Source organism: Nicotiana tomentosiformis, chromosome 5, assembly GCF_000390325.3.
Source record: "Nicotiana tomentosiformis chromosome 5, ASM39032v3, whole genome shotgun sequence".
NCBI classification, from domain to species: Eukaryota; Viridiplantae; Streptophyta; class Magnoliopsida; order Solanales; family Solanaceae; genus Nicotiana; species Nicotiana tomentosiformis.
The window spans coordinates 4,758,191-4,830,279 of NC_090816.1; the positions used below are offsets into that span (position 1 = coordinate 4,758,191).

The 72,089-nt window shown below is 38.7% G+C and overlaps 1 protein-coding gene, 1 long non-coding RNA gene and 1 pseudogene across 2 annotated transcripts; 1 reads left to right on the forward strand and 2 right to left on the reverse strand.

The window, feature by feature from the left end:
• Positions 1-17,847: 17,847 nt before the first annotated feature.
• LOC138891862 (uncharacterized) lies at positions 17,848-18,315 on the reverse strand. Its single transcript, XM_070175544.1, has one exon. It carries the CDS (start codon positions 18,313-18,315, stop codon positions 17,848-17,850), a length of 468 nt encoding a protein of 155 aa, XP_070031645.1.
• A 769-nt stretch (positions 18,316-19,084) lies between these two features.
• LOC104110140 (phospholipase A(1) DAD1, chloroplastic-like) lies at positions 19,085-20,722 on the forward strand (annotated as a pseudogene).
• Positions 20,723-21,809: 1,087 nt separating this feature from the next.
• LOC138891752 (uncharacterized) lies at positions 21,810-22,319 on the reverse strand. Its single transcript, XR_011408074.1, has 2 exons — positions 22,189-22,319; positions 21,810-22,108 (listed from the first exon to the last, which is right to left on the reverse strand). It is a non-coding gene; the product is annotated as an uncharacterized lncRNA (long non-coding RNA).
• Between the last annotated feature and the right edge of the window lie 49,770 nt (positions 22,320-72,089).

The following is a 72,089-nucleotide window of genomic DNA, read 5'->3' on the forward strand; positions in this document are numbered from 1 at the left end:
TAGTAGGCCTTTTAAGTTGTACCTTTCAACTTTCTTAGAAGCAAAATGTATTAGGTACTTAAGTTGTATTGTTCAAGTTAGAGTTAACTTGAAGCTGTCGCAACAGCCTGTGGCTGGTTGCTACAAGGATTAAAGGTTATCCTTAGCTTTACAAGAGTTTGTAAACATTGTTGTTTTGGCTCAGAGTTGTAGTGGAGTTTTGGAAAAAATTCTACTAGTAAGTAGGTCGAGGTTTTTTTCACATTTTGAGTCGAGTATTTTTCACATAAAAATATTAGTATTCTTTAGATTCCGCATTAGTTATTCCACAACAGTAGATTAAGGAACGCATAGAAGAACCAAGTCCTTTTATAAATTAGTGCACGCAAAAATTGGTCACCACACCGATCATCCCCCCTCCCTTCTTGTGTGGTATTGAAGTATAAAACATCATAGTCAGAATGCCAAAACCAGAACTAATTTAATTTGGGCATCATGGGTAGCACTAGGTGCGGACTGTGATGCCCAAGGCGTGAAATTGAAATAAAAGGGACAGGGAGAGAGGCAATAGCTTCATTATTTAAAGATTAAACCCCCTCTCTTATTCTTGAGTTGTCCAAGGGTTCTCATACTACCTAAGGTGAGTTTTCAATCCAATTAGCGTTAGAATACTACTTCCAAACATCAATTCTATCAATATTCCATCTCAAAATTACTAGATTCTCAACAAGAACTTAAGAAAAAGGTCTCTCCGCTAACCTAGGGTTTAGCGATTCAAGGTAAGTTTTGTGAACGCTTTCAACCACGATTATTAGAAAGGCTTATGGTTAATATTTGTTCCTATATACTACTACTTAGAAAAAGATACTTAGATTAACGATGAACCGTAGAAGGAGAGAAGAATCACACCGAGGGTTTCTAAATTTTGGAAATCTTGGAACTTCTAGTATTGATTCTTGATATTTGTGTACAGATTGATTTGAGAAGTTGAATCGTTTGGATAGAAGCAACGAGGGTTCTCAAAGGAAGAACTAAGGTGACTAGAGATAATGCTTTTACCAAAGTTGTTTTCTCACAAAGATCATGCCATAAGTATTTGTTGGAATGTATAGGACGTTAATGTGGGCTCTGAATAGAACGAGTGGACTCACATTATCCATTAGAATTGTAGAAATGATCTTAGATTATTATCATAGTTAATAACTCAAGAATAGTATGTTATTCCGTAAATCATGCCTCATGCATTCATGACTTGCATAAACAATTAAATTTCTTTTACATGATTTTATGGAACTCTAAAGATATATCATTGTTTTAAATTTTGTGATACAAGAATCACGTAGAATTATTTTTTGGGAGTTTTCTTAGATCTCTGAGAAGGGTTTATAGCCTCTAGTGGTTTATGTTACCCCAAAATTACTCGTGAAAGAGTAGGAGATTAGTGTACCATCGGTTCAGGCACCATAGAAATGGGGTCCAGGCGATCGAGCTAGGATCATCCACCATACTGATCATATGGTGACATTTTCAAAATAAGAATCAGAAAGAATGTCAGAATCAATGGAATTCCCCAGCAAAGAAAAGAAAAGAACATAAAAGAAAATTTATATATTTATCTATTTGAATTTTTATATTTTCCCCAGAAAAGAATAGAGAGAAAAGAAAGAGAATTTTCATAAATGACATCAAGAAGAACTTTATCATAGACATGCGTTGTTTGTTTCAACTCTTCATCAGAAGCTTTTAGAATTTTTTTTTATCATGCATACATTCTTCTGTTAGCGTCTCGTTTGAGTTTTAATGGGAGGATTGCTTTACTTACTGTGTACCGATGTGGTTTAATGACGTTCTCTTCCTAGGAACCTACATTGATATATGTCAATGTAGACACATATTTTGCAGGTAAGCAGGCTATGAGCTAGGATATCCTCCTCCCATTATCAGTAGACTTGGTGAGCTCCATTTTGGTTCATGGAGTTGATTCTAGAGTTTTGTCGTCTTATTCAGTATTTCTTAGAGGCTTCATAGACATAGCCATAACAGATTCATGGGTGTCCACTTTGCATTACATTATTTTTCAATGTATTTAAGATAACATAACGAATTTGTTTTCGGAATATCATTTCATTTAAAGATTCGGAAAAGAATTTGATTTAAGTTATATTGAATTGTAATGAGATGCATTGAACAATAAAAATATAACAGAATAAAAAAGCCAAGGTGGTTCGCTCTGTCAAGTTGAGGCACCAAGTGTTGGTTATGACTTGGTTAGAAATCTAGTCGTGACAAACTTAGTATCATATCAACATGTTTAGAGAGTCATAGCAGCCTATGAAGCCGTGTTAGTAGAGTCTAGTTTATCGTTGTGAGGCTCCCACTTCTATAAACAAGAGACTACATACATTTGAGAAAGGTTTCACATTCTTCCTTACTCTAGATCGTGAGTTAAAGCTTATAGTTATAATGAGACTTCTATTCTCGTCAATTAGTCGAATGCTTGATATACCGATGCAATTAGACTCTAAGAAAAATATCTATCAAGACATCACCGTCTACAAGCGAGGTGATTTACGGTGCTAATTTTAAGGGAGAATAAAGGCTAAGCCGGAACTGACTAAGAATTTGTATCCCAAAAGGGGGAATGAGGTAATACCGAGATGATCTGATTCAGGGTTGTAACAAATTAGAGCCATCATAATTATGTCAAAGACTTTGTACTGAAAAGATGAGGTGATGATGTCTTCAATAAGTTTAGAATTGTCATGGAACTCACAAGGATTTGGTGCTAGTAAGATTAGTAGTAACACAGTAAAAGACTATATACCTAAGCTATGTCCAGATTTAATTTAGATACCAAGAAGGCCAACGTAACGACCCGATCGGCCGTTTTGAGTATTACAACCATGTTCCCCCATTTACTACTTAATTTATGCTTTACAGTTATTATATGACTTGCCGGGGTAATTGGTTCCAGTCCGGTGAGGTCTTGGAATGAATGGGAACACTTAGTTCCAAAGTTTAAAACTTAAGTTGAAAAGGTTGGCTGGATGTCGACCTATGTGTAAACGACCCCAGAATAAAGTTTTGATGATTCCAATAGCTCCGTATGGTGATTTCGGACTTAGGAGCATGTCCGAAAACATTAATTAGAAGTCCGTAGTTAAATTAGGCTTGAAATGGCTAAAATAGAAATTTAAGTTTGGAAGTTTGACTGGGGAGTTGAATTTTTGATATCAGAGTCAGAATTCAGTTCTGAAAATTTTTATAGCTCCGTTATGTCATTTATAACTTGTGTGCAAAATTTAAGGTCAATAGGAATTGAATTGATAGGTTTCGGCATTGAATGTAAAAGTTGGAATTCGTTAGTTTTCGTTAAGCTTGAATTGGGGTGTGATTTGTGATTTTAGCATTGTTTTATATGATTTGAGGTTTCGACTAAGATCATATGATATTTTGGGAATTGTTGGTGTATTTGGTTGAGGCCCCGGGGGCCTCGAGTTAGTTTCGAATGGTTAACGGATCGAAATTCAGACTTAAATAGCTGCTGGAATTTTCTGATGCTTGTATCTGGTTTCCTTCATCGCGTTCGCGAGGGGAGTCTCGCGTTCGCGAAGAGGAAATTTGGGCTGGCTCATTTTTTGCTTCGCGTTCACGACCAGGGGCACACGTTCACGAAGGGTCGAGGGGTAAAGTTACACGTCCGCGACCGGGGGCACGTGTTCGCGAAAGGTCGATGAGCAACGCTACGCGTTCGCGGTCGAGGCCTCGCATTTGCTAAAGGAAAATCCAGCCTGAGGGAAATCGGTCTTCGTGTTTGCGAGACCGACCTTGCATTCGCAAAAGAGGAAATTCGGATAGCGCAAAAATGTGCTTCGCGAACGCGAATGAGCTGTCGCGTTCGCGAAGAAGAAACGCCTGGACAAAAACTTTAAGTTCTGAAAATGGGACTTCGTCCCATTTTCCATTTTTGACAAATTGGAGCTCGGGAAGAGGCGATATTCGGGAGATTTTCAAGGAAAACAATGGGGTAAGTGCTCTTAACTCAATATTGGTTAAATTATCTGAATCTATGGTTGTTTTTAACATTTAATTAGTGAATTAAGTTGGAAAATTTAGAAAACTCTCTTGGTTTAATTTGAAGATTTGAGGGTCGAGTTGATGTCAGAATTTGGTAAAATTTATATGGTTGGACTCATGATTGAATGGGCGTTCATATTTTGTAACTTTATCGGGTTCCGAGACGTGGGCCCCACAAGCGATATTTGGGTACAATTTCGGATTTTGTTGGAAAATTAGTATTTTCATATGGAAGTAATTCCTATAATTTGCATTGACTGAATCGAATTAATTATGACTAGATTCGAGGCATTTGGAGACCGATTCGTGAGGCAAAGGCATAGCGGAGTAAAGAATTACACGGCTTGAGGTAAGTAACACTTCTAAACTTGGTTCTAAGGGTATGAATCCCCGAATTTGGTGTTATATAAATTGTTTGGAGGTGACACACAAGATAGGTGACGAGCGTGTGGATGTGAACCATAAAAGTTGGGACTTGAATAGATCCTGTGAGGTTGTAAAAAAATTAAAGAATCTTGTTATTATTCGCATATGCTTCACGCGTTAGGAAATTTAGTTGAGGCTCGTATTAAAGATCATGATTTGGCTACGTGCCGGTATTTTGGGACCCACAGGATCATGTTGCTGTTGAATTTAATTGCTTTAAAAATATATATATATTTCATAATTAGTCATGTTCATAAATGTGAGGATATTTATGGGATCAGGACTTCCCGCATGTAGCAGACCATATAAGCTTTATATATATTACTCTTATATGGAACGGGGTTGCCGGCCTGAAGCAGGCCTTATCGACTTTATCATTATATTGATCGGGGCTGCCCACCTGCAGCAGGCCATATCGGCTTTATATCACGCTTGGGCTGAAGGAGCCCCTCCAGAGTCTGCACCCCCCACAGTGAGCGTAGATGATTTATATTCGAGATGGACTTCCCACGGCATGGACTTGCCTTATTTATATATGTTCGGGATAGACTTCCCAGGGCATGGATTTGCCTTATTGATTTATGATTGTAATGAATTTTCCCTCGACATGGATATTGTCCTAGTCATATATATTTGGGGATAAATTTACCCCTAGGCTGGATTAGCCTTATACGGTGCTAAGTCATTGACAAACAGTTGATGTATATATATATGGGACGGATCTTTCCTGGGTTGGATTGGCCATATAAAGTACCGAGTCTAACTGTTGAATTTGAACGCATGACTACATTTCTGTACTGTTATTTCTATACTAGACTAGACCTGCTAAGCTCGTCACTACTTTAAGCCCAAAGGTTAGTCTTGTTACTTATTGAGTTGGTTGTACTCATACTACACTCTGCACCTCGTGTGCAGATCCGGTGCTTTCGGACACGGCGACTGTTAGATCTCAGAGTGTTATCGGTTGGAGACTTTCAAGGTAGCTGCCTGGCGTCCGCTGACCTTGAATCTCTTCTTTTAAGTTATTGTACTGTTATATATTTTCAGACAGTGTTTTTATCAGTCAGACTTTGTTATCATTTAGATGTTCATGTACTTAGTGACTCCGAATTTTGGGAGTGTATTTATATATATGTATTTGTGAGATTTGTTTCCCCACTAGATTTAAATATTATGTTTTCAAACTTGAAAGAAATTGTGGTTTATTGAGGTTGTCGGCTTGCCTAGTAATGAGATAGGCACCATTACGACAGGTTAGGATTTTGGGTCGTGACAGCCAATCAAGGTATATGCCACGATTAACATGAAAAGATTAGGTAGAAGAAATATATATAAGAATTTTGTCCTTAAGCTGACATCAAATTTTGTTCAATAAAATGAGGCTAATAAGTTATTTACAATGGTTAATAAGTTATGTACAAGGGTCAGCCAAGAATTGTACATACTCGTAGGGTAAAAGTTATGGTGGTTGTAATTTGTCACGACCCAAATACCTAACCAGTCGCGATGGCATCTATTGTGGAACTAGGCAAGCCGACATTCTCAATATGCTTTCAATACATAACATAAGTGAGCCAAAGAAATTAAACTAACTAAAGGTTTACATAATAACCGGGTAAAAACCTAAAACTCAAGTGCGGAATGATAACCCGACATCGAGGTGTCACTAAGTCATGAGCATCTAACAACCAATCTAGAAATAGAGTCTACTAAATTATGTGTCAAATGCCAATACAAGAGAGAAAATAAAATAAGAAAGGAGAAACAAGTACTGCGGACGCTGGCAACTACCTCGTAAGTCTCCGATAATCAGCTCGCGCACGAACTCAGCGACCATCAGAACCGTACACACCTGGATCTGCATATGAAGTGTAGGGTGTAGCATGAGTAAAACCAACTCAGCAAGTAAAAAAATTAAATAAGGAACTGAGAAGCAGTGACGAACTATAATAATACAGATCATTTCAAAAGTTTTCAGTAAAGAGTGAACATGCTTTCAAATCCGGTGGTATAAGTCAAATCAGTTCGATCTCAAGTAAAACAAATATGAATCTTCTAGAAATTTCACAACAACATCAAATAGGAACTAAGTGCAACAATAAATAAAATTAAGTACAGCCTCTCAAGGCAGCAGTCACTCAACTCATCTCAACAGCTCATTCTCTTGACTCTCGGCCCTCAATACACACTCTCAATAGGTACCTGCGCTCACTGGGGGTGTACAGACTCCGAAGGGGTTCCTTTAGTCCAAGTGCTATATCACTGCGGCATGCAGCCCGACCCAATCATATAAGTAGCCATACGGCTTATTGCAGCGTGCAACCCAATCCACAATCCTTAAATAGCCATAGGCTCGTTGCGGCGTGCAACCCGATCCATATATCCTCACATAGCTCACAGCTCGGCACTCAGGCCCAATCTCAGTCACTAACCTCTCCAGCCCCTCGAGCTAACAGAATATCATAATAATCTACTGAAATAGAGAATACAACAAGTATCAACAAGAAATGAGAGGGAACAAAGATATAACCCACAAGTAAGACTATGTCTGAGTACAAGACAATAATTAGCAGGCAATTCAACAAGTATATGACTGCTGCGGGTCCCAACAGTAATATCATATTGCCTAAGCATGGTTTCTAACATAAAAGGCAGTCAATTGCTCAAAGACAAGGAAAAACAGGTAATAACAATGGCTATTCGTCTTTACAGTCTCACGGGATGGACCAAGTCACAATCTCTCACGGTGCACGCTCACACGCCCGTCACCTAGCATGTGCGTTACCTCGAAATATTCACATCATACCAATTCTCGGGGTTTCATACCCTCAAAACCAGATTTAAGATTGTTACTTACCTCAACCGCGTAGAAATCCTACTTCGAAATGACTCTGCCTCTCGAATCGGCCTCCAAATGCCCCGAATCTAGTCACAAACAGTACGAGATAATCAATATTGGCTAAAAGGATCTATTCCACAAGAAAACTACTAAAATATAGTCTAAAATCCGAAATCGGCTCAACCCGCCCCCGGGGCCCATGTCTCGAAACGCGATGAAAGTCACAAAACCTGAAATCCCATTCACTCACGAGTCTAACCATACCAAATTTATCAAAATCCAACCTCAATTGCCCTTCCAAAACCCCAAAATTCACTCTCCAATTCCCAATCCCTAATCTCCCAAATCTCACCTCAAACACTCACCAACTAGGTGTAAAATCAGTGGGGAAACACCATTATTGAAGATAAATAGGCACAAAGAACTTACCTTAGTGATTACTCCGAAATCTCTCTCAAAATCCCCAAAATCTGAGCTCAAAAATGATGAAAATGGTGAAAAGTCTCGAAGTGTTCTATTTATAGGTTCTGCCCAGACTTCTCGCACCTGCGGAGCCGCATCTGTGGGTAAGGCCCCACTTCTATGGAAAAATCCCTAAACACTTCCTCCGCTCCTGCGATCAAGTGCTCGCATCTGCGCTCTTCGCGGGTGCGGGAACTACATCGCACCTGTGGTCCAAACTCGCACCTGCGCCCCTAAATCTGCTTCTGCAACCATCGCAGGTGCGTGAATGCCATCGCACCTGCGTCCTCTGCCCAGGTCCTCCTTAGCCGCATTTGCGGCTCCTCCTTCACTTCTGCGGGCTGGCACCTGCAGTTCCCACTCCGCAGGTGCGGTTACACCAGTAGTCGTAGCTTCAGCTGCAATTCCTCAACTCCCATCAAGCCGTTAACCACCCGAAATCACCCCGAGGTCTCCGGGACCTCAACCGATCATTCCAACAAGTCATGTAACCCCATGCAAACTTAGTCGAACCTTCAAATCACTTAATACATCAAAACTCCAGTTACATCCGGATTCAAGCCTAAAGAACTTCTGAACTTTCAAATTCCACAAATGACGACGAAACCTACCAAACCACGTCCGATTGACCTCAAATTCTACACGCAAGTCAAAAATAATAACGAAAACCTATTCCAACTTCTGGGTTGGGACCCAACCCTAGTATGGGTACTTAATGGGTGATTGATTTAGGGCTTATTTATGATTGGGTATACGATATTTAGCCTAGTTCTTGCTTGAATTGGAGAATTAATGGTTGCAAATATTGATTCATGCCTAATTGACTTAGTCTCTACTTGAGGAGGAGATACTAAGTTTAGGAAAACTTGGCTAACAAGAAATTGGGGTGAACACAAGAAATTGATAGCCCCAATAAAAGGGTCGAATCTAGAGATAGTATGACCCGACTTGAGCATCTATCTTTGTGAAATACCCATTTGGACTTGAGAAAGCCAAATTGGGAAAAATCACTCAAACTACCGAGAGGTATAGAGTGAGTAATCGCGTGTGATTGCTATATTATATCCTAACCAACCAAACATGCCCTAAAGCTCTCAATCTGTTAGTTAACCAACTAGGTGGAAGTTACAACCCTAGATCGTTTATAACCTGAAAAACAACAATACCAAAAATATTGTCTCTTAGGTTTACAATTACAACATTAGCATAAGATTTAGGAGTAGAAAAGAAACAACCGAATATGTGGAAGTGCAATCCTTGGCACGTCATATACTTAGACTAGGTATATACCTAATCCAACATAAAGTTCTCTGTGGAATCGACCCCGACTCGCGTTGGGTATTTATAATTGCATCGACCGCCTCACAATCCCAATTAGTGGTGTGAGTTTGGGTGACATCAATACGCTCCCACTTCCATTCAGGAATCTCTATCTACTGAAGCAAACCACCAGGTCTCTGATGCTCATACTTTACTTGCTGACAATTTAGACACCGAGCTACATAATAAACTATATCCTTCTTTATCCTCCTCCACCAATAATGCTGCCTCAAGTCCTGATACATCTTTGCGGCGCTCAGATGAATAGAATACTGGGAATTATGGGCCTCCTCAAGAATCAACTCATGGAGCCCATCCACATTAGGAACACAAACACGACCCTGCATCCTCAAAACTCTGTCATCTCCAACAGTAACATGCTTGGCACCACTGTGCTGCATCGTGTCCCTAAGGACCAACAAATGAGGGTCGTCATACTGCCAATCTTTGATGCGCTCAAACAAAGAAGACTGAGCGACTGTACAAACTAGAACACGACTGGGCTCTGAAATATCCAACCTCACAAACTGGTTGGCTAAAGTCTGAACATCCGATGCAAGCGGCCTCTCACCGACTGGAATGAACACAAGGCTGCCCATACTCACTGCCTTTCTACTCAATGCGCCGGCCACCACATTGGCCTTCCCGGGATGATACAAGATAGTGATATCATAGTCTTTCAATAGCTTAACCACCTTCTCTGCCTCAAATTGAGATCCTTTTGCTTGAACAAATACTAAAGGCTCCGATGATCCGTGAAAACCTCACATGACACACCGTAAAGATAGTGCCTCCAAATCTTCAGCGCATGAACAATGGCTGCCAACTCTAAGTCATGGACAGAATAATTCTTCTCATGAACCTTCAACTTCCACGACACATATGTAATCACCCTGCCCTCCTGCATCAATACCGCATGAAGCCCAACACGTGACACATCACAATATACCGTATAAGATCCTGAACCTGTGGGCAACAACAACACCGGCGTTATAGTCAAAGCAGTCTTGAGCTTCTGAAAGCTCTCCTCACACTTATCTGACCATCTGAACGGGGCACCCTTCTGGGTCAACCTGGTCAATGGGGCTGCTATAGATGAAAACCCCTCCACAAATCGACGTTAATAGCCCGCCAAACCCAAGAATCTCCTCATCTCCGTAGTTGAAGTGGGTCTAGGCCGGTTCTGAACCGCCTCAATCTTCTTAGGATCTACCTGAATGCCCTCTGCTGATACAACATGCCCCAAGAAAGTGACTGAATCCAACCAAAACTCACACTTTGAAAATTTAGCATACAACTGGCTGGCTCTCAGAGTCTGAAGTACAATCCTGAGATGCTGCTCATTCTCCTCTTGATTGTGGGAGTAGATCAAGATATCATCAATAAACACGATCACAAAGGAGTCCAAATAAGGTTTGAACACTCAGTTCATCAAATTCATGAATGCTACTAGGGCATTTGTCAACCCAAAGCACATCACTAGAAACTCATAATGCTCGTACCGAGTCCGAAAAGCTATCTTAGGAACATCGGATACCATAATCCTCAACTGATGGTAGCCAGATCTCAAATCAATCTTCAAAAACACCTTGAAACCCTAAAGCTGATTAAATAAATCATCAATCATTGGCAATGGATACTTGTTCTTGATGGTGACTTTGTTCAACTGCCGATAATCCATACACATCCTTATCGATCCATCTTTCTTCTTCACGAACAACACGGGTGCACCCCAGGGCGAGACACTAGGGCTAATGAATCCTTTATCAAGCAAATCTGGCAACTATCCCTTCAATTCTTTCAACTCCGGCAAGGCCATACAGTATGGCAAAATAGAGATGGGCTGAGTGCCCGGAGCCAAATCAATACAGAAATCAATATCTCTGTCGGGTGGCATCCCCGGTAGGTCTGCAAGAAATACCTCTGGGAACTCATGGACAATTGGCACTGAATCTATGGAAGGAACATCCGCACTAGAATCGCGGACATAAGCCAAATAAGATAGACACCCCTTCTCGACCATATGCCAAGCCTTCATATAAGAGATAACCCTGCTGGTAGAATGGTCAGGAGTCCCTTTCCACTCTAATTGAGGAAACTCCGACAAGGCTAAGGTCACCGTCTTAGCGTGACAATCCAATATAGCATGATAAGGTGACATCTAATCCATACCTAAAATGACATCAAAATCAACCATATCGAGAAGTAGAAGATCTACACTAGTCTCAAGACTCCCAAAGGTGACCACACATGAACGTCAAACACGATCTACAATAATAGCATCTCCCACAGGTGTGGACACATACACAGGAGCACTCAAAGAATCACGAGGCACAACCAAATATGAAGCAAAATAGGATGACATGTAGGAATAAGTATAACCCAGATCAAATATAACTGAAGCATCTCTACTGCAAACTGATACAATACCTGTGATAACAGCGTCAGATGACTCAGCCTCAGGCCTGGCTGGAAAAGCATAACATCGGGACTCGGCCCCACCACTCTGAACTACATCTCTAGGACGAGCCCTAGCTGGCTGGCCTCCACCTTTAGTGGCCTGACCTCCACCTCTAACAGTCTGGCCTCTACCTTTGGTTGCCTGACCCCTGCCTCTGGCTGGCTGAGCACGCAGTGCAGCAACTGGTGCCGGAACTAGGGTATGAGAACCCTGATGCTGTGGGCTGCCCGATGCCTGAGGGTAAAATCTAGTAATGTGCCTCGAATTGCCACAAGTATAACAGGACCTTGGCTGCTGTGACTACTGACCCTGAAACTGAACCTGCCGACCTGAGTAACCACCCTGAAAACTCTAGAGCGGAGGTGCACTAATAGGAGTTGGTGGTGCACTGTAGCTAGCTGGTCGAAATAAGGAGGGCCACGACCACCTGAGGCACTGTGGGATGCCTAGGCTGCTGAATGATACGGCCTGGGAGGATGGTCTCTACTAAAAGTACCCCTGCCTCCAGATGAGGCACCGTTGAACCCCCCAAAATAACGTGGTCTCTTGTCAGAGCCCTGACCTCCCTGAGCAAGAACCATCTCGACTCGTCTGGTGACATTGGCAGCCACCTGAAAAGAAATCTCACTCCCAGTCTCCTTAGCCATCTGCAATCTAATAGGCTGAGCAAGTCCGTCAATAAACCTCCTCACCCTCTCTCTCTCGGTAGGAAGCAGAAGGAGAGCACGACGGGCCATATCCACAAAATGGGTCTCATACTGAGTAACTGTAACACTGTCCTGCTGGAGACGCTCGAACTAACGGCGATGTTCCTTTCTCAATGTGATAGGGAAAACTTCTCTAGAAAAGGCTAGGAGAACTGGTCCCAAGTAAGAGCAGGCGATCCAGCTGGTCTGGTCAACAAATAATCTCTCCACCATTTCTTGGTGGAACCAGTCATCTGAAATGCAGCAAAATCGGCCCCATTGGTCTCCACTATACCCATGTTGCGTAGCACCTCATGACATCTGTCAAGATACTCCCGGGGATCCTCTGAAGGAGCACCACTGAAGTGAACTGGGAAGACCTTGGTAAACCTGTCCGATCTCCATAAAGCCTTAGAAGACATAGTTGACCTATCGCCGGCGTGTGCCGGAACAACCGGCTGAACTACTCCGACTGGTTGAGCTGCTGGAGTCTGATACTAGGGAGCCATCTGCTCCGGAGTGTGAGTAGTAGGAGTGTGGGCTCCTCCTCCATCCTGAGAGACGGCTAGTGCCATAGGAAATGCGCCAGTATGGGCCACACTCTCCATAAGGACCACCAAACGGACCAAAGCGTTCTGAAGCACTATGGTGGCAATGAACCCCTCCGAAACCTGAGCTGGTCTAGCAGGAATAGTCTGGGCTGGAACCTCCTCGTCAAACTCTACCTGAGGCTCAGCTGCTGGGGTTGCTGCTCGGGCTCTGGACTGAGACCTGCCCCTGCATCGGCCTCTAGCACGGCCTTGACCTCGACCTTTGCCCTTCGTAAGAGCTGCCACTAAAGGCTCTGGCTGCTGCTCAGCTGAAGATACGGTACGTGTCCTCGCCATTTGTGAGAGAATAAGAATAGAAGAGTTAAATTAGCATTCAGAGAACAAAAATCACTCGATAGAGAAGAATAGAAGCGAAATTTGTTCCTAAACTTTGTAGCTTATGGAAGATAAGCACAGACGTCTCTGTACCGATCCTCCAGACTCTACTAAGCCTGCTCGTGAATTGTGACTCTAGATCCAGGTGATAGTAATTAATGAAGTTTTTATATTATTCCGCACTCGCTGTATTTCATTTTAGCTTATTTGTTTTTATTTACTGAATTAAATAAGGATTGGCTTAATAATTCTCTAACGTCGGCTTGCCTAGCAAGTGGAATGTTAGGCGTAATCGTGGTCCTGAAGGTGGGAATTCTGGGTCCGAATCACGTCAAACTAACTCCGTTTCTCATCAAATTTCACAGACAAGTCATAAATATAATAATGGACCTGTACCAGGCTTCGAAACCAAAATACGGACCCGGTATCAACAAGACCAAACATCAGTCAATTCTAAAAATCAATAAACTTTCAAACTTTTAATTTTTCATCAAAATTCCATATCTCGAGCTAGGGACATCGAAATTCGATTCGATTCCGGGCATACGCCAAGGGCCCAAATTACGATACGGACCTACCGGGACCGTCAAAACATGAATCCAGGTCCATTTACTCAAAATGTTGACCGAAGTCAATTCAAATTAATTTTTAAGGTAAAAATTCTTATTTTTGTTAGTTTTTAACATAAAAGCTTTTCGGAAAGACGTCTGAACTACGTACATAAATCGAGGAAGGCTAAAACATAATTTTTAAGGCTTCAGATCACATAATTAGGTTTCAAAATATGAGATGATCTATCGGGTCATCACATCTTGAAATCCAAATACTTGAACTTGTCAAGTACTTTTTCAATGTAGTGAGAATGTTCAAATGCTAGACCTTGTGGAGTCTTGTGAATTCTGATTCCTAAGATCACATCAGCAACTCCTAAGTCTTTCATGTTGAATTTGCTAGTCAGCATGACCTTAGTAGCATTTATATCTGCCATATCTTTGCTCATTATCAACATGCCATCAACATAGAAACAAACAATGACTTCATGACCTGGAGTGTTTTTAATGTAAACAAATTTCTCACATTCGTTGATTTTAAACCCACTTGCCAACATTGTTTGGTCAAATTTTACATGCCATTATTTGGGTGTTTGTTTAAGTCTATAAAGAGACTTAACAAGTTTGCACACTTTCTTTTCTTTACCAGGAACCACAAAACCCTTAGGTTGTTCCATGTAAATCTCTTCCTCCAATTCTCCATTTAAGAAAGTTGTTTTAACATCCATTTGATGGATTTCAAGACCATGCGCGGCCGCTAGTTCCACTAACACCCTAATAAATGTTATCCTTGTTACTGGCGAGTAAGTGTCAAAGTAAGGGTGGCAAGTGGGCCGGGACCGCGGGACGAACAAGCCAAACGAGCCAAACGGGCCAGGACCGGTATTTGTGGGCCTTGTCTGGGCTTTTGGGCCGGTCCTAGAATAGGGACCAGGACCGTTTGGGACCGAGACCGGACCGGTCCCTGGCGTGCCAAACGGTCCCAATAGTCAATTTTTTTAAAAAAAATATAATTTCATAAAATAGCCGTTGGCTATTTTGTAAATAGCCATTTAAGCCCCCCTCCCCCCCCCCCTCCCAACTTTGTTTTAATCCCAAACTTTTTATAATTATACTTTTTCCCTTTTTTCAACTATAAATACCCCTCGTTCTTTCATTTTTCTTACAAAATCATCAATCTATCACAATCTCTCTCTAATTTTCTTCTATAATTGCTACTATTGCTTACTTTATTGTTACAATTTATGAAACAATTGTGAAGTTGGTTAATTGAAGTCTTTAAGTCTTCAACGATAATCAATTTTCAACAAGTTGTTCGTCAATTCGGTAAACGCATTCCAACTCTTAAGTTTTAATATTATAGTTTTGTTTTATTTATTTTCTATTACTTGATTAATTAAGATGGCTTCCTTAAAAAACTATTTTAGTAAAAATAAAGGAAAATCCAAGAATGGCGAATCTAGTGCTCAAGATGTTCCTTCTCCACTGCCCTGGGCTTCCCGAACCAAACCCCATATCTGTCCTACACCCGCTATTCTTGATAGCGATAATAGTTTATTACAATTTACTGAGAGTCAATTTTGTCATAATATTGGAGCTGGTGAACAATTAGACCATGAATTAATGAATGCTCTTTATTATAATCTAACTATTGATGAAAATAATGATAAGGAAATAGATTTTGATGAAACTCAACCGGATGATGATACACCCACTAGTCATGCTCCTAATGTTAACACAACTAGTGATAACCCTGCTAATCCAAATGATGCCCCATCTGATACTCCTATTACTACCCCTACTCTTTCTAGACAATAAAACCAAACGGAAGGAAACAACTCATATTTGGCCGTTTTTTACTCAACTAATTCTAGAAAATAAGGCTAAGTGTAATAATTGAGGCACAGAGTTAGATTTTAAATATTTTGTCTCTAATTTCTATTTAATTTTTAAAACAAACCAACAGGGCCGTGACCGTTTAGCCCGGGACCATGAGTTTGTGGGCCCGATCTCTGACCGGTTCCTACAAAAAGACCATTTGGCCCGGGACCGTTTGGCCCGTTTAATTTGGGACCGGCCCGGGACCGTTTGGACTGGCCCACTTGGTCCGTTTAGGTGCGGGACCGACCCACATGCCATCCTTATGTCAAAGTAATCAAGGCCTTCCTTTTGTCTATAAACATTGATAACAAGTCTTGCCTTATATTTGTCAATAGTGCCATCAGCTTTTATTTTCCGTTTCAAGATCCATTTCGAACCTAAAGGCTTATTTCCTGAAGGAAGATCAACCAATTCCCATGTATGGTTATCCAAAATTAATTGAAACTCACTATTGACTGTTTCTTTCTAAAATGTTGAATCAGAAGATGACATAGCTTCTTTGAAAGTTTGAGGATCATTTTCAAGCAAGAATGTCACAAAATCTAGTCCAAAGGAAGTAGATGTTCTTTGACGTTTGCTACGCCTTGGATCCTCTTCACTTGGATTATTTTCTATTGGTTCTTCCCGTGATCGTTTAGGTCTTTCACTTAACTACTCACATTCAGTTTTATACGGATAGATGCTTTCAAAGAATTCAGCATTATCTGATTCAATTACCGTATTATCATGAATTTCAGGATTATCAGATTTATGAACCAAAAACTGACATGCTTTACTTTTTGTAGCATATCCAATAAAAATACAATCCACAGGTTTTAGTCTTATATTTACCCTTTTGGGTAAAGGTACTCGTACCTTTCCCCCCTACACTTTGAAATATTTCAAGTGGGGTTTTCTTCCTTTCTATATTTCATATGGAATAGATTGCGTTTTACTGTGGGGTACTCTATTGAGTATTCGGTTACCTGTAAGGCTACTTCCCCCACAAATTGTGCGGTAAGCCGAAACTTATTAATAATGCATTTATCATTTCCTTTAATGTTCGATTTTTCTTTCCACAATTCCATTGGATTGAGGTGTGTAGAGGGCAAATGATTGATGGATAATTCCATATTCCGAATATATTTCTGCAAACGGAGATTTGTATTCTCCACCCTATCACTTCTAATCATTGTATTCAATTGATTCTCCATTTCATTCTTGTATTTCTTAAATGCTTCAATTGCTTCATCCTTACCATTAAGCAAATGAACATAACAATATCGAGTACAATCGTCAATAAAAGTTATAAAATACTTTTTCCCACCACGAGATGGTGTTGACTTCATATCCTAAATGTCAGTATGAATTAAGTCTAAAGGATTTGAATTCCTTTCAACAAACTTATAAGGATTTTTTACAAATGTAGATTCAACACATATTTAACATTTTGATTTATTACTCTCGAATTTAGGCAATACTTCTAAATTAATGAACTTCCGTTAGGTTTTGTAATTGACATCTCCTAAACGAATATGCCATAAATATTTTGACTCCAATAAATAAGAAGAAGCTGAAATTTTATTTATACTGTCAACAACCATTACATTGAGTTTGAAAAGGCCCTTTGTGAGGTAGCCCTTTCCAACATACATATCATTCTTGCTTACAACAATTTTGTTAGATACAAATACACATTTGAATCCATTCTTAACAAGTAAAGAATTTGAAACTAAACTTTTCCTAATAGTAGGAACATGAAGAACATTGTTGAGCATTAACACCTTACCGAAAGTCATCTTCAGGAATATCTTTCCATAACCCTCGATCTTGGTTGTTGCAGTATTTTTCATGGAAACCTCTTCTTTGGGATGAGTAGTAGAGTAAGTTGCAAATGCTTCTTTGACAAAATAGACATGCCGAGTAGCTCCAAAGTCAATCCACCACTCCTTCATATTTCAAACTAAATTGCATTCCGAAAGCATTACACACAGATCATCAATGTCATCATTTTTCTCCACTATGTTGGCCTATCCCTTTTCTTGTCCTTTTTTGCGAGACGACAATCAGAGGCTTTGTGACCAGCATTTCTACAATTGTAGCAGTTGCCCTTGAATTGCTTCTTGTTCTACTCCTTAGTCTATCTATAAGACCTCTTTCTCTTCTTACTTTTTGGCGCAGGCTCCTCAACGATATTAGCTCCCATAATATTTTAATTTTCACGAGACTTCTTCTCGGCTGTTTTGTTATCTTCCTCAATTTAGAGATAAATCACAAGACCTTTCAACTTTATTTCTTTGCGCTTGTGCTTTAGATAGTTTTTGAAATCCCTCCACGAAAGAGGCAACTTTTCAATTATTGTAGCCACTTGAAATGCTTCATTCACTACCATACCTTCAGCAATAAGGTCGTAAAAAATAATTTGAAGCTCTTGAACTTGGGTTCCAACAATTTTGTTGTCTATCATTTTATAGTCTAGAAACTTGAAAACCACAAACTTTTTGAAGTATGCATCTTGAGTCTTGTACTTCTTCTTAAGTGAGTCCCATAATTCTTTCAAAGTATTTATAGCACTGTAGACATTGTACAAGCCATCCTCCAAAGCACTTAGGATGTAGCATTTGCAAAGAAAATCTGTCTGTTTCCACGCCTCAACAACCATAAACTTCTCATTGTCTGGCATGTCAGAGTCATGCACTGGAGGGTCTTCACTGGTGAACTTCTGCATACTAAGTATGGTAAGACAAAAGGACACCCTTTGCTGCCATCCTTTGAAGTTAGCTCCGGAGAATTTCCTCGATTTTTCGGTCGATGGTACAACAGTTCGGCTTGACGAGGCTATCGACCACTGGAGGGTCTTCACTGGTGAACTTCTACATTCCAACAGTCGTAAAAGAATTTTCATTATCAATTGTCATTTCTCACCGTCCACTATAGAAGAGTTCAATTAATGGCAGATAATAGAACAGTAAACAGTACTGTAATTAATGATAAACAATACGTTTAATAAACAAAACTTGAAGTTTTGTACATTCTGTTTCACTATAAAACATTAAAGTTTTTATGTTCTTCAAATCGTTTCTGAATTTTAATACTCCGATGAAGTTTTTATATCTTCAAATCAGAAATAGAAAAATTCAGACGGAGTAGAAAACCACAAAAATTTTAATCTCCAAAGCAGAATATAGATTATAGTATATTATTAATTTCCTTAAGATTGTTAGTCTAACTGTAATACTATAAAATATATGAAACAACAAGTTTTCTGAAACAAAAAATAGAAACAGAAAAATAATAGTATAGCAAAAATTTATATAACCAGAAACAGAACCTGAAAATATACTTCGGAAAGAAATTGGGCCCATTGAATGCACAGTGTGTCCTTAAAAAAATTATTCCCCTCAAGCACCCGAGGTTTTAGAATATTATCCTTCCAGGATAGTACGACTTCACCGGCGTATTGATACCAAAAACTCTGATGAACTTCGAACCGTTTAATGATTGTAAAACACCCTGAAAATTTCGTGCAGAAGAAGAAATTTCGTGCAGAAGAAGAAGAAGAAGAAGAAGAAGAAGATCAGACAAATTCGTAAGGAAAGATTCTGGGATCAAGGCATATTTATAGCCATTTTCTGGCACTGTTTATGAAAAGTTTGCAACCTTTCAGAAACAACCATGGATGTTGGAACAGGCGGGAACTATTCATTTTAAAAATATTCCAAGAAATTAATTTAAATTCGGGAAAGAAATGGAACGAATCGCGTCGCGAATCCTAGGTTATTCTGGGTTGACTTTTTGTTAACTAATTAAATCAATTAATTAAATAATTGAAAGAAATTTTATCCAAAAAGATTAATCAATCAATCTCTGACCGAATCCGAGCCGAGCGAGCGACGATGACAGCACAAGGCTTACTTTTTTTCAAACCCATTTAACACCAAGGGAAGTTTTTTATCAATATAAATACATTCACATTTCTTTACACCACCAATAAGGGACACTTGCTCTTTCCAAAGCAAAGGGGAGCTCATTTTCCCTTTACTTTCTTCTCTCTATTTTCCATTCACTAATATTTTAATCCCAACAGATTGCCGACTAGACAAGAGCGGATACAAGGTGATCAAGAACCTTTATGTCACGTATGCATTGGACTAAAAGATTCCCGAATTTCGCATCCCGTGCTCCAGCTGGATTGGTTACGTGGCAGTTTGCGAAGACGAGGAAGAGATCGCTAGGCTTGGGCGTCGTGACGTGGTGATTGCTTATCGAGGTACTTCCACCTAATGTGAGTGGTTCAAAAATTTACGTGCCATGTTAACTTCTTTACCGGATAACATGGCACCCGAAAATTACGATCAACCCAAGGTACAAAGTGAATTCTTAAGCTTGTATACAACAAAACACTAATGAGATAAAAGTTTGCAGGACACAATTAGAGAATAAATTGGCAACATTCTTGAAAGATATAGTGATGAACCTTTAAGTATAACTATCACAGACCATAGTCTTGGAGCTGCCCTTGCAACATCAACAGTGTATGATATAACTACAAATTCTAGTCACGCACTAATAGTAATAGTTGTATCATTTGGAGGTCCCAGGGTAGGAAATAAAATTTTCAGATGTCAATTGGAGAAAAGTGGTACAAATGTTCTCCGCATTGTCAACTCCGACGATCAAGAGTTCCGGGGTTCGTGATCGACGAAGATGGTGACATGGCGGAAAGAGGGAGTGCCCACGTGGTGACGACGGGGATGCCAAGCTGGCTTCAAAAATGCATGGAGGATACACAATGGGTATAAGCTGAGGTGGGCAAAGAACTTAGATTAGGTAGTAAAGACTCTAAATTTCTCTAAGCTGGAGATGTTTCCATGTGGCACGATCTCAAGAAGTATTTGCACTTTGTTGCAATTTTAATATATTTTACACATAAATTTATGATCCGCATCAAAGTTACGGATTCAGTTAAACCCATCACTTACATGCAACATAAGTGTATGGGTCGAAATCGGCCTGATAGTATTCGAAATAATATTACCCAAAAGGAGGGAGTCTCAAGTTGTCATTATCTGAGGTGGGGCGGGAAGCAGAAATACTCGCAACCGAAGAGTCGACGGGTACCGTGGTCGAGATGACGACAATAGTCGAGGTCAAGCATCACTGATAAAGCTGTAACGTCTAGTTTTTGATGTAAGATATTAAAGGGAATATTCTAACAAATATTCTCTGCAGTTTGTACTGTTAAAGTTTGTTAGAAACATGTCTCATATATATATATATAGGAAGACAGGCCAATAATGTGAGGCATATGATATTCATTTGTAAGAATACACTTTGACAAAAGATTCTCTCTCTCTCTTACTAAGATACAAATATCACCTTTTTCACCAAGATTCTTGTCTATATTATTCCATACTTTTCACCATATCCGAGGATAATTCAAAAATTCAAGAATTTGTCTATCATTCATCATTGTCAGGAGGAATCACTACTAGAAAATAGCTATTTTCTGACTGCGAATACGGTCGGAATGCAGTCAGAAAATGCTAATTTCCGACCACATTCAGACCGAAATAACGCGATCGCAAAATAACTGGTCTGAAATAGTTTGCGACCGAATTTGTCCGTAATTTGCGACTACATCGGTTAGAAAGAGAAAATAGAAAAGGACTATCACATGTTGTCAACTTTCCGACTGACGCGGTCGCAAAGTATTTAAATTCAATTTTAATTTTATATTACATTTCCCACTACTTCGGTCGCAAAACTTAAAAATAATTATAATTTTATATAATCTTTTCCACCATATTGGTCGCAAATATCAAAAATTATTTTAATTTTATTTAAGCTTTCCCACTGATGCAATCGCAATTCTAATTAAATATTATTTATTTATTTATATTTTCCACTACTGCGGTCGCAAAACTATTTTAATATTATTTATTTATTTAGTTTTTCCACTGCTGCGGTCGCAGAATGTTATAATTCTGGAAACTTTTAAAGCATTTTACGACGACTTTAGTCAGAATTCAGTCGGAAAATTATAAATATTTTGACAAATTTCGACTGTTTTAAAATAATACCACATGTCAATTCAAAATTACAGCAACTAAAGAATCAATCCACCATTCCTACTAATTAATCCACCATTTCAACTAATCAAACACATAAAATGCAAACAATTAAGGAAAACATAAATATTTGTAACTAAAACATCCTAACACAAGTTAAACATCCAAGCACCATTCAATCAAATCTTAACATTACAATCATAGTCAAGTCTAAACATTTACCAAGTCTAAACAACCAACCACAATAAATAATATTGTCTCAAACATCACAACCACGATAAACTAAAACTCATTATCCCCATCACGTTCGTCATTCAAAGGATCAACTTGATGCATGCTCATAAGTTTCTCAACTAGACTCTGCAATTTGTTAGAATTTACACGATCTTCTTTCCGTTCTTCCTTCAATTCTTCAACTTCTTTTCGTAATGCTTCCACCTCTTCATGATCCTGCGAATAACTCGTCTTACCAGACAACAATGTCGTAGGACAATCTACGGAATATTGTGATCCAAGACCGTAGGTTCTACCTTTCTTTGCACCACCAACCACCTGCGTCCATATTGAAGCTACATCATTGAGTGACACTTGGGTTGAGCTACCATCCTCGGAGTCGGGTTGACTTTGACGCCATTCCTCCAAACGTTTTTAATAGGCTTCCTGAAATTAAAATGTTAATCATAAATTATTCTCCGCTAATGGACTACCCTCACTACCATTTCATTAGATCGAGAGTTTTCAAAATTATTCTCCGCTAATGGACTACCCTCACTACCAAAAAAGTTTTGAAAATCGACATCACCAACACTAGCAACATCCTCTCCATGAATAGTCCATACGTAATAATTTTTCATAAACCCTTTTTTATAAAGATGAATTTTAACAACATCTGGCTGTAATAACTTTGCACCCTTGCATTTGACACAAGGGCACCTAATCATCCCTTCACTGAGAAATTCATGAAGTGTTTTCGATTTAGCCATAAATTCAGCAACCCTTTCTATAAATTCCTCCCTCAACCCACTACGATTAGGATAAGTCCGATTATACATCCATCTACGATATGCAAGATCCATCTACACAAATAAATTCAAGATATTTAATACAATATATTACTCAAAATGGACCAACAGAAACAAATGTTGTTGTTATTGTCAAGCCATGTTACACCTTCACACGTAATCTACAATTATTTCAAGGCATCCGTCTTACATTAAATTTTATATTCAACTAATTACAATATTTGGTTCTATTAATATCTCCATAATAACAAAACGTGAAATTTCAAATTTCTTCTATAGAAGTAAATTACAGGAATCATCCTTTAACTAAGCATACATTTAAAAATATTTCCCCCACTCATATAGTCATATACCTAACTGCTTTCATACTGATTTCTCAAAGACCCAAAAATCATATAAGAAAACCCAAAACAGAAACCAAGAATAGCTACACGCATAGGTGGTTTTCCCTAAAAAGTAGAAATGATAGTTCCAAATGATATTTTCAAAAATAAATTACCAAAAAAAAAAAAAAAACAGAACAGCAAGAAAAGAACAAAAACATATCATTGTAATGAAGTTTGAAGTTAGAATTAACCCATATGAATAAAAAGATATTTTTTTTTACATAAACTCAGTATATTCATATGTTGAAATTGGAATATCATGACTGAAACACATAATAACAACTCTTTTTTATATATGTTTGCGTTGTTCACTTATAAAATTATATTTACTGTAAAAAATAAAGATTCATGAGCGCAAGCTGGCATTTCACTTAGAAATACACAATTAAACCCATTGTTTTGATATTTCACTTGAAGTTCACTATTTGCAAATCTTTATGACCAAACTAGTTTACAAATAGTGAATTAGTTCAGTATTGAAATATTGAAAAATAAAAGTCGTGCCCAAAAATGTCTTTGAAATGGATCCCAATAAGGGCTCAAAATATACAGTGATGATATAACAAAAGTCGACTTTGTATTTCAATTGAGAATTTCTCGAGAGTCATCAAATAGGGACAAAGGGTTTAAGCCTATGAATTTTTATTGCAGTATTTTCCCTTGTTAGGGAAAATGGAAAACATATAAACATAGAGATCAGACATGTACGGTGGAAACTTTGCTTTTACTGGGTTTGCCTCGTCCGCCCGTTTGCCTCTGTCAGCTGCTGAGATGGAGTGAAAGATATCGAAAGAGGGGGGGGGGGGGGGGGAATTGGGAAGATAGGGCGCGCACAAATTGGGGAAATAGGGCTTTGGCTTGAAATATTATATTTAGATTTCTGACTACCATGGTCGCAAACCCACTTAAATATTCTTTTACCATTTTAATTTTAACTGAGCGACCGACGCAGTCGCTTTGTTGGTCAACTAATACTTTTGACTTTTTATTGTCCGACCAAATCGGTCGCAAAAGTGAACGCGGAAAATTGGCGCGCTATTTTCACACTGCTTTCGTCGGAATAATAGTCTAATTTCTTTTTTGAAAAAATATAATAAAAATTCAGATCTGTTTCCGACTATGATAGTCGCAAAAGTAGTCCCATTAGCGACTACTTCATTTTCAGTCGGAAATTTCAACCACAAATTAATGTTTTTCTAGTAGTGAATAACCACCTAGTTCCTCCTTTATTGGGTGAATCACTCTTTCTATTTACTTAAATTCTATTTATTATTGTTCATTGCTATTTAATGCTCTATTATTTTTCACATTACTTGGAACTTGCATCTAGAAATATTATTGTTAACTTGGTTTAACCCATTAGTACATAAATTTAATTATTCGAGAAGGGTTACACTTTTTGGTCAAACAATTTGGCATCGTTTGTGGGGACTTTCTAGTTAAATTTTTAGTTTCTCTTAGATCTATCACTAACACGATCACTAACGTAAAAAAAAAAAAAAAGCTAGAACAAGATCTCTAATCTTTGTGTGCACAAATCCCAATATGGTAGGTAACAAGGAAGAAAGGACGGGAAAAATAAGTGACCTCTCAACCAACCTCATGAACTTCATCTATGAAAGCCGTGAAATAGCAGACGGAGACGCATTGTGCAATTCTTCCCCTAGGCGAGATGGGTCATCTCCTCCTCACTGCAACATCACAAAATCTCTTGGTAAGGGAGTCTCCACATCTGTGGCGGAGGGGACGCCCCCAGCTGTAAGTAAGCTTCTTGACGCATGGCTAACTAACACATTAACCAGCGTCCTCCATAAGTCCGCTCGGGACACGGGTACAGAAAGCTCAAGAACTTGCATTATACAACCAGCAGACGAGCATCACAAACAACTCCCTCCTCCTCCAATGACACGTATTACTCACAATGTTGTTAATAGTGTAGGCGACGACACTCTCGTAGCCATTCTAAAGAGGATGGAGGAAATGGAGAATGAGAACAGAGCACTCCGAGACCAAATGAGAGAACACCAAAAAAGAGTCGATAAGTTACCGGGCGCCCCTAAACCTTTGCCGAAGAGAGATGAAGACCGATTCGTCGAACAGCCTTATAGTGATGACGCCGCCCCGTATGCCATACTAGAAACCTTTAAAATTCCACCCTACCTTAGGATATATGATGGAATTACTGACCCTGAAGATCATGTGACTCACTATTTCCCCGCCGTGAAAGGCAATGACCTCGCCAAAGAACAAGTATCTTCCATTTTGTTGAAAATATTCGGTGAAACCCTCATAGGAGGAGCATTAACATGGTATTCGCAAGTACCTCCACGTTCCATTGAAACATTCAAAGAGATGTCCGACAAGTTGGTAACGGCCCATGTTGGGGCCAAGAAGGATGAGGCGAGAGTAAATGACATATTTTCTATTAAACAGTATCCGAGAGAGGGATTGATGGATTTCCGCACCCGGTTCAACCGAATAAGGATGACCCTGTCGAACGTGTGAGAAGTGATGGTGGTCTCAGCCTTCCAGAATAGGTTGTGCAGGTATGGTTCGAGGGCGACTATAAAGCTATTAAGTCGACTGATGAAGTATCCCTAATCACTTGGGATGAAATACACAATGCATATTTTGCCGAGGTCCGAGCAGATGAGGACGACCTCAACAGACCAACTCATCGATTGACCTAGGTACAGTATGAACCCATAAAAGATCGAAGAAATGATACCAGAAGAGACCTCACAGCTCCTTGACCTAACATGGAACGACATCAACTCTATGCCAGAGCGGTCGTTGCGCCCTCCTGCCGCTACGAAGAAGGCATGCCTAGATCAAGGACAAGGACTCACCGGATTGAAAGAGTTATGCCCCTTTATTATCTGCTCACAACTTTTGTGTTTCACCTACAGAGATAGTCTATGCCCTGGAGAAGATCAGACCAAAGGTGAAATGGCCACAAAAGATGAGGTCAGATCCGAGTACCAGAAAGTCGGACGCCCTCTGCATGTTCCACCAAGAACGAGGGCACAAAATCGAAGATTGCATCGCCCTATGGTAGGCGATCATAAACATGTTATAACAAGGACATCTCAAAGATTTGCTAAGCGACCGGGGAAGGACCAACTTTGCTAGAGGACGTGAATAACATCAAGGACTGCCGAAACTGCCCTCACCAACTCGCACCATTCACATGATCATCGGTAGTGGCGATGATGCTTCTATCAACAACATGAAGTTCACCACTACCCAAAAGCTCAAATGGTCAATCACCTATGAATGGTATGACGAACTCAAAGAGAGTATCATCTTCGATAAGTCGGATACCAATTGTTTCGCTTTCCCTCACTATGATGCCCTTGTTATTACTTTACGAAATTTAGATACCGATGTGAGATGCATTATGGTAGACAGTGGCGGACCCAAGTGGTAGATAGCGGGTTCAACCGAACCCGCTTCACAAAAAAATAATATTGTATATATGTATAAATTAGGATTAAAGCTGTGTAAATTTTGCATAAATATTTTATTTGAACCCACTTGATAACTACTATTTTACTACTAAATTTATGTACTTCTAAGATTGAACCCTCTTGCACAAAATCCTGGGTCCGCCACTGATGGTAGACGATGGGACCGACTCTTGCATTATCCATCCTCGAGTACTTGCACAAATGAAACTCGAAGATAAGATAGTGCCGCATTGCATCACTCTAACTGGTTTTTTGTGACGATCCAGTCAATCGTTTTGAGAGTTATAGCCCCGATCCCCTATTAACTTCTTTCCACGTACCTATTTCTGCAATTATGACTTGCTCGGAGGTTTCGTTTTGGTTTTTGGAGTGTTTTGGGACACTTAGTCCCTAAACGAAGGTTTAAGCCTTAGGTTTTGGACCGTAGTCGGAAATGTGTGAATACGACTCCAGAATGGAGTTTTGTCGATTCTGTTAGCTCCGTTAGGTGATTTTGGACTTAGGGGCGTGTCCGAATTTTGTTTTGCAGGTATGTAACTCATTTAGGCTTGGAATGGCGAAAGTCGAAGTTTTGGAGATTTTGACCGGTAGTAGAAATTTTGATATCGGGGTCAGATTCATATTTCGGAAATTGGAATAGGTCTGTAGGGTTAAATACGACTTGTGTGCAAATTTTGGGGTCAATCGGACGTGGTTTGGTTGGTTTGAGCATCAATTGTCGAATTTGGGAGTTTCAAGTTCTTTAAGTTTGAATCGGAGAATGATTTGTGATTTTAGCATTGTTTGATGTGGTTTGAGGGCTCGACTAAGTTCGTATGGTGTTTTAGTATTGGTTGGTATAGTTGGTTGGGGTCCTGGGGGCCTCGGGTGTGTTTCAAATGCTTAACGGAAGAAATATTGAACTTAGGAAATTGCTGAAGCCTTCAGGCATCTGGTGTTTTTGCACTTGCGGTGGGGAGACCGTAGGTGCGAGGCCGCACGTGTGGGTGATTAAGCGCAGAAGCGATTTTGGGAATAATGGGCAGGGGTCGCAGGTGCGAGGTGAGTTCCGCATCTGCGATGCCCGCAGATGCGCTGGAGAGATCGTAGGAGCGGTGGAGGACCGCAGAAGCGGACATAGGTCCGTAGGTGCGCACACGCTGGTGCGACCTTTTGATCGCAGGAGCGGGAGATGAGTTTTAAGTGAGAACCGCAACTGCAATGGAATTTCCGTAGGTGCGGAACTGCAGATGCGGTTGAAGGCCCGCAGAAGCGGTTTGACTGGCAGAAAAAGGGCTAAGTGCGAGGGTTTGATTTCATTCTTCATTTTTGGACTTGAGAGCTCGGAATTTGGCGATTATTCTAGTGATTTTCAGAGGAAGCTTTTGGGTAATGATTCCTAACTTATTTTTGGTTGTATTCCATTAATCTATAGTTGTTTTCTCCATTTAATTTCGGATTTGGGGTTAAAGATTTGGGGAAACATTAAGAAACGTTCTTAGGCCGAATTTTGGGATTTTGATCGAGATTTTGGTATCGGATTTGAGTATTTTTGGTATGAGTGAACTCGTGAGTGAATGTGTGTTCATATTTTATGACTTTTACCCGATTCTGAGACGTGAACCCGGTGAGGCTTTTTAGGGCGATTTTCCAATTTCTTGCTTTAGCTTTGATTCCATTAGCTAGATTAGTTTCTTGTAGTTATATTTATGTTATGTAATAGATTTTGGCTAGATTTGGGCCATTCGGTGTCGGATATTTATGGAAAAGGCATTGTTACCGATTAACTGAGCTTGGTTCGAGGTAAGTAGCTTGCCTAACCTTGTTTGGGGGAAATCCCCTTAGGATTTGGTACTGCTGTGATATGTGAGCGCCATGTACGTGAGGTGACAAGTACATACACAGGTTATTTGTTGTAAAACCTGATTTATTTTACTGTGTAGCAACCTGTTTCTCCTTAAATTGGAAGGTACATCTTTTAAATAAGTATTAGTCTGTTTTTCAATCTTAATTGAGTTATTCTAATATGTGTAGTTATCCTATTCAGTCTAATATCCCATGTCTACGTGCTTTAACTGCTTATTTGAACTATATGCAGCATGCCTAATTGATTTCCCGTTTTTCCCTTGATATTTATTAGTCTTAACTATAAAATTCTTGCTGTTAATTGTTGTATCTATTAGTTTCAGCTGTGTGTTTACTTTTGAGACTACGAGGCGGTTCCTCGAGAGTTCTCCATGAACATTTACTTTTGAGACTACAAGGCAGATCCTTGGTTCTCCCTGCACATTTACTTTTGAGACTACGAGGCTGTTCCTCGGGCGTTCTCCCTGCACATTTACTTTTGCGACTACGAGGTGGTTCCTCGGGAGTTCTCCCTACACATTTACTTTTGAGACTATGAGGCAGTTCTACGAGAGTTCTCCCTGCATATTTACTTTTGAGACTACGAGGAGGTACCTCGGGAGTTCTCCCTATATATTTACTCTTGGGACTACGAGACGGTATCCCGCGAGTGCCACTGTTGCTATTTCATTGTGTGGTGTTGTTATTTCTTTATGAAATACTTGATGTTGTCTTCTCTGTTTTACTTTATTTTTATTTTAGCATCTATTTTATTATTATATCCTCGTAGGGCCCGGACCTAACCTCGTCACTACTCTACCGAGGTTAGGCTTGGCACTTACTGGGTACCGTTGTGGTGTACTCATGCTACTCTTCTGCACATGTTTTGTGTGCAGATCCAGGTGCTTCTTATCATCCCCGCTACTAGCTGAGAGTGCTTGCTGCTGTACTGAGACTTCAAGGTATATTTGCCTCATCCGCAAACCTCGGAGTCCCCCTCCATTTCCCTCCTATGTCATTTACCTTCCTTAGTACTTTTATTAGACTCTGGTGTATAGAGATACTAGTTTTTCTCCTGTAGCTTGTGACTTATGATGTTCCGGGTTTTGGGAAAACTATGTATTATTAGAGTGTTTGTTGTTGTAATGTCAAGCGGTATTGTGATCAGTTATTTAGTTATCTGTTACAGTTAGTTGTTGAGTTTTGTTTCTATTTTTGTTATTTCTGCATCTTTGTTAGGCTTACCTAGTCGTAGAGACTAGGTGCCGTCATGACATCTTACGGAGAGAGAATTGGGTCGTGACATTTTAACAATGCAGTCAAGCAAACATCTGGTGATATCACAATCCCTATTTTGGCTGGTGGCGTCACTCTAGATACCACGTTCCACATCATAAACCAAGAAAAAATGTACAACACCATAATAGGGCGACCATGGATACATACCATAAGGGCCATACCTTCCAGCTTATATCAGGTCATCAAATTCCTGACTCCATGGGGAATATTCAGCATACAAGGAGAACAACGCACATCCTGGGAATGCTACTGCATCTCCCTGGATAGCACGGTCACTCAACAAATGAAGGACAAAGAAAAATAGGCATAGCAATCAACAGGGTCGAGATCGATATGTGACAATAGTGAGGACGTCATCAGAGACCCTGATATGGTCGAAGCTGTAGGATCGACCATAGAAGACCTCGACCCCATTCAATTAGACCTCAACGACCACACCAATAAAGCTTACATCGACTGTAAACTTTAAGAACAAGGTAAATTCCGTCAATTCTTAACTACTAACGCAGAATTATTTGCTTTCAGGCATGCAGATATGCCGGGTATCCCAAAGGAAATCTCCATACACAAATTGAACCCATTCCACCCCCAGCGAGACATGTTAGATGTAAGTTTAACTCCACAGTCAATGACACGGTATGTGAAGAGGTGGAAAAACTGTTAGAGAATGGCTCCATTAAGGAGTCGAAGTACCCTATGTGGGTTGACAATGTGGTCATGGTTAAGAAGAAGAATGGGAAATGGCAGATGTGCGTGGATTTCACATATTTAAACAAAGCATGCCCAAAGGATTCGTACCCATTACCCCACATCGACCAGCTCATCGATGCAAAAAGCGGGCATGAACTACTGAGCTTCTTGGACGCTTATTCAGGTTATAATGAAATCCTCATGGAAGAAGAGGATCAGGAAAAAACCACTTTCATCACCCATCAAGGGATGTATTGTTACAAGGTCATGCCCTTCAGGTTAAAGAATGTGTAGGCGAATTACCAAGGGTCGGTGATGAGGATGTTCAAGGACCAACTTGGTAAGGCGATGGAAGTCTATATAGATGACATGCTGGTCAAGTCCAAAAGGAAAGAATATCACATCGACCATCTGATAGAAACTTTTGACATACTCAAGCGATACAGAATGAAGCTGAACCCCAAAATGTGTGTGTTTGGCATGGCCTTAGGAAATTTTATAGGTTTCTTGGTATCACAGAGGGGGATCGAAGTCAATTCTGACCAAATCAAAGCCAGCGAGGGGATACCGGAACACCTGACCACTAAAAGCAAGTTCAAAGGTTGACTAGCCAGATCGCCTCCCCATCAAGGTTCATTTCACGATCATCAGATAGATGTCCCAAATTCTTTGCTGTACTGAAGAAGGATAATGGACTCTAATGAACTTCGGAGTGCGTCCTAGACCTGAAGGAATCAAAAGAATACTTGTCATCGCCATTACTTCTTTCAAACCCAGAGCCCGGAAAATGTCTCCTTGTGTATCTCGTCGTGTCCGAAGTAGATTTGGGCAATTCTGGTTCGAGAATACATAATCCCCCATCTATTATATTAGCAAAACATTAGTCGATACCTAGACGAGGTTTCCTACCCCAAGAAGCTAGCCCTAGCCTTAGTCGTACCTTCGCGAAAGCTTAGATTGCATTTCCAGTGCCACCCCATCTCGGTCGTCATGACCTTCCCCCTGAGAAGCATTTTGCCTAAACCCGAGCTATCGGAAATGCTGTCCAAATGGGCCATCGAGCTGATCAAGCATGATATCACGTACCAGCCGCGAACAAGGATAATGTCACAAGTGCTCGCTGATGTCATCGCCGACTTCAACGCAAAAGTATTGCTCGAAGTTGAGAGAGAAACCTCTCAAACTTCACCCCAAACACAAGACCTCTAGGTCTTATATACTGATGGTGCATCCAACGCGTCAGGGGCCGGCCTGGGACTCGTCCTCAAAGTCCCAACAGGCTAAGTGATTCTCCAGTCCATAAGGTTCCCGGATATGACGAACAACGAGGCCGAGTATGAGGCTATAATCGTAGATTTGAGACTAGCAGTCAAGTATGGGTCAAGACGGTTAAAACTACACTGTGATACCCAACTCGTAGTCAACCAGGTCACAAGGACTTACCAAATCAAAGAAAAAATATTGCAAAAATATCAGACTGAAATATGTAAGCTGCTACCTGAGTTCGACGAATGCCAGCTCAACCAAATTCCCTGAGTACAGAACGCTGAGGTAGACAACCTTGCTAAATTGTTCGCAGCCCCTAAAAGCATTTCAACCGGAGACAAGAACGTAGACCACCTCCTCAACTCATCGCTTGATCAAATTGAGGTAAGAACCGTAAGCTTAACTTGGGATTGGCGCAATCGTGTTATTACATACTTGTAGGACGGCACACTCCCAGATGATAAAAAAGAAACCAAAAAACTGAGAATGCAAGCGTCCAGGTACAATATCATCCACAACGACCTGTATAAGAGGACTTATGACGTACATCTAGCAAAATGCTTGGGCCCAATCCAAACGCGATGCGTCCTTGAAGTTGTCCATGAGGACCAATGTGGTGCTCACTCTGATAATCGAGCTCTTGTTAGATGCCTCATACGAGCAGGATACTACTAGCCCACCATGAAAACTGAGGCCACAGACTTCGTGAAAAAATGCAAACAATTCCCAAAGTACACCCCGATGATTCACCAAGTGGGCGAACACCTCCACTCAGTCACCTCACCTTGGCCGTTTATCAAATTGGGAATGGACATTGTGAGCCCTGATCCATGTCTAATCTACACTGTCATTGGAAGAATAGTACCCAACAAGAGTCGGGGTCAAGTTCCACAGGGAGTTACTAGGGGTGTTAGGAGTATACACTTGACGAAAGCGAAAGGAATAGCTAAATTGAACTTCCACAATAGGTTTTGATTTCTAATTCTAATTTTACACTAGCAATTATAAGCTAAGAAAAGAAATTAGAAGCGAATCAGTGCTTTTGGTGTTTTTCCAAATAGTTTAAAGGCCTAGGGTTGTGACCATAACCTAGGTGTTTGCCTAATGGGATAAGAACGTTAATGCTTATTTTGTTGATTGGGTTGTATTATAGCTCTCAATTCTATGTTACCCACTCAATACCTCTCGGCCAGAGAGTGATTTTTTCCAATTTGGCTTTTTCAAGTCTAAATGGGTATCAACCAAAAAAGTTGATAAGATCTAAAGTCGGGTTCTTACTATCTCTAGTTTGAACCCTTTAATTAGGTTAATCAATCTCTCAATTAACCCAATTCCCTGTTAGCTAAGTTATCCTCGACTATGTCTCTCTTTCTCAAGTAAAGACTAAGTCAAATAGGTGTGAATCAATGTTTGCAATCATTAATTCTAAAATTAATGCATGAACTAAGCTAAATAATCAACACCCAATAATAAACAAGAACTAAATTAATTACCCATAAGGTTTGCACACTAGGGTTGGGTCATAACTCTAGTAAAAATTTAGCTACTCATAATGGAATTTTCAGAAAATAAAAAAGAAAAGCTAATTAAAATCATAATGGAAGATTAAAATAATGGAATATAATATTAAAATACTCAAATAAGCTAAAACTTCTTAAAATAGCTAAGAGAAACGGCTACAACAACTTTGTATGTTCAAACTTGACCTAATTTTGTGAAACTCGTCTATTTATACATGGCCAAATATTGCGGACAAAAAAACCCCTCGGGAGGTTCTCTGACCGCACAATTCCATGTGTGGTCCGCAGATTTCTTCTATTGGCAGGAAGGAGGTTTCTGGGGCCGCACATTTTTGGACTGCGGCCGCGAGGCAAACTTCTGCGGCCGCACATAACAAAGGCTTCAAACTTGGTCTTGTTGCATATTCTCTGAACTTTTCATCTTTGTCAGTAAAATCCTGGTTCTGCGACCGGACAATTCTTGTGCGGTCCCCACATCGCTGAAGGTTCTGTTGAATTTTGTTTCTTGGTTTGTGGCTGTAGATTGAATTCTGCGGTCCGCAATGTCTTTTGCGGTGTAGATTCTTTCTGCAGACCGCACATTTGTGCTTCTGCGCCCTTTATTTCCTTTTGTTTTAGAACATTCCTTTTTAGTCAGATTTTATCTTGATAGAGAAAACTTCTAGCGTTACTGTAATTTGCACAATTTTATTAGTTTTGGGAACACAATTCAATACTTTTGGACTAAAACAAAAGGTAAAAGGTGCTATTAAGCAGTCAAAATCACTTATTAGGCCCCCTCCAGGCAGGGAGAGGTAACGTACGATTCCTTTTAGTTTTAACTGACTATTTCTCTCAGTAGGTGGAATCAGGAGCATTCGCCCAAACACGTGAACATGAAGTAATCGCCTTTATATGGAAAAACATCATATGCCGATTCGGCCTCCCCAAAGAGATCAATTGCGATAACGGACCCCTGTTCACGGGAAAGAAGACCGCCGAGTTTTTTGAGAAATGGCGTATCAAAAGGATACTCTCGACACCATATCACTCCGCGGGCAATGGGAAAGCAGAGTCCCCCAACAAGGCAATACTGCACATCATGAAGAAAAATCTTGAAGACGCCAACGGGCTATAGCCAGAAATATTACTAGAAGTACTATGGGGCTATCGAACAACGCCAAAGATGAGCACATGAGAGACGCCCTACTCTTTGGTCTATGGGACCGATGCAGTATTACCAGTCGAGGTCGGAGAGCCCAGCCTAAGGGACTCCCATGAGAGCAGATCGAGGAACGACGAAAGCAGAATGCAAGAGCTCGACGAACATGGGGAACGAAGAGACATGGCCTACATAAGGATGATCTCCCAAAAAAATAAGAAGGACGATATTATAAGAAGAGGGAAAATGTCAGGCCGTTCAAAGATGGGGACTACGTGGTTAAAGCTAAAACACAAAGCAGCAAAGACCCACGGGAAGGCAAACTAGGAACAAATTGGGACGGCCCGTACAAAATAACGGCAAAAGTGAACAAAGGTTCAATCCAACTAGAAACAATGGAAGGAAAGCTACTACCAAACAACTGGAATATTACCCACCTAAAGTACTTCAACTTTTAAGAAGTAAAGCGTCCCCCAAGTCGTACTTTTTTTCCCTCATTTGAGTTTTGTCCCCATTGGGTTTTCTCAAGGAGATTTTTAACGAGGCAACGAAAGGAATACTTCAAGTCGAAGTACACAAAGATGGGGCCAAGAAAGATAGTTCACTGCTCGACCCATCAAGCACTCTCCAGGTCAATCAATGAAGGGACTAGATAGACTAGGACTGGGACTGGAATTTCATCCAACTCCCAAAAATTTGTAAATTTATCCAAATGTATGACGAAAGCAACAATGTTTAACGTTTACGGTTTCAACAAGATTCGAACTTATCTGAACACCTACCGTCCCTCAGCCATAATTAAAATTAGGTTATGTTCGACCTCGTCGAACTGACGCCTACTGGCCCTCAACTATAATTAAACTTAGATTATTTTAGACCTTGTTCGAACTAACACCTACCGACCTCGGCCATAATTAAACTTAGTTTATGTTCGACCTTGTTCGAACAAATATCTACCGGCCCTCAGTCATAATTAAACTTGAGTTAAGTTCGACCTTGTTCGAATTAACACCTACCGGCCCTTGACCATAATTAAAATTACGTTGTGTTCGACCTCGTTGAACTGACGCCTACTGATCCTCGGCCATAATTAAACTTAGGTTATGTTCGATCTCGAACTTACGCCTACTGGCTCTTGGCCATAATTAAATTTAGGTTATGTTCGACCTTGTTCGAACTAACACTTACCGACCCTCGTCCATAATTAAATTTTGGTTATGTTCGACCTTATTCGAACTAACACCTACTTCCCTCAGCCATAATTAAATTTAGGTTATGTTCGACCTTGTTTGAACCGACACCTATTGACCTCGGCCATAATTAAACTTAGGTTATGTTCGATCTTGTTCGAACTAACACCTACCAGCCCTCTTCCATAATTAAAACCTTGTTCGAACAATCGCCCAACAACCTCTGGCCTCCATTCTCCATTAAGTGAACACGTTCAGAAAATCAAGGCAACCAAGCGACATGATTAAAAAGCATACAAATGCAAAAACGAACTGCATGAAGAGAATCAAATGCAAATAATGAAGTTGGCATTTCATACTTGAAATATTTTTTTCAAAGGCTCATGAAGAAGCCACCAACTACACACAAAAATATGCAAAAATCAAAAGAAACAACTACCGTCCACCACCATCATGACCCTCGACGCACCCTTGACCTTCAACACCCTCACCATCGCCGCCTTCTCCCTCAAGATATGCAACGTCATACCTGGCATTCTGCTCAAGCCGATCTACACATTCGTCCCACTCGTCCTCGCCGGCCTCTAGCGTAGCGGGGTCATACCCCCAAGTGACTCGAGCTTCGCGAGCCTTAACACGAGAATCTTCAAGGGCGACCTCAGAAATGGATCTCGTCTCATGCAAATCTCGAAACACGTCTAACTGGGCCTCGATATGAATCCACTCCTCTTATAACTCTCGAGGAACATTAGGAAACTCTGAAGTATGGGAATAGGAATTGATGCTGAAGCATCGGGTGGGATCGAGGAGTGAGCAGAATCAGCCACGGTCGTAGAAAGGGAAGAAGCCAACGAGGCAACAACTTTCCTCTTACGGAATGCAGGTGGGGGAGCCTCCTCGAAGACCCTCGGGCTAGAGTTAAGAGAAATACAAAAGAAAAAGAAAGGGTCAACCAAAACAAAGAAAATCACCGGTTAAGGAGGGAGCATGCCCAAACTTCTTGAAAATGTTCAGCCACTCACGAATTCCCGCGATGTGAGGGAGGAGCTGGCTGACCCAATCAGAAATGACCCCAACCAAAGGAGGGGGCGTAGTCTTGGCTGCATAAGAAAGGAGCAAGAGATTAGAACTCACGACTAAACGAAGTAAATCAAATGCCTCAACGAAGAGAGGTTAGATGCTTACGAGTATCATTCCAAGTTTAAGTGAAGTCGTCTGTGTTGGCTACCACGTCTTCGGTTCTAACAAATAAAATATTGTGCTAGAACTGACGGTTAGCCATGTCATCCATCTTAACCACCAGGCACTTGCTCCCTCGGCGGCTAAGGTTTAACATCATCCCCCTATAGAAACTAGAGGTGAAGAGATGCATCAAATGCCGAAGTGTGATCTCAACCCTGGCGAATTCTGCAAACCTAGTAAGAATCCTTATGAGATTATAGATATACGGTACGATCTGAGCCGGGGCAAACACTATAGAAACGGAAAAACTCTTCCGCCAGTGGAAGAAGGGAAAGAGTGTAGCCGACATAAAAGGGGTAAGTGTAGAATGCACAGTACCCCAGGCGGTGGACTTGTACCACATCCCGCAGGGACCAAATCAATGCGAGCGAGAATACCGAATTTAGCCCTAAAGTTCTAATAAATCGGCCCCCTTCATCGCCGATTAGGAGATTTCGGGCGTAACTTCAATCGCCTTTATAAAATCAGACCTGACTTTCTCACCACTAGAAACTATATCCTTCACCATATAGAAGTTCTCGTCCTCAATGGCAACGAAGACGCCCTCCGTATGAGGAGGGAAACAATCCCTAAAGGAACCGGGTAACTTTCCTCGGTGGGACCAGAAGATACGTTAGACATGGTTCTAATGAAAGAGATGGTATTCAAAGTAACGGGGAGTTAAAAACAATAGGGATCGCTAGGGAAGGGAAAAAAGATGCACAATAATGGAATAAGAAGCAGAAGGCAGTAGGTTTTGATATGGGAAATTTGTAAAACTTGAGTGTGTGTCTTCACATCCCTATTTATAAGAGCTCAGAAATCGAAACCGAGAAATTAGGGCATTATCTCTTAGCACCGTTATCGAAGCAACATATCCAACCAACAGACGCATGCGAAATGACGCAACACATTGGGAAAATGCATCATAATGGCGTATGACATCATGACGTCACTTTGATCCAGGAACAATGTAACCCCAAAAGTTGCAGCCCATGAAAGGGCATGTTGCCATCTCGTCTCAAACATTGCGACTCGACCCACTTGTCCAATCATCTTGACCACGACGAACAGAATCCGCTCATCAAGCCCGCCTGAGGTCGGCATCAATAAGCGGATGGACTAACTGTATGGGTCAAAATCTGCTTGATAGTATTCAAAATAATATTACCTAAAAGGAGGGAGTCTCGAGTCGTCATTAGCTGAGGTGGTCCAGAAAGCAGAAATACTCGCAACCGAAGAGTCGACGGGAGCTGTGGTCAAAATGACGGCGATGGTCGAGGTCGAGCATCACCGATGAATTAAAGGGTTTGTTAGAAACATGGCTAGTTTTCGAAATAAGATATTAAAGGGAATATTCTCTACAGTTTGTACTGTTAGGGTTTGTTAGAAATATGTCTCATATATATAGGAAGAGGGGCCAATAATGTGAGGCATGTGATATTTATTTGTAAGAACACACTTTGACAAAAGATTTTCTCTCTCACTCACTCACTCACTCTCTCTCTCTCTCTCTCTCTCTCTCTCTCTCTCTCTCTCTCTCTCTCTCTCTATATATATATATATATATATATATATATATATATATATATATATATATATATATATATATATATATATATATGATACAAACATAACTTTTTCACCAAGATTATTATCTATATTATTTCATACTTTCCACTAGATCCGAGAAAAATTCGGACATTCAAGGATTTGTCTGTCATTCATCATTGTCAAGAGGAATAACCATCTAGTTCCTCCTTTATTGGGTGAATTACTCCTTCTATTTACATAAATGCTATTTATTATTATTCGTTGCTATTTAATGCTCTATTATAGCTCACATTACTTGGAATGATTGTTATACACCATTATTATATTTCTACCAGATCTGTCCAACGTTAATCACGCCTTCAGAACTCGTATCTAGAAATATTATTGCCATGACCCAAATTTCCCTCCGTAGGATGTCGTGATGGAACCTAGTCTCTAAAACTAGGTAAGCCTAATAATTTACAGAATAACTGAATATAAAACTGAACTCAAATCTCAAAATCCGGTAGAAATAAGTTATAAGCTTCTAAGAGAAAATACTAAGTGTCTCTATATATCAGAGTCTAAAGAGAATAAGGAAAACAATATAATAAGGATAGAGGGGGACTCCGAGATCTGCGGACGCTGGCAGATATACCTTGAAATCTTCACGTACAGCTAGCTCTCGGGTACCTGGTCTGGTAAGCAGTACGTGGATCTGCACAAAAGATGTACAGAAGTATAGTATGAGTACACCACAACGGTACTCAATAAGTGCCAAGCCTAACCTCGGTAGTGTAGTGACGATGTCAAGTTAGGGCCCTACTGGAATAAAAGGAAATGAGGCAGAAAATATAATAATACAATGAAATGACTGAGAAATGAACAACGAGAAATTACAGAGAGGTAACAACACAACAATTAAAGGTAAACAATAGGGTCTCTCTTGAGGTACCGCCTCGTAGTCCTAAATGTAAAAGCATAACAGGGGAATCTCCCGAGGTACTGCCTCGTTGTCCCAAAAGTAAATACACGACAGGGGGATCTCCCGAGGTACCGCCTCATTGTCCCAAACGTAAATATGTAATAGGGGATCTCCCGAGGTACCGCCTCATAGCCCCAAAAATAAATACACGACAGGGGATCTCCTGAGGTACTACCTCGTAGTCCAAAAAGTAAATATGCAACTCATAAATTATGGAATAACGAATTTACGGTAAGGAATCCTAGAGTTAAAGACCGAATACAATAATCAAGGAAACATGTAATTCAACTAAGCATGTTGCACAAATTTCAAGTAAAGATTAAGACACGTAGACATGCGATACTAGGCTAAACATGATAGCTACATACGTTAATTGAACTCAGTTAAGGAATTTAAAAGAAATCTACTCAGCAAGAACCAGAATTTTCACAATTAGCCTGCGTACGCACTTGTCACCTCGCGTACACGACGCTCACATATCACAAATTGTTACAACAGTACCAAATCCTAAGGAGATTTCCCCCACACAAGGTTAGACATGTCACTTACCTCACATCTCACTCAATCAATCGATAATGATGCCTTTCCCTCGATTTTCCAACCCCAAACAACCCAAATCTAGCCAAAAGCAATTACATACCGTGAATACAACTATAAGGAACTAATTTAAATAATGAAACTACAACTTTAGCAAAGAATTAAAAACTTTGCCCAAAAGGTCGACCTGGGCCCATGTCTCGGAATTGGGTAAAAGTCATAAAATACGAACACCCATTTGACCACGAGTCCAACCATACCAATTTTACATAAATCCGACATCAACTCGACCTTCAAATCCCTAGGCTCAAATCTTCGAATTTCGCCTCAGAAACACGTAATCTTGTCGAAATACTCAATGAAAATTTAATATTATTGACTAACAATGATCACAAGTGACTTACCTCAAGTTTTCACGTTAACTCTCTCTGAAAAATTGCCTCAACTCGTGTTTGAAATGTCCAAGAATGAGAAAATCTCGTACCCCTCTGTTTTTGTACACTGCCCAGTGCTTTCGCACCTGCGGCCAAGTTTCTCGCTTGTGTGATATAGCTTCCGCGGTAAACTCTTCCTCACATGTGGAACTTCCGCTTCTGCAGACTCGCTTCTGCGATACGAAGGCCACTTCTGCGGAGCCCCCATGTCAGGTCCCTTCCGCTTCTGTGCTGCCTCCTTTGTATCTACGACCTCGCAGATGCGGAACTTCCCTTGCAGATGCGACCTCTGCCCACGCTGCTCCAGACCTCTTCTGCGATCAACATTTCGCTTCTACGATCGCGCGTCTGCGATCATTCCCATCGCAGGTGCGATTGCACCAGAACTGGAAATTTTCTAGAATTCTTCCAAGTCCAAATTTGTTTCGAATTCAATCCGAATCACACCCGGGGCCTCCAGGGCCTCCGGGACCACGACCAAATATACCAACCTGTCTTAAAACATTATACGAACTTAGTCGAGTCTTTATATCACACCAAACAACGCTAAAAGCACGAATTCCCCATCATTTCGTGCCTAATGAACTTTAAAACTTCAAACTTCTACATCTGGTACTGAAACCTATCAATCAAGTACGATTAACCTCAAATTTTGCACACAAGTCATAATTGACATTACGAACCTACTTCAACTTTCGGAATCGGAATCCGGCCCTGATATAAAAAATTTCACTCCCGGTCAACTTCCCAAAAATCATCCAAATTTCCAACTTTCGCCAATTGACTCCGAAATGACCTACGGACCTCCAAATCAACAACCGGACACGCTTCTAAGACCAAAATCATCATACGAATCTGTTGGAACCTTCAAATCCTATTTCCGAGGTCGTTTACTCAAAAGTCAAATCTTAATCAATTCTCCAAACTTAAAGCTTCCGAAATTAGAATTTTCTTTCCAAATCCACTCCGAACTTCCCGAAATTCAACTCTGACCACACACACAAGTCATATTACCTGAAGTGAAGCTACTCAATGTCTCAAACTGCTAAACGATTCTCTAGAGTTTAAAACGACCGGTCAGGTCGTTACAATATTATTATTTAGGTTTAACCCCTTAGTAGATAAATTTAATTATTCGAGCCAAGGGTTACACTTTTTGGTCAAACAATAAGCCCCAGCATTAGTGCATAGCTTCCTTCTTTCTCACTACATATTAAAGGCACTAAAAAATGTAAACACAAAATGCGAGACATGAGACTTTTTTCCTTTTAGTCCGTCAAAAAAAAACATAAATATTTATGGTTCATTTTTGACCATAAATTTAAATTTAAAAAATCTTAAATTTCGTGTCTAATCAAACATAATCACTTAAAAACTGATAGCCACCACTTCTTTGTTGAGGTTTTTATTCTAAGACACGAAGTCATTACGTTGCACGGGTTGTTACCTCTAACATATAGGGATGTCAGGATTTATTCCCGATTTAATATCTGATCTTTGACGGTAGATCAATAAATAGATTCCAAATGTCAGGTTTGATCTTCTAATCTTTCTGGAATGAAATTCAGTATTTAAGTTTGAAAATATAATTTGTAATACTATTATTTAATAGTTTAAGTTATATACACGATAATTGTAATTTCATTTGGTTTGGAATTTGATTTGATTCTTGAGATTTATTAGTTTCAGAGATTCATTCTTACAAAAATTCGGTGGCAGGATTGCATGCATGCAGGTAATTCAAGAAAGATCCAGACTATTTGACTTTGTGTTACCTGATCACTATTAGAAGTAAATTCAGAATTTAAATCATTGAGTACAATTTAACTTTAAGTTTTTTTGAATTGAACTCATTGTATTTTTAAATTTATAGGTTCAGGCCTACTATTTATAGTAATTTTAATCAACTTTTACACATAAATTTATATTTTGCGTCAAAAGTACGAGGTTCAAATGAATCGGATTCCGCTAAACATCCGCCCCTGATCACTGTATATAGGTTAAATATATTGCTATCCAAATGGCTGTGTTCTTAAGGAGATAAATACATATAAGGCAAAATGCTGTGCCTCTGATCGAGAGAAAAGGATGTACAGAAGAGAGAGAGAGAGCGCAACAAGAAATAACTGCGGCTCTAGTTTGACAAATCTTCTTTACTCGGTATATAGGGAATAGGAATAGGAATAGGAATAGGACCACGTTAGCCTTCTTGAAAATACATAGTGTAGCTAATAAGGCTTGTCTCTCCTTCAAATTTGGAGGGCCTCATTTTTTTTTAAATAATAAGTATACTTTTAGTAAAAAAAGGTCATCTTTTCATATAAGAAGATTTGTTTTTAAATATGTAAATAATGTAACCGTTTGACTTACTTAAAATCGGTTGTATAAATAATTTTTCTAACGTTTGAATTACAATTGATTTGACAAGGAAAAAGTAGAAGATACTATATGGTTTATGTTTCAAATATTTATATTACATATAGAATAAAGTTAATCTATAACAATTGACTGAAAATTTTCAACCAACCTATCAAAAGGGACGAGGGGACGTTATTAAGCTATCCAAATGGCTAAGGATAGACGCTTTTCTTTTCTTGGAAGATAAAGAAAAAGGGTATGTTCTTAAGACCAAGACCACTTGTGTCCCACAAACCTCTATCATAAATTCTTTCAAATTCCATCAACACTTCATTTACTATCCCCACTTTATTCATCTCCACTAAAAGCTTCAACAAGCCCACCGAGTGTTTGTGAAATTTCCCCTTTGACAATATCTCCTTAAGAACATACCCTTTTTCTTTATCTTCCAAGAAAAGAAAAGGGTCTTTTTTTTAGCCATTTGGATAGCTTAATAATGTCCCCTCGTCCCTTTTGATAGGTTGGCTGTATTTCTTTCCGCCGAGGCAATTGTTATAGGAATTGTTAACTTTATTCTCTAAGCAATATAAACATTTAAAAAAATAAAAGCAAACTTTTTTCTTTGATTAATCATATAGTTTCTTCTGAATGATTTTTCTTGTCAAATCAATTCTAATTCACATGTTAGAAAAATTATTTATATAACCGATGTTTAAGTAACTCAAACGGTTATATTATTTACATATTTAAAAAATTTCTTTCTTCTTATATGAAAAGATGTACTATTTTACTAAAAGTATTAAATTTTATTTTATTTAAATACCTATAAACTTATTAGTTTTAAAAATTGAGGCCCTCCAAATTTGGAGGAGACACAAGCCGCATTAGCTACACTGATAGAGCCGGCCCTGACACATTTTTTATATGTATTTTCAAGAAGTCTTACGTGGTCCTATTCCTATTCCTATTCCTATTCCTATTCTCTATATACCGAGTAAAGAAATTCGTCAAACACTCAAACTAGAGCCGCAGTTATTTCTTGTTGCTCTCTCTCTCTCTTCTGTACATCCTTTTCTCTAGGGGTGCACGATTTCAGGAGCGGTTGTGGTAAAAGCCAAATTTTACGAAAGCCCTTAATTATTTTTTTAAAATAATTATTTAATTATTTAAAATTTATTTTTCTATCATTTTTAGACACAAAGTTATTAATAATTTTCTTATAATCAATAACTCATAATAAGTCTTTATTAATTGACAATATAACTAATCCATTTAACCTTTCTTGATACATTGTTGATCTTAGGTAAAATTTTATCAATTTTAATTTTGAAAATTTCTTTCTACTGAAGCGATGGTAACAAGAGTTATTAACATTATTACATAAGAAATATAGGCATTGGAAAAAAAATTAATCTTTTTATTTGACCGGGTGTATCAATTAAACTGTTATCTTCTAATTGTACTATTTTTCTTAATATTTTTAGTTCCGAAAATAAATCTAACCCATCAATATCGAATTGATTATTATGCTTTAAGAAACATTTAAGATTAAGGTAATATTTTTCCAAATTTCTATCATCTAGTGATCTTAGTTTTTACCGCTAAATAGAAAACCAAAAATATTTTCATATGCTTCGAATTATTCAAATCTATTTTGAAGTGAAAAAATAGTCTTGTCTACTATGTATAAAGTAATCAACTCCAAAGGACTCTTCGAAAGATTTTAAAATTTTGTTATCAACATTCTTATCAAATTGTTACTTCCTATATATATCTCATACGTTTCTTACAAAATTCGGGTTCGATATTCATTTCAAGTGCAATTTTCGTAGCAGAAATCATAGCAGTTGCAAATTCCTATTCTCTATACTCGTACTTGTTAAAGAAAGAAAATCAAACATTTTCACTTCACAAAACCTTTTTTAAAGGGATTTTACCTACCTATACTATAATAAAAACCTATTTACCACATTTATTTAGGTTCCTTATTAATTACTTTGTATATCTATATTTATTATTTATATACAAAACCATAAAAAGAAGAAATTCAAGATCCCTTAAATCTAGCCTATCAGTTACATGACACCAACCCTAACGAGCACAAAACACACACTTAAATATGCTCGCTAGTCAAAGATAGTATAAAATAATATCGTATCCATAGGAATTGGAGGTAAATAATATTTTCGTAGGTTGTAGCTAGATTACTAACCAAGATGATCAATAATTGAGAATTATGTGATTAAAAACTAAAATTAACTAAGAATCTAGAGCTAATTGACTAATGACAATCGCAACAAAAGTAAGCAAGGAAGATATCAGTGGGAGAAAATATGGGTTGATTGGATAGGTGCAAGATAATTGCCTGGGATTTAACTCTAGTTAATTCACTTCTAATGTTCAAGTGAGTCTCTCGAATTCACTCAATTATTAGTTCAAACGTTCAGTAGAAACGTCTCTCTCGATTAAGTCTTAACCTCACAATATGAACCAAATTAAGCTCGGTGAAGATATGCACGACTTCGTTGTGGATTGGTCATTAGGAGAACGTCTTTCGATTATTCTCCTAACTAGGTTTAATTAATAACTCATCTAGCCTCTTTCAATTACTAAGAAGAATTAATGAATTCAACCAACGAGATAATGCACAAACATCACAAGTTATGCCTCTCTCGATTACATGAACATGTGAATATAGATGCAACAATTAAAATGACCAAAACGATTCAATGCATAAAAACTAGAGTTAATATCCATAAACAAATACCAATACATCAAATCCATCAATCCCTAAAAAGAACTACTCCATATATATGAAGTAATTCATCACAAATATAAAAAAAGGAATAAAACGATCCAGACTCTTGTCTTGAGTGAGGATTGAATGATGAATTCTTTGTGCTTTCGCTTCTCCGCCTCCTATGTAGCCTCCTTAGGTCTTAGACGTGTCAAAAGTCCAGAAAATAACGTTTTTATATGTATTTATACTAATTAGGGTCGGGCCCAGACAAAAACACCTTTTCCTGTGTGAAATATAAAAATACTCTGTAAACGTTGCATAGGCGCACCTAATGGGGCGACGCTCCATACAGGGCATTAGTGGAAAAGTCCAGAGAGTTGATTTCTCATAGATGGCAGGAATTTGCATAGGTGTGGCGCCCCACGCGCCGTGATTGTACACTTTTCTCAGAGTCCCGCTTTTTGCTTCGATTTTGACATCCAGACGTGGTGTTCGACCCTCGAGCGCGATCCTGGCTTAATTCCTTGGGATTTTACTCAGACTTCAAAGCTCTAATTAGCTCAATTTCATTTTGTAATATCTACATAGCTCGGAATCCTCCTACAAAGCATAAAATACACAATTAGTGCAGAACACTAGCGACTAAAGCTCAAACTCAATTAAAGTGCAGTAAATTAGAGTGCAATAAGCGACTAAAATGTGAGATTATAGCCTACCATCAATACCCCACACTTAAACCATTTCTCGTCCTCGAGCAATCAAACTACACTTCATATAGACACGACCTTATTTAGTAACTCCCCTAACTCATTAAACCAAGAATATTTAAAATAGATTAAGTACAATAACGTAACATCATAGCCTCAAAATTCGATTCAAAAGCACCAAGCATTATTTATAACCTGCTCAACTACTCTAACACATAGGTCAACGACATTACCTTTCCTTCATGAATTAAGTGCCCTTACCACAGAAAAAAATTGTTCCACACACAATAGAAATTAAGAAGAATTAGGAACTCAAGACAGAAACAATTCATTCACTCTCAGAAATAATATTCATATACCAAAAATGATGAACCATAGGCTTGCCCATAGTGTACTACTTAACTAATCGAGCCCATTTAGTCAATGATCAAGTAGGACTTTAATAGGTTGTAATGTAGGCTACGGGGTGGGTAGTATACATTTAGATATAAGAGTGACTCCACCTCCCTAAGCACTTTGTACATACATTTCATTGTTCAAAATCCCATACTTATGTCAAACCATAACTCCACCTTTACATCAATATACATTAACTCCCAACTTTTTTAAGCATAATTACATCAAGATTTACCACTATCATGGAATATTGTTTTCTTACTCTCTTCAAGTGGCTCTTATTTTTTTTCAATACAATGCACCTTTCTCCTTATTTCATTAGTTCCACTCAAAAGCCAAACCAACCACCCCACATTTTAACTTTTACAAAGTTCATAACCAATTCAAGTGCTCAAGAGAGGTACAAGGCTTAAATAGATGGTCAATTCAAACAAATGGGTAGGTCTTGCAATGTGTTTGCCAAAGGAATAGGATTATAGGCTCAACGGGATTAACTAAGATACATGACAATTAGGCGGGTAATAATATATAATTGGCACAACAAAGAAATGTCTATATCACTTCCAAGACTGAATAAAACTACTATATCGCGTTGCAAACACACGGGGCAAGTTATAGACATCAAATGCACTCCACAGAATAACAAAAACCTCACACACATATGGCACATAACTCACTCAGGATCGAACTATCAAGACACTCTAGTCAAAGCAGTTAAGCAAAGTTAAGATCATACAATTTAAGATACTTATACAAGAGTTAAACTGAGCCTAAGCGTCACAACTAAAGCACTCACTATTCTCAAGGCATAACCAAGTCAAGAGATATTGCCTTCAACTCAAAACATAGCACAAGGTTTCCTAAACATAACTAAAATAAAAACTAATTACACCCGGTTCAAACAAAAACCCTTAGAAACCAAGAGGGGATTATGTAACAACTCAACCGGTCATTTATAGTATTATAACCCCGTTCCCCCATTTACTACTCAAGTTATGATTTTACCGAGTTAGTTGGTTCGGGTCCGAAGGATTTCGAACTGAAATGAGACACTTAGTCTCATAATTGAAAACTTAAGTTGAAAAAGTTGACAGGATGTTGACATATGTGTAAACGACCTTGGATTTGAATTTTGATGATTCCCATAGCTCTATATGGTGATTTTGGACTTAGGAGCATGTCCGACAAATTATTTGGAGGTCCGTAATAGAATTAGGCTTGAAATGGCGAAAGTCAAATTTTGAGATATTTGACCGGGGGGTTGACTTTTTGATATCGGGGTCGGAATCTGATTCTTGAAATTTGAATAGGTCAGTTATGTCATTTGTGACTTGTGTGCAAAATTTGAGGTCAATCGGACGTGATTTGATAGGTTCCGACGTTGTTTGTAGGAATTAGAAGCTTCAAAGTTTATTAGGCTTGAATCTATGTGTGATTCATATTTTTAGTGTTGTTTGATGTGATATGAAAACTCAACTGAGTTTGTATGATGTTTTTGGACTTGTTGGTATATTTGGTTGAGGTCCCGGGGGCCTCGGGTGAGTTTCAGGTGGTTAACGGATCAAATTCGGACTTAGAAGAAAAGCTTAAGTTTCTACCTTCTGGTACAATCGCACCTGCGGAATTTGGCTCGCAGGTGATAGCACGCAGAAGCGCAATGGGAATCGCATGTGCGTAAGGTCCGCAAAAGTGGAAAGAAAACTCGCAAAAGTGAGCTCGCAGGTGCGAGCTGGGACGCGCAGATGCGGATGCTTGGCTGGTGGACTGTGGAGCGCAAATGCGAAAGGAATTTCGCAGGTGCGGACTCGCACCTACGCATGGGGGATCGCAGAAGCGAGAGTTGACACAAAATATGGAGAAAATCCGCACTAGCGGTTGCGCATAAGCGGCTAAAAATCCAGCATAAGCGGAATCCCCTGGACAGTACAGAAACAGAGGGTTTCTGAGCTTTTGCCATTTTTAGGCATTTCAAGCTCGGGCTGGGCGATTTTGAGCGAGGTTTTCACGGAAATTATTGAGGTAAGTCCCTTGTGATCATTTTTACTCCATAATATTAAATTATTATCGAATAATCCGACTAGATTACATGTTTTTGAGGTGTAAATTGGGGATTTGAACTTAGGGATTTGAAAATAAGATTTGAAGATTTAAAAGTCGAGTTGAGGTCGGATTTTGGTAAAATTAGCATGGTTAGACTCGTGATTGAATGGGATTTCGGATTTTGTAACTTTTTCAGGTTCCGAGACGTGGGCCCCATGGGCAATATTTGGGTGCAATTTCGGATTTTGTTGGAAAATCAATATTTTCATATGGAATTAATTTCTATAATTTGTATTGACTGGATCGAATTATTTGTGACTAGACTCGAGGCATTTGGAGACCGATTCGCGGGGAAAAGGCATTGCAGAATAAAGAATTACACGATTTGAGGTAAGTAACAGTTCTAAATTTGGTCCTGAGGGTATGAAACCTTGAATTATGTGTTATGTGATTGGTTTTGAGGTGACACACATGCTAGGTGACGGGCGTGTGGGCGTGCACCTTAGGAATTATTACTTGGTCAAATTCTATGGAATTGTGTAGTTGAATAATCTGTTGATATCAGTACATTCTCTATGTGTTAGAAAAAATTGAGCTAAGACTCGTATTATAAATCATGCTTAGACATATGTTGTTATTATTGGTACATACTGGGGTCATTTTTGTGGTTGAATTATATGTTCAAATTGTAATTTTACACTCAGCCATGTTCATTCATTTCATATCATATCTCAGTGTCTGTTGCTATTTATTGATACATCATATTATCATTTTTGGGTTGATTTTCATGATATCTTGAGCCTGAGAGATTGGAGAGGTTGATGACTGAGTAAGACCGAGGGCCTAATTGTAAGGATATTTATGGGATCGAGCTGTGCGCCGCAGCATGTTTCATTGTTATATGCCATGATTGGCTTGATATAGCGCTTGGGCTGAAGGAGCCCCTCCGGAGTCTGCACACACCCCCAGTGAGCACAAGTACCTACTGAGTGCGAGTGCGAGTGCGAGTGTGAGTGCCGAGTGCTGAGTGATTGTGATGAATGGGTGACTGTGAGGAATCAGTGATTATGATGAAAGAGTGACTGTGAGGTTGGAGTGAATGGGAGGACTGAGTGACTGTTACTCTGAGAGGATGCATTGATTTCATTATTGCTGCACTTCAGCTGTAATATATCACTATTTTGGAAATTTCGGAAAAACTTTATTTTCTGTTTCAGTCAAATTTGATATGAAATTACTGTGGAGTTTTAAATGTTGAACTTGAAATCATGCCTACTCTTTTACGTTGGAAAGTACTGTATTTGGACTTAGCTGAGAAACTCGTCACTACTTTCAGTTCCTTATTTATTATCATTACTTGTTGAGTTGGTTGTACTCATACTACACCCTGCACTTCGTGTGCAGATTCAAGTGATCCCGGACACAGGGGGTGTTGATTCTTTCGCACAGTTGATTTTTCGGAGATTTAGAGGTAGCTGCCATGTTTCACAGACCTTGTCTCTCCTTCTCTATCCTCTTATTTATTGTATTTGGTCTCAGATCATTATAGACCGTGTTTTCCAGACTTGTAATGTATAGATGCTCATGTAATCAGTGACACCAGATTTTGGAAGTGTTTGTAGCGGTATTTGCGAGATATTTGGGTTGTGTTTAAACATTATATTTTCAAACTTAAAGGAAATCATGGGTTATTGATGGTGTCGGCTTGCCTAGTATTGAGATAGGCGCCATCACGACAGGTTAGGATTTTGGATCGTGACAGATTAATACACTACCTAACAAGAAAAAATCTTTTTTTGTCTTTTTCTTTTGACATTACTCCCTCAAGAAACTCGTCTAATGATATCAATCATCGTAAAAAGTCGGAAATTTTAAACTTTTTATGGGTTTTCAATTTTTTCTAACTACTAAAAGGTAGTAAAACACATATACATACAACATACAAATATCCCCCAATAAAACACATATACATAATACATACAAATATCCCCTAACCCACACTTTAAGTTGTGTCATGTCTCCATGACACACAATTAAAACACATAAGGTAGAGGAAACTTCCCCGAATCTCTAGTCGGGGTTTGAATCAAAATCGGGATCCATTTCACTCGCCTGAACTAGTTCACACATCTATGCAGACGGCTTCTTCTCAGCCTTCTTGGGGTACACCCCACACTTATCTTTCTCAATCACTGGAGCCTTATCTTTTGCACTCTTCACATTCCACTCAACACTTACAGCCGGCTTCTCATTTTTCACCCCCGTTTCTACATTCATCTCAAAAGTTACAGTCTCCTTCTCCATTCTAAGCATGAGTTTTCTATCATGTATATCTAAAATTGCTCTACCCGTTGCTAAGAATGGTCTTCCTAAGATGAGAGGGACCTATTTATTCTCCTCCATATTTACTACTATAAAATCTACAGGAAATACAAACTTATCTACCCGAACTAAGACATCTTCCACTATCCCCTCGGGTATGATAGTTGTTTGGTCTGCCAGCTGCAAAGATATTGGTGCAGACCTTATCTCTCCAATCTCATTTTCCAGTATCCTATAAATAGACAATGGCAATAGATTAATTGAGGTACCAGAATCACATAAAGATTTATCAAAGTTAAGGTTGCCTAAAGAGCAAGGTATAGTAAAACTCCCTGGATCTCCACACTTTTGTGGGAGTTTGTTTTGCAAGATTGCACTGCAATTCTCTGTGAGCTTGACCACTGAGGTCTCGTCTATCTTCCTTTTATTTATCAGGACCTCCTTCAAGAATTTGGCATAAGCTGGCATTTATGAGAGAACTTCAGTGAATGGCAGATTTACATTAACCTGCCTCAACATATCCAGAAATCTCTCAAATTGCTTGTCCAACTTTTCTTTATATAACTTTTGGGGAAAAGGTAGAGCACGCGTGTGCTTGTTCTCTTCATTAGATTCCTCCCTTCTTGAAGTTTCCTCCATATTCTTTTTCTCTACTCCCTTCTTACATTTCTTCTTCTTACCATCTTCAATATTCAACTCCTTCCCACTTTCTTTTCCAAGCATCACCTCTTTTTGGATTGGAATGGGATATTTTAACACTTGTCCGCTTCTCAGGGTCACATCATTTACCGTTTCCTTGGAATTCTTTTTAGTATCCGCTGGCAGAGTACCTGGGATTCTATCAGATAATATAGTTATAATTTGTCCCACTTGTCTCTCCAAGTTACGCAAACCTGTCCCAAGTTCTTTGATAGCTTGCCATGAGCATCTAATCTCTCGTTAGTCTTAACAATGAATGACTTCATTATAACTTCTAACCCATACTGAATTGGCTGTTGAGGCTGAAGTTGTGGCCTCGGCTGATTCACAAAACCAGGAGCTCCTTGAAATCTTGAGTTATTTTGTTGCCATGCATTTGATTTACCCCCATGTGAACTTCATGTAAAACTAGGGTGCTTCTTATCCATTGCATTGAAGTTATAACTACCCATATTATTAACTTCCTCAGTTGAGGCTTGGCACTCATGAGTAGGGTGTCCTCTTCCACACATGTCACATGCTACATCAGGCTCATTATGTATCGAAGCCAAGGTCAGCTTCATTATTTCTTTTGCCATGTCATCAAGTTGTACCTGCACAGATGTGTTAGCATCAACGTGGTGAACACCAACTGATCTTTTTCTTTCAGCAATTTCAGAGGGCCACTAATTTGCATCTTCAAACAACTCATCAAGAATAGCGACTATCTCTTCTGGAGTCTTTTTCATCAACGAGCCTCCAGCTGCATTACTCAATGTTCTGCGCGAGGTGGGTGTCAATCTATCCCAAAAGTCCCGGGGTTGCATCCAGAGTTCAATTACGCTATGTTGACACTTTCGCACTATCTCCTTAAACCTCTCCCAAGCTTCAAACACCGTTTTAGTCTCATTCTGGCAGAAGTTATGGATTAATCTTCTAAACGTGCTCATTTTAGCTGAGAAGAAATATTTAGCAAGAAACTTTCTGGTCATTTCCACCCATGTTCTAATCAATCCCTGGGGAAAGCTTCGAAGCCAGTGTTTTGCATCATCATTAAGTGTGAAGGGGAATGACCTTAGATAAACTGCATCTTGTGACACCCCATTATATTGAAAGGTGTTTATTATCTCCCCGAAGTCTATAAGATGATTGTTTGGATCTTCGTTCATCTTTTCTCTGAAAACACACATGTTTTGGAGGGTTTGGAGCAACCCTTGCTTCAATTCAAAATTGTTGGTTGCGACTGGAGGTGGTCTCACACTCGATAAGCCTTGGTTGTAGACCGTTTTAGCATAATCATAAAGTGGTCTCCCTTGGCCGAGAGCTATGTTTCTGAACTGGTCTGCACCCACGGGCTGATTCTGAACCATTTTTTGAGGCCTCTCCTCCTCATAAGATATTTGTGCATCTCTAAGTACTGCCTCTTCAGCATCTCTAAGTGTTACTTCTTCAGCATCCCTTGCAGCCTTCTCTCTGAGTTGAGTTGCCTCTCTCGAAGCCAAATTAACATTATCATCATCTCCAACCATGTCTTCCTTGGTTGAGGATTGCCCAACCTTCTTTATTTTCTCGGCGAGATTTCTTTCCTTCCTCAACTGTCGCAGTTGTTTCTTGATTTCTGGTATATATGGTTGTAATTCCTTACCAGAAGATCGAGTCATGCACCAATCTAAATTGTAGATTGCGCACAGTTAAAGAACACAAAACGTAAAAGAGAAAAAAACATAAAAAAAACAATTCCTGAATTAGCACTACAAAGTATTTCAAACACTATTAATTACCAATCCCCGTTAACACGTGCAAAACACACACTTAAATATACTCGCTAGTCAAAGATATTATAATACAATATCGTATCCACATGGATTTGAGTTAAACAGTATTTTCGTAGGTTGTAGCTAGATTGCTATCCAAGATGATCAATAGTTGAGAATTATGTTATTAAAAACTAAAATTAACTAAGAATCTAGAGCTAATTGACTAATGGCAATTGCAACAAATGTAAGCAAGGAAGATATCAGTGGGAGAAAATAGGGTTTGATTGGATAGGTGCAAGATAATTGCCTGGGATTTCACTCTAGTTAATTCACTTCTAATGTTCAAGTGAGTCTCTCGAATTCACTCAATTATTAGGTTAAATGATTAGTAGAAACTCCTCTCTCGATTAAGTCTCAACCTCACAATATGAACCAATTTAAGCTCAGTGAAGATATGCACGACTTCGTAGTGGATTGGTCTTTAAGAGAACCTCTTTCGATTATCCTCCTAACTAGGTTTAATTAAGAGAACCCCTTTCGATTAATAAGAAGAATTAATGAATTCAACCAACGTGATAATGCACAAACATCACAAGTATGCCTCTCTTGATTACATGAACATGTGAATATAGATGCAATAATTAAAATACCCAAAACTATTCAATGTATAAAAACTAGAGTTAATATCCATAAATAAATATCAATACACTAAATCCATCAATCCCTAAAGAGAACTACTCCATAGATATGGAGTAATTAATCACAAATATAAAGAAAAGCATAAAACGATCCAGACTCTTATCTTGAGTGAGGATTGAATGATGAATTCCTTGTGCTTTCGCTTCTCCACCTCCTATCTAGTCTCCTTAGGTATTAGATATGTTAAAAATCCAGAAATAATATTTTTACAAGTATTTATACTAAGTAGGGTCGGGCCCAGACGAAAATACCTTTTCCTGCGCGAAATATGAAAATACTCTATAAACATTGCACAGGCGCGCCGCATCGGGCGATGCGCCATGCAGGGCGTTAGTGGAAAAATCGAGAGAGTTGATTTTTGATAGTTGGCAGCAATTTTCATAGGCGCGGCGCGCCACGCACCGTCCCACACGCCGCGATTGTACACTTTTCTCAGAGTCCTGATTTTTGCTTCGATTTTGACATCCATACGTGGTGTTCGGCCCCCGAACGCAATCCCGGCTTAATCCCTTGGGAATTTACTCAGATTTCAAAGCTCTAATTAGCTCAAATTCATTCTGTAATATATACATAGCTCGAAATCCTCGCACAAGATAAAATACATAATTAGTGCAGAACACTAGCGATTAAAGCTCAAACTCAATCAAAGTGCAGTAAATTAGAGTGCAATAAGCGACTAAAATATGAGATTATAGCCTGCCATCAAACTCCCATTTCCAATAATTCTCCCCCCCCCCCCGGTATTTAAGATTCTTTCCTTTTCCAAAGGATTACAAAACCATCTTCTCTTTCTTAATCATTACCCAAAATTGTTCTTACCCACAGTAAGAAATTTCGCTTACCCATTATTATAAAAAATCTTGCTGACCCAAAAACTCGCTTACCCACTGTTATCCCCCCAAAATTGCAAATTTATTTCCTCTTCCAAAGCTTTTAAAATTCAATTTCTCTCTTTTTTACTAATTACCCAAAATCTCTATTCCTTATTGATAAAATGCAGGCGAAATTTAGAATATTGCTCTAGAATCAAGTTGTGGGTAAATTTTGAATCTTGTTTTCTTTCTTTCTTTCTAAAATCTTTATTGTATTTGGCTTGTATATGATACATCAATACCCAAAATAATACTCGATAAAATACTAATACAATTATAATATGATTGTATTAAATTTTTAGTGTAGAGTTGTGATTGAAACTTGAAGAAGATGAAGATCATACTTGTATCATAATTTTTCAGAAATGTATTACGGTTGTATTATAATTGTATATGTATCGTAATTATTGCAGGAATTGTATTACAAATATATGATAATTGTATATTCATTGTACATTATTGCGAGTAGTTGTAAGTTCATGACGAATTTCACAGTTTATATCACAACTATGATAATTATATATTAATTTATTAATATTGTATCATGTATTATTTTGAGTATTATTGTACTAGATACAAGTTAGATACAATTATGATACATTTATATTTTAGGCATTGATGTATCTGATACAATTTAAATATAATTATGAATACAGTTATCATACAATTATCATACCATTTCTGAATATTTTTTTAATAATATAAAGCTATCAGAAATGGTGGGAAGAGAGAAAATGGAGATTTTGGACATAAATTAAGGAATTTTGATGTAAAAAAAAGAGAGAGAAGAGGATAAGGGAAAAAAAGGAAAGGATGTAATTGAATCCCTTAATTGAAGGCACTAATAATAGGGTGGGAGCCTTTTAAGAAGAAATGTATACAATTCTTAAGAAAAACCTAGATACTTATTAAAAACTACAAAACATAGAGAACATAGGTAAATAAGTTTCTAATATAATATAGCTAGGTAATTACCTTTTTTAAACTTATACATAGCTTAATAGGTGTAACAAAAAATAGCTCCCTATAAATATGGGGCCTAAAGCAATTGCTTTACTTGCTTTATGAATGGGCCACCCTGCACTATATGAACCACCTACAAAATGTTGGATAGTTTGTACATTGGGAGACAATATGTTCTTATTAGATATATGAACAAAACCCAAATATGTAATATACATGTTCAAAGAAAGAAATTTCTTACAAATAGTCTCCTTTCTTTTTTATAAATTTGTCAATCGTTGATAATGTCTATATATTCTGTCTTGACGTTTTCGCTTTGACGATTTGTGAAAAAACTTGATAGTATCTACTATAAAATATATATAGTGGCGATATTTATTTAAGGTAACTGTTTACCCATAAAACGGTACAGTTGAATTTATACGTGGTTTATAGACAGGTGAATCGATTTGATCCCAAAATAATAAATAAATTAAATAAGAATGTCTGATTTAGCGTTGAAATCGAGATAAGACATCAGAAATCTTAGTTCCGGAAGCAGAGCTTTCGGAGGCAATAATAACGATCTTAATAAGCAAGAAGATAAAATATTATTGAGATTTGAACATTATATAGCATAAGCTTGTTAGAAAATTCATGTCCCTTACAATGATTGTTGAACTCACTGATTATAGTTGCTCCTAGGGAACAAGGTCCTAGGATCAAGCCCTTATGAAATGAAAGTTATTGGGGCCATTGAAGAATGTGTAACAACATTCTCTGAATGCCATATTCTCTGTAACGGGATACATACTTAATACTACAGAATATTCTCCATTAAATGTTAACAGGTGATAGACATTTATTTTATCTTTATGAGCAACATTCCCTTCGGGAACAAACAAGATCTCTGCCCTCAGACTTGATTGCAATTTGCCTCTCTTTCCATATGCCTTCGGCTCCACGTGTCGCTTTATTATGCGAGCATTTAATATGAACATATTTTACCCTATACAGATAGTCCCCCTGCTTTCCGGTGGCACATCTTTATAACGGAAAAGTTGGTGAAGATACTACTACCTTTCTTGGGGGAAAATTCTCTGACCCCCTCTGAAAAGTTTCTGATACTTGATTAAACACATGCCTCTTCGCATTTAATGCCTTGAGCATGCGTCATCCCACTATTCAGCTACAATTACACCGGTTCTCGAGGTAATGATGGCCACGATTTTAGCCACCTATTCCTTTACTTATATGCTTCAACCTTCTTCTTTTACACTTCATAATTTTCTAAACTCTCTCAAACTCTCTTTACTCAACTCACACTTGTTTTCAACTTCATTTAATCGTCTTCTTCAGAGAAACATCCTAACTTCCTTCTAATAACTATGGTCTCCTCTTCCAAAAATTTGAGTTCTTCAAAGAACAAAGAAAACACTACTGATGTTGCTTCTCATACGTTGAGCACCATTATCCCCAGAAGGCTTACTACAACTAAGGACTTCGAAGAGAAGTACCCTTCTGCTAACCTCTGCATATGGGTTGTAGGTGTATATCTTTCTTCCATCCGTCCTTCTAGCATCCCTGACGTGAAGGAAGACTCTGGTTGTCAAGATTTGAACATCATCGCTCCTGACCTAGTGGAGCAGGTAACCTTCTCCAAGAAGGGTTTTACGTATGTTTGCACATACCCCTTCACTTTGGGCCCGTTCTCATTGAGCAGGGGGGGCTTGACTCCGTTATCTTTGTGTTTTGCTTCCATTACCAAGCCTGCTTGGCACAGGTGAGCCCTTCTTTGTGGTGGACGATTTCCTGTCTTCGGCATCTATGTCAGGAGACGGGGGAAGAGCTATCCCTGGATCGACTGATGAACCTTTATTCCCCTTAGATATTCCGTGAGGGAATGATAAACTTCAACAAATGTGGTCATCATGCATTTCTCACTAGCATGGACAATAGCAACAATCATGGATGGATGGAACGGTTCACTGCAGTTTCCACCAGGGATATTATCCCTGCCATAACTCCATCCTTTCCTGAATCATGGAATTGTACTTGTAATTTTAGCGTCTCTTTTTTTCTTCTAGTTAAATATTGTCCCATGTTATTACTGATCCTTCATCTTTCATTATTTCAACAATTCGGTGGACACCACCAAGGGTTGAAGGCTTGGGCCAGTGGGTCCAGAAGATTTTGGACGTCACTACGCTTGAGACCCTGCGGTGGAAAGAACTGGCCCTTAAATACGGGTGAAAGGCCAAAAATCATGATAGGTTGAACTTATCTTGTTTTAATTTATGTATAGGAAAAATGGTTAACTTTTCTTTCCTGTTGAATTCAGGTCTTCTGCAGGGGTCTGTTACCGTCCCCGAGGAAGACGTTTTGGTTGATCCTGCCGATGCGGCGAGGTTGCTGCAGGAGGATTTCTCCCAAACGGGTGTCATTGGGCCTGCTTCCGGTGCAAGCGCTTCCTCTTGGAGTCCCCGACCGGAGAACAAGCAACAAAAATGGTGACGTTCCTCCATGACCTAGGGAAAAAATAAAAAGACGAAGAGCGCCACGCCCGAGCCCACGACAAACATAGTGGTGATCGATGATTATGAAGAAGCCTCTGATGAGGGGGCTTCTCTACATATAAGATGACAACCTTCATCGGCTCAACAAAATGCTCAATTTGTTGAGCTAGTTACATCAATCGAGGATGACGTCCAAGCGCTCTGGGGGGAATGTGATATAGTGAAAGATACTAACTCTCGCTTCTGAGTCCCAGTCGTTGTTCCTAGTACCGTGAGGCTGGGTACTAGGTCTTTTCCATCTTCAGTTGATGAGCAACCAATAACTCGCACTGCTTTTGCCACATTTGCTTCTCAACCTATAACGCCATCAGCTTTATCTCCATCTTCTCCAACATTGCCTTTGCCATCAGCAACTGCTACATCATCTCTACCGACCGCAGTCGATCGAGAAGAGGATGTCCCTCTTCCCCAATCCCCAGTTCATGGGAATTTGGTACATAATTGTTCTGCCCCTACAAAGATATTCAGAAAAGGAGGAGTGTTTCCCTATCTGTTTCTACCGGATGCCATTTGTTGTCCTCGCCGGTGGAACTTGCTAATTATCTTAAGCCTCTAGCTTCAGAGAAGTATAGGAATAAAATACATTCTCTCTCGGGGAAAGTATATGATGAACAACGCCATGCACAACATTGCAGCGGTGCGATCTTTGTTCCCTTTATTGTTTCTTCTATATTTGTTATGGCAGGTTTTTTAATTTGTAATTTTATTTTGCAGGATAACTTCCTTGCTTCCAAGGACCTTCAGAGGTTGATCCTTGACAAACAGAAACTCACATCCGAGTGGGATCAATTCTTGGCCGAGCGGGATCAAATTGTTGCTTGCCTCCCAAAATTGGAAACACAAGCCGCTGAGGTCATTGAGTTGGAGGCTCGGTTGCAGCAAAGCGAGCAATAGCTAGTGACCCTCGGCCAAGAGGCCGCCCTGCTGCTACCGATCGCGGGGCTGCCTCTACTAAAAGACTGAATAATTTGGAGGCAACCTTGAAATCCAAAGCTGAAGAAGTTGTTGCTGCTAAGAAGAAATATGCCCGAATGGAGGAGAAGTATAGGAAGGTTATGGAACATAATAAAGTTTACAACTCCACTATTTGTGACCTCGATGTCAGCCTTCAAGCCATTAGGTCTGAGAGGAATAACCTTTCGACCTCTTTTTGCTATTTACTGCACTACCCTCGCCCGTTACTCTCAACGGATGAAAGGGTTTGTCGTCCGATAACCACCGATCGTGCTACGCACCTCAACATCTGCCCGCCAGCACAACTCCGTAATCAGTGAAGGGAACATCAAGCTTGGGCTGTTGTCTAGCAAATACTCTTTCAGCTCCTGATGGATATAATGGCCGACATTCACATGAATGACGTCGTGTATGCATACAATCATCGGGGTTTTGCCATATGAAACATCCAAAACATTTCAACATGGTGATACACTATTGCAGATGACGTAGAGCCATACCTTGGCCTCAGCTGTAAAATCGATGGACGTCAAACCCTTTCTCTTGTTTGCCCATTTTTCTCTCATGCCGGCTAGATAAAGTTTAGAAACTAGCCAATCTCCATTTGATCAATGATCTTTTTCTCGTACCGGCTCAAGTGAATGGTTAGGAAGCCCTAGAATATCATTGATTTGTTCAGTTCCAAACCTCATTGTTTTGCCTCTTGTGAGCACCTAATTTTTGACTATATTGAATTTTTATCACCTTCTACTATGTAAATATTTTTAAAATATTAATATATATTTTTTTAGCTTTGTTAGACGTTTTTAATATATAGGGTAAATAATTATAAATATTTTAAAAGGTCAATTAGTACTATTAATATTGTTTTTAGTTTTCCCCTTATTTTAAAATAAAATAAATTAAAAAACCGAAAAATAATTAATTAAACATTTTATTTTTTAAAAAGATTAATTAAATATTTGATCTTTTTAAAAACTAAATCAGATGGGAATAAAAAATAGGAAAATTAGAATAATAGAATTAAAAATAAAAAGTAAAAGTAGGCGGAAATTATTTAATAAAAAAATTAAAGGAAAGTGGAAAATTAAAAAAAAATAAAAGTTAAAGAATGTGGAAATTTAAAAATTAAAAAGTAAAAGAAAGTTGGAATTAAAAAATGAAAGTAATTAAAAACAATCTGAGAGTAATTTTATTTTATTTTAAAAAAAAGAAAAATGGGAAGTGGGAATATGTTTTGATTAAAATATAATAAAATAATAATATAATTAAAACAAATCTGCAAAATTCCCAAATATTTTCTATAAATACAAGTGAAAAATGAGAGAAAAGGAGGAGAAAGAAGGGAGAAAAAAGAGAGGAGGGAATTGAGAGAAATATTTTTCTTCTCTACGCTAAGGGAATTTCTACTCGAGTCATTCTTTCTTCCTCTTTCTTTCGAAAAATTCAGACAAAAAAGAGCAGCAAAACCAGCTGCGAAATAGCTTGAAAATAGTTTCAAAATCAGTCCAAAATTAGTTTCGAAACCATCATTAAAGTGAGGTGATGTTCAAGTTCGCCGGTTCGAGGTTCCGGCGATGTCGCCTTTAGAAGACTCCGATCTTGGTGTCACGACCCAAACCGATGGGCCGCGATGGGTACCAGGTACCTTACTTAATCGAGTACCACTGTAACATATCTTTCTTATTACTATCATCATATACACGTGACATACGAGCCTAATAGGACAACATCATCATTTATAAACTCAAAACATAGGGCGACAAGGTCGTACAATCTTTCACGTACACGACATATGTCTACAAGCCTCTAAGAGTACATAATTGTCATAAAGGTTGGGACAGAGCCCCACCATACCAAACCATACACATCTAAATCATACTGACCAAACAAGAAACTCTAGAGTAAATGGAGTGCACCAATATCTTCTGCTGAGCTGATCGCCTACTTGGAGGACTCTCGACCTGTCTATCGAGACCTGCGGGCATGAAACGCAGCGTCCCCAGGCAAAAAAGACGTCAGTACAAATAATGTACCGAGTATGTAAGGAATAAAAATCAGTAAATAATAGACATGAGAGAAACATGAAGTAAAAGACTCGACATGTACGTGTGCATAGCTTTGTGAGTCATTTCATTTTTATAATGTGATGCATATGCGTATAAATATCATACCATTCATAGGTATATACGTTCATAGCAATATCAAGACTCTGAGGGCATCCTATCATATCATTTTAGCCAATGTGGGCAAATCATTAACGTATACCAACTGATCAGGTGGTGGTGCGTATATAACACCGTAACTTTTTTTCATATCCCATATATATATATATATATACATATATACGCGTATATAACGCCATCTGGTCATAAGTCAATGTATATGTATAAATGCATGAAATGCATAAAAAATATGTTAATAATATTTTCTCGAAATGTCATAAAAACAATATGCCTTAAGAAATACGTTAATAAGATTTTCTCGGAATGTCATAAAAATAATATGCATGTCGGATAAATTTTATCAAATACGTATTTTTCTGAGACCCATGAACAAAAGATATAATAATAATTCATGTGGAAAATCAAGAATATAGACACCCCTAATATTTCTATGAATAGAGTCATTTATGGAAGTTGTGCATTTGCTCATTTCGGTCGTGTCGTATAGATTATGCCAAAGGAAAGAAGGGATAGCCTTAACATACCTGAGTCGGTTCTCTGGACAATCCTACTAACATACGACAATTGCGACAAAACTTATGACGGCAAGATCGGAGTAGAAAAAAATCTGTAAAATATTCTTGAGAAATATTGTACCGGACTTCCATTGAACTAGCCTTTCACGTTGGATATTGTAAAATTTCAGAGAGAATTAACGTTGGATTATTGTTATCTTCTCTGTTAATGGTATAGGAATGTTATCTTAACTTTGAAAAGTCCTATACTTTTCCAATAAAGAGGCCAAGAAATCTTTACGTGTAAATGGGTTGTCACTTTGTCTAGTGACTCATTTGTATAATTTGCCACATAATATAATGGATTAAAGAGTCATTCTTGGGGTTTAAGGGGTGCTTCCACGTGAGTTCCCCTTACTTATACAATTATCCACCCCTTTTTCTTAATCAATCCATTAATTCTCCCACTAGTCCAATAATTAACCAATTATCCATATAATTAAAAATTATCTTAAATTACCTAAAATACTACTCCTTTTTAATACACTTTATACATCATACTATCATGGCCATATGGTATTTTGTATGGCACTAATCCATAAATACCGGGTATTATAGCTCGAACCGTATTTTATCCCAAATTGTCAAACTTTGAGGAATTTAATTTTCATCGATTTGCTTACCCTCTCTCCTTCATGAATATTCTCATCACTTGTTTGGAATAACATAATATTTATAATCCCAAAATAATCTTGTTCCCGAGCTTACGTCGATTAACTTATGACGAAATATTAGCATACAAAAAAAATACGGGATGTAATATCTCATTTTTGAGCTCTCATCAATTTATTTATGACGTGCTTTCATATACGAACATGTGGGGTGTAACATCATCTCCCCCCCCCCCCTCCTCCGGAACATTCGTCCTCGAATGTTGACTGGAGCACTAATCATTTTCATAGCCTATGTCTTCCGAATACTTTATTACTCTCCTTGCCATCTAGGCAACTGTTCTGTGAATAAATTCAAAGGCCAGGGCATCCCCTCCCTTTAGGCCTCTTTCTCACACCACGACTTGTGGTCGGAATCCTTCCAATCTCGTAACTGTTGCTACTTTCTATCATGCAACCTGTATGACTCTGACCTTGTAAATGCGCCTATGCGACTCTTTCCTTCAGCTTTTAGCCAATCTCTAGGCCTCACTTTGTGAACATATACAGAACTAAAGATGTCCCTCTAGGCATTTATAGATATACTGAAGTCCTTCCCTCGGTACTTTGTCGAACTTACTACTATTGCTATATCTTGTTTCATAGCCCTGGTTATCCATCCGTGTGACTTTACTGCATCTAGGTAGGTCATAATATACCATAACACTTACTTCTATTTATCGTTACTGAGGCCTGCTACCAAACTCCAGGTTATTCTCATTGCTTATCCCATATGTATAAATCTAAGTCCTTTAATGCTTCCTCATTACTGTTCATCTTAAGAACGACGGTCTAATCTCATCTCGTACTTTGTGACTTTTGTCCATCCATTGTTGATTCACCTCAATATTGATCTATAATATATCACTGATAACTTGAAACTTCTTACATAAAACCTTGCCACTAGGGCTTACGTTGCATTGAGGAATATTTGAAGTGATTTCCGTAATCGTATTTCATAATATCTCGATGTGATTCGCCTTATGGGGGTATTCTGATCTCGTGCTGTTTGCGAAATCATTTCTCCTTCTCCCCTTTATTTTTCTTTCTTCAAATCATTATTCAGTCAAAGGCCCAACTGTTATCTTTTATCTGTCACAATTACACCTTCATTTCACTACCAGGGCAGCATTCCATCTCTTCTAAATGCTACTAGTCTTAGATTCCTTTGAGTTCATTCAGGCTATACTGAGCCTTCTATAACTTAGATAACCCATCGGGTCTCATGTTTTCATGGGCTTAATCCCGAGAACTGACCCATTCTCGTCACTTTCTTACTCCCCCTTTCTCATCCTTACTCCTATCATAAAACCTTGTCGCTTTACTATACTGTAGCTTGCGACCTCTACGTATCTGTTTATACTATTCACAACCTTACTTCAACTTGCTTGCACCATTGATTCCCTTATGTTATTCTGGGTCATTAAGAGAGACATCACATCGTCTCTAACTCTTCTTTACTCTCTTGACTAGATCTCTCGGTAGTTAGAAACCATAGGCTGGAAAGTACGCCACTGACGACGCTGCTATCGTTCTTGGATATTGAATCCCAATGCTTCTAGCCTTCTATCCGAAGCATGGACTATTCACGATCTTCTGCCTTTGAGTATCTTATACGTTGTTCACCTTTACCTTACTTACCTTAAAATCTCGCATCATATCTTCTATCTCTTTCATGACCTCCCTTCCACATAGGTATAATTCACGTCCATAACTTGAAGCTCTATTATAATACCTATACCTCTGGTGCATACACAATCCGGTGGGAGTTTCGTACTGAGTTTTTATGAGGCTGGTACTTTTCTAATCAGCTTTATCATAGGGCCGTTATAGAATATGATTGTTGTACTATCCCTCTGGTACCTCTGATATTAAGAGTGATCGTGTAATATTTTCAATCACGATTTCTATAATTTTCTGGGTCGCATAATCAGATTCTTGATTTACTTCATTGATATAACTCTTTAGTTTCCTCCTTCTTCTGATCAGTCTTTATGTAGGCTTAAGCTATCTCTTGATCTGCGGCTCATTGTATTAGTTATTACGTTTAGCCTTTCATGGGCACTGAGGAATGTCCATGATACAATCCTTTAATAATACAATCCTTCATCTATGACCTGGGCTCAATTCTTTCTTTTAACTTATACCGAAATCTTCTACGGTTGTATTTGCTGCATGTATACAACTTCCAAACTCTTAAGTGCGTTCATAACGTAACTAACTCTGGATCATGAATCTAATAATTCTTTTTGTTCCATCTCAGCTTTCTTCAAACGTAAGCAATTACTTTTCCTGGTCTTTCTGCCCCCTTTTTGCATGCATACTTAGTTTATCTTCGTGCCCATGCATATTGGAATTCCATACAACTCATATGATCTTGAATATCACTTCTGATTTTACTTCCCGTTCCTTAGCCACAGTAGGTGCTATTTTCTTATGGAGTGCATACAATGTTATTGTGAGACTGTTGTTATAAGACCATTTCCTCCTTAGGTCAACCAGCTTAGGTTAAAGCTTCCTTCCTTACTTTCTCAGCCAGTCTTTCATTGTAGTATTTAGGGAGGATTCTCTAACTATTGTAAAGCTGCGAGCTAATTACATTGAATACTTAATGTCCTTTCTCTCCTATAATTATCCGTAGTTTACGCTCGTGTGCTTGTAGGGATGCTTTTGAACTTAAATTTTGACTGTTTCCAGTGGAATCCTCTTTTATTTCCGTAACACTTATACGTCACCTTTAACAACCCCAACTTCTATCTGAATATTTCTCAAGGGCTCCGAGGTCATATCCGCGAGACTGAATTCCCCATATTGGGTTTTACTATGTTTATCTTGCACGGTCTGCTACCTCATATGTAACCCCATATTTAGCCATAACTAGGCTCTTTCTGAATCAACTACTGACTACTCGTTGGCCCCTTCTCATATCAATATTCCGCGTAATCTTTCTTGGGTCATTTCTTTTATCATAACTTATGTCTCGCACGTGCTCTTTATTTATCAATAACATCTCAGGTAGAAACCCTTACTTCCTCTCCTAGACGTCGTGCTTGCATAATATTCTGGAATCGTAGCACATCTGTAGGATTTGAATACGTGCAATCTCATCCCCTTTTCATTTTTGTCGCACTCTTCCTTTACCATTTCATAGTTACTAGAATTACTTAATTCCAACTTAATGCCATGTAACTCCATATTCCCCCCCCATTTAGGGGAGTACTAAGAGATTAAGCCGCGAGGATCTACCTATAGATGTTTTACCTCTTCATTTTTGGTGTTATTTCACAACATCAATCACCCTTACTCGCCTTGCGGCAATCCTTCTGTACCCAGGATAACAATCCCTTAAACGTAACTTTGCTCATATTGCTTGCTTTAGGGAAGCATCTTCCTGAATGACCATTTTCTGAATTTCTCATGAATCGTCTTCTGTTGTCTATTCTATTATTGCCGGAACACAAATCTAAAATTCTCGTGATGCTGACTATTATAAAGTCACCCAGTCCCTAATTCATGTTTAATTTATCTTGTTCACCAGCCCATACCTATTTCTATTATTCTGGGGTCTAAGTTTTCCTTCCGGTAGTTGCATTGGAGACACGAACTTATTATTCGAAGTGAGGATATGACTTTATGGCCTATACTCTTTTATTGCCTCAAGGCCTGTCACCTCTCGTATATTCCTTCCCCTGACCATTGACTCTATAATACTGCTATTTTTGTTTTGATCTACCGTTGTAATCCATGTTGACATCTTATTCATAATGCTTCATTAACTCTCTTCTTATTTCCCTGCTAACATCTCTGTCTATCACCTTATTATGAAAATTTCAACAAGAAATTCTCTTGCTTTTAGCTCCCCTTGCTCCATCTACTGGCTCTTCGGGTTGCCTAACATTCTCGCTCTACTAGGGACGGGAGCCATACTAAGATAATATTTATACTTTCCAGGCTTCCAGTGCTTATTTTTGTAATACTCATATCTAGCTGTACTATTTTAGGGTGCACCATCGAGGTGTCTCACCAGGAGATCCATTACCACGTTTGCACTATCCTTTGGAAATGTCAACCAACTCAAATATTCCATCCACCCTTTTGGGTCACTCTAACCCCAGCCGAACCTTGATATCCGTCCTTCTCTTATACTACTTTTGTTAGCTTCCATATAGCATAAATGAGATGGGTGTGGCCAGTTGTACATACCTCTGCTACCATTGAAGGTAACTCAAAATGCTTATATCTCCCATCATGAATGGTAAATAATGATAGTCTTCATTAACTGGGCGCCTCGTACCCTTCTTCACCTTACTTCATTTACTTGTTTAGACTTGTACTATCTTCTGAATTCTCATTGCCTTTCACCATAGGGGTGGATAGATATCCTTGCCTTAAGGCTCCTTATCAAGAGGCTCACACGTTTTAGTACACACATGATCTGCTAAAGACCTTACATTTTCTCATCATAAGCATTATGAAAAATCGAGTTCCTCTGACTTAACTCTTCTATATCCGTATTCAATCTCTTACCAACTAGAGGTATCGTCATATTACAAATAAAATAGAAGCTAGGAGTTTGAATTCTTATAAATGAGCTCTACCACACGATCTAGAGTAAGAAGAAAGAGTGATAGTCCTAAATGCCATGTAGCCTCCTGCTTATAAGTGTGGTGCACGACAGACCCATAAATAAGACTCTACTAGACACGGCTTATAGACTCCCTAGGACAGAACTGCTCTGATACCACTTTTGTCATGACCCAAACCGATGGGCCGCGATGGGCACCCGATACCTTACTCAACTGAGTACCACCGTAACGTATCTTTCTTATTACTATCATTATATACACGTGAAATACGGGGCTAATAGGCCAAAATCATCATTTATAAACTCAAAACATAGGCCGACAAGGCCATACAATCTTTTTCGTACACGACATATGTCTACAAGCCTCTAAGAGTACATAATTTTCATAAAGGTCGGGACAGAACCTTGCCATGCCATACCAAACCATACACATCTAGCAAACTAGTCTAAAAAAAGGGGCCCCCTTTTTCTACTTCTTCTTCCAAGTGCAGGATAACCCCAAGGGGTTGTGGGTTTTTTTCTACATACTGACCAAACAAGCAACTACGGAGCAAATGGAGTGCACCAATATCTTCTGCTGAGCTGATCGCCTACTTGAAGGACTCTCGACCTGTCTATCGAGACCTGCGGGCATGAAACGAAATATCCCCAGGCAAAAGAGATGTCAGTACAAATAATGTACCGAGTATGTAAGGAATAAAAATCAGTAAATAATAGACATGAGAGAAACATGGAGTAAAAGACTCGGCATGTACGTGTGCATAACTCTATGAGTTATTTCATTTTTATAATGTCATGCATATGCGTATAAATATCGTACCATGCATAGGCATATGCGTTCATAGCATTATCAAGCCTCTGAGGGCATTCCATCATATCATTTCAGCTATTGTGGGTAAATCATCAACGTATACTAGCTGATCAGGTGGTGGTGCGTATATAACGCCGTAACTTTTTTCCATTTCCCATATACATATATATATATATATATATATATATATATATATATATATATATATATATATATATATATATATATATATATATATATATATAATGCCATCTGGTCATAGGTCAATGTATATGTATAAATGCATGAAATGCATAAGAAATACGTTAATAATATTTTCTCAGAATGTCATAAAAATAATATGCCTTAAGAAATACGTTAATATGATTTTCTCGGAATGTCATAAAAATAATATGCCTATCGGATAAATTTTATCAAATACATATTTTTCTGAGACCCATGAACAAAAGATATAATAATAATTCACGTGGGAAATCAAGAATATAGACACCCCTAATATTTCTATGAATAGAGTTATTTATGGAAGTTGTGCATTTGCTCATTTTGTTTGTGTCGTATAGATCATGCCAAAAGAAAGAAGGGATAGACTTAACATACCTGAGCCGGTTCTCTGGACAATCCTTCTAACATACAACAATTGCAACAGAACTCGTGACGGCAAGATCGGAGTAGGAAAAAATCCATATAATATCATTGAGAAAGATTGTACCGCGCTTTCTTTGAACTAGCCTTTCACGTTGGATCTTGTAAAATTTCAGAGAGAATTCACATTGGATTATTTTCATCTTCTCTGTTAATGGTATAGGAATGTTATTGGTATAGGAATGTTATTGGTATAGGAATGTTATCTTAACTTTGAAAAGTCCTATACTTTTCCAATAAAAAGGCCAAGAAATCTTTACGTGTAAATGGGTTGTCACTTTGTCTAGTGACTCATTTGTACAATTTGCCACATAATATAATGGCTTAAAGAGACATTCTTGGGGTTTAAGGGGTACTGCCGCGTGAGTGCCCCTTACTTATCCAATTATCCACCCCTTTTTTTAATCAATCCTTTAATTCCCCCACTAGTCCAATAATTAATCAATTACCCATATAATTAAGAATTATCTCAAATTACCTAAAATACTACTCCTTTTTAATACACTTTATACATCATACTATCATGTCCATATGATACCTTGTATGGTACTAATCCATAAATACCAGGTATTACAGCTCGGACTGTATTTTATCCTAAATTGTCAAACTTCGAGAAATTTTATTTTCTTCGATTTGCTTACCCTCTCTCTTTCATGAATATTCTCATCACTTATTTGGAATAGCATAATACTTATCATCCCAAAATAATCTCGTTCCCGAGCTTACATCGATTAACTTACGACGAAATATTAGCGTACAAAAAAAATACGGGATGTAACATCTCATTTCCGAGCTCTCATCAATTTATTTATCACGTGCTTTCATATACGAAAATGTGGGGTATAACACTAGGTTCAGATCTCTAGCAGAAGTATTAAGTCGAATCTCTTCATTGTACTTGGATTTGAGAGCTCTTATTTTAAATGAAAATTGCGGCCGATTGAGGTATGTTCTTGCCTCTTTCGATTTATATTTTTTGGTCGATATTTTCATTATGTTTGTTCATGAATCTCTGTTTATGTGTTTACTTGTGGTATTTGTTGAAGAATTTTTATTGGTTCATATCCTGATTTGCCATGAGTTTTGATTGTTTAGCTGATTAAATTTTAGAGTTTATATTTAGTTAATTAGTTAATAAATTAGGCCATGTGATTTGTTTGTAAATGTGTCTTGGGCCGTGAAGATTTGGCGATTGTTTTGGATTAGTTGACATATGATAGTTTAGTTTTGGACTGTAATGAAAGAGAAGAATTTGGGCCTCAATAAGCTGAACTTCATCCGACCCAGCATAACAATTCTAGCCATTTTTATTAAATAATTGAATAAGCTAGCCCGCCTTTCCATAATTAATTTACTACATTTTCCATCAATAATTCCATAATTCTTGGACTTTCTCAATAATCTAAAATCTTAGGAAAATAATCATCTTATGAAACATTCGTAGAATACTTAGGCGGGCTTTTAATTTACTATCGTGATTGTGTACACGTTCGCGTGACATAATTATGATTCCCAAAATAAATCAAGGTACGCGTTCGCGCGACTTTGGCCAAACAATCCTTAAGAATAATAAAGCGTGATTAATCGTGTACACGTACGCGTGACATGATTTTAGCGCCCCGAATAAAATGGATTCACAGACACGTGATCCATTTCAAAGGTAAACCCATAACGCCATAATTTAAAAGCGATAAAAGACAAAACGCACATAGGTTCTTAAACACATAATTAACAAGTAAGCCATGTATGATTGAAGCGATAATACCACAAAATTCGAAAATGCCTAACACCTTCTCCTGGGTTAACAGAATTCCTTACCCGGTCTTCTGTGTTCGCAAATCATAAATACGAGTCAATTTCCTTGATTTGGGATTTTAAAATAAACTGGTGACTTGGGACACCATAACAAATATTCCAAGTGGCGAATCTTATTAAATAATTCCATTTCGAATAATATCACTTAAATTGGAAAAACTCCCCTATCCCTCGGGAAAAAGGAGGTGTAACACCTCTCATGGTGAGTTGTGGGTCGTCGAAGTTTGTACACTTAAGGTTTGCATAAAACTCACGAACCCATTCCTCATTGTCCTTACACGGGGTAGGCATGAAACAAGACCAACCGGTAGTCTGTAGACGGCCATAAAAACTGGAAGCAACTCGGCCAATTTATCCTCGAAGATTCCCTTTTCAAGTACAACCTTCTTTGTAAGAAGGTTGTCATAATATCGGCATTGACAATTAGCAGACATGAATCGTTCAGTGTCGAATTGTTCCTCATCTGCTTCTTCCTCAATTTCATGATCAACCGCCCCATTTTCGTTCATGTTCAGGTCCATTTTAAGCTTAAAGTACCTAAACAAAATCAAAACCAAGCTAGTCGGATATAATAATCATGTTAAGCAATTCAAAACAACGCAAGTAGGCTAAAGAATCAAGTTTAACGGGCTTTGGAAGCTCCAGTTGCAAAGCTATTATATTTGCACAAACTGCACTGTTACCGCACGTACGAAAAACTCCTCACATGTGCGGTTCCGCTTCTGCGGAGATTCTATTGTATCTGTGAGAAGTGACTGTTGGCCAAAACACGCACCTGCGGAATGGGCATCACAGGTGCGAGCCTGCTTCTTCGGCGATATGTCCGCTTCTGAGGTGTTCATCAGGGTTTTCAAATAACCTCAGAAACTGCCTAAAGCATTTTTTATTCCAAACATACATTTTGGCACAAAATGTATACTCAAGACTTCTAAATTAGTGCACTATATGATTACATGACTTGATTAAACCTGATTTTAAGGCACTTCGAAACTAGAATTCTCTTGGACAATTTATCGAACACATAATAATCACTAAGTGGTTTTTGATTCTTTTAAATAATTTGGTACTCAGACTTCCCTAATTCTTTTTAAAAATAACAGCACACACAACTACACTCAACCAATTTCCTCACCCCTAATATTAACATTAATCAAATAGAAATGGAGAACTTAGGGGATATGGCCATGGAAAATCAGAGATGAAGAAGAAAGAGAAAATAAGAGTAGAAGAGAAATGTAGACTAGAGGGCTGAAGATAATACCTGTAACTCCTGTGTGTGAGATAAAGGGTTTGCACGAGTATAATTTGTGTGAGAGATGAGAGGTTTGAGTTTGGGGGAAAATATTTTTGTGTTCCCTGTAGAAGAGACACAGTATGGCTAGCTCTTTAAACTTACCTGTTGCGTCATACCTGCGCATTTTAAATCGCTTTTGCGCCTGTACTTCTGCGGTTGTGAACCGCTTCTGCGCATTTACTGCATCTGCGGCTCCAATCACGCTTATGCGTGAATGTTTTTGCGGAGATTGGATCGCTTATGCGATATGAATGCATATGTGATGCTTTGGGCACTTCTTCGAGGCCGCATCTATGTTAAACGATCTGCAGATGCGGGTTCACTGGACTCCTCAA

What these genes read in the sequence shown, in the direction of transcription:
- LOC138891862 (XM_070175544.1), bottom strand. Translation starts at nt 18,315, where the DNA reads ATGCAGAAGTTCACCAGTGAAGACCCTCCAGTGCATGACTCTGACATG.